The sequence below is a fragment of the Heteronotia binoei genome, chromosome 21, assembly GCF_032191835.1.
Source record: "Heteronotia binoei isolate CCM8104 ecotype False Entrance Well chromosome 21, APGP_CSIRO_Hbin_v1, whole genome shotgun sequence".
Classification (NCBI taxonomy): Eukaryota; Metazoa; Chordata; class Lepidosauria; order Squamata; family Gekkonidae; genus Heteronotia; species Heteronotia binoei.
The window spans coordinates 12,117,294-12,169,580 of NC_083243.1; the positions used below are offsets into that span (position 1 = coordinate 12,117,294).

The 52,287-nt window shown below is 50.1% G+C and overlaps 1 protein-coding gene across 1 annotated transcript; it reads right to left on the reverse strand.

Annotated features, from left to right (window-relative positions):
• Window positions 1–18,439: 18,439 nt before the first annotated feature.
• On the reverse strand, window positions 18,440–50,972 carry OTX2 (orthodenticle homeobox 2). Its single transcript, XM_060261933.1, is given in 5 exon segments — window positions 18,440–20,602; window positions 20,604–20,740; window positions 20,743–20,839; window positions 46,791–46,942; window positions 50,804–50,972. Coding segments are annotated over 5 exon segments (867 nt in total). The 5' UTR covers window positions 50,901–50,972; the 3' UTR covers window positions 18,440–20,218.
• Between the last annotated feature and the right edge of the window lie 1,315 nt (window positions 50,973–52,287).

The window sequence follows — 52,287 nt, forward strand, 5'->3', positions numbered from 1 at the left end:
CTTAGCTGGACTTGCTCTTCTGTCTCTGTTACTCTCTCTCCGTCTCTCTCTTTCTCTGTCTCTTTCTTTCTCCATCTCTCTGTCTGTCTGTCTCTCTCTCTGTCTGTTTGGTGTCGTGGTTAAGTGTGTGGACTCTTATCTGGAAGAACCGGGTTTGATTCCCCACTCCTCCACTTGCAGCTCTGGCAGAGGTTGTCCTTGAAAGGGCAGCTGCTGTGAGAGCCCTCTCAGCCCCACCCACCTCACAGGGTGTCTGTTGTGGGGGGGGGGGAGGTAAAGGAGATTGTGAGCCGCTCTGAGACTCTTCTGAGTGGAGGGCGGGATATAAATCCAATATCTTCATCTACCTCACAGGGTGTCTGTTGTGCGGGAGGAAGGGAAAGGAGATTGTGAGCCGCTCTGAGACTCTTCGGAGTGGAGGGCGGGATATAAATCCAATATCTTCATCTACCTCACAGGGTGTCTGTTGTGGGGGAGGAAGGGAAAGGAGATTGTGAGCCGCTCTGAGACTCTTCGGAGTGGAGGGCGGGATATAAATCCAATATCTTCATCTACCTCACAGGGTGTCTGTTGTGGGAGAGGAAGGGAAAGGAGATTGTGAGCTGCTCTGAGACTCTTCGGAGTGGAGGGCAGGATATAAATCCAATATCTTCATCTACCTCACAGGGTGTCTGTTGTGGGGGAGGAAGGTAAAGGAGATTGTGAGCTGCTCTGAGACTCTTCGGAGTGGAGGGCAGGATATAAATCCAATATCTTCATCTACCTCACAGGGTGTCTGTTGTGGGGGAGGAAGGGAAAGGAGATTGTGAGCCGCTCTGAGACTCTTCGGAGTGGAGGGCGGGATATAAATCCAATATCTTCATCTACCTCACAGGGTGTCTGTTGTGGGGGAGGAAGGGAAAGGAGATTGTGAGCCGCTCTGAGACTCTTCGGAGTGGAGGGCGGGATATAAATCCAATATCTTCATCTACCTCACAGGGTATCTGTTGGGGGCGGGGAAAGGGGAGGAGATTGAGATCCGCTCTGAGACTCTGAGATTCAGAGTGGAGAGCAGGATATAAATCCAATATCATCATCGTCTTCCTCCTCCTCTTCCCCTTCTTCTTCCTCTTCCTCCTCTTCTTCTTCCTCCCCCCCCCCTTCTGTCTATCTCTGTCTATCTCTGTCGCTCTCTCTCTCTCTCATTTCTTTCACCCCTGAGTAAACACGACCCTTACCCTGGTCTAAGCAGTATTCCCCATTACTATGTATGTGCGTGTGAAAGCTGGATAATGAAGAAAGCTGACAGGAAGAAAACAGATTCCTTTGAAATGTGGGATTGGAGGAGATTTTTACAGATGCTGTGGGCTGCCCGAAAGACCAAGTACTTGATCATACCAGCATCCAGGAACTTGTGGCCCTCCATTTGCAAGGCCTGACCAAGGCTGTTGACTAGAGCAGGGGTGGCCAATGGTAGCTCTCCAGATGTTTTTTTTGCCTACAACTCCCATCAGCCCCAGCCAGCATGGCCAACGGCTGAGGCTGATGGGAGTCGTAGGCAAAAAACAGCTGGAGAGCTACCGTTGCCCACCCCTGAAGAGCCCTGTAGAGGATGTTTGGAGGACATTAATTCATTGGGTCGCCATCAGGGCCGGCATGTCCCGGTAAGCCAGGCAGGTGACTACCTAGGGCGCTACCTAGCCTCAGGAGTGGCTGGGGGGCACCCCCTCCCCACACACCCTTCGCTGCCCCCAGTGTCCCTTCCCCTCCACTGCAACGCTTGCCCTTGCCGCTTGCCTCTCCACTGCCCTCCTCCACATCGCCACCTACCGGGGGTGGCAGAGTGGCGAGCGAGCTCGGTGGTGCTGGGAGCCAGGAGCTGAGCGCCTCAGAGTGTACACACCCCTGCTCAGCCTTCTTAGGGCTGTGCTTCCAATGGAAGCTCTGACCCGGGACGGCGAAGCTGGGGTGGCACGACGACGCGCGTGCTCAGAGGAGCTTGCTGTCATGCTGCCTACCACTGTTGCCCTCGCCCTCACCGCCACAGCGGTGGGGGCACAGGCAAGCTGTGGACCTAGGGCGCCAGAAACCCCAGCACCAGCCCAGGTCACCGCAAGTCAGAAGTGACTTGACGGCACTTCACACACAGAGACCGTTTTCGCACACAGCTTACCACGGGGCCACGTTCCCGTTTTCTCCGCAGCGTCCGTCGGATTGCCCGTTATCTGCGCCGAAGTTACAGGAAGTGCCGCGGCTATTGCGTAGCAAACATAAACCGCTAAAACTGAGTTTATGTTTGCTGCGCAAAAGCCGCGGCACTTCCTGTAGCTCCAGCGCAGATAACGGGAAATCCGACAGACGCTGCGGAGAGAACAGGAACGCGACCGCGTGGTAAGCTGTGTGCGAAAACGGTCAGAGACAGAGGTCAGGACTGAAGTATCACACCTCATCGGACTCAAGCTTAGGAGCTCTGGGCTTTGGAGGCCTTCTTAGGTTGCGAATAGATGTATTCCTGAGGGGGTGAAAGAAACCGCAGGCAGAGGGAGAGAAAGACATAAAAATGGCTCTTTTATTCCCCTCCTTCAAAAAGAATTCTCCCAACAAAGGAAGGCAACAAAATGGCAGAAAATGCCCACCATTTCCCATCAAATCGCCCTGACTCAATTCCAGAATTGAAGGCAGGTGATAAAAAGAAAAGCCAGTTTGCTGCGATAAAGGTGGAGGGAATTGCTCTGCGTTGATGTGGGCACAAATATGTGTGGGCTACGATTTGGGACGTTGCTTTATGTATTCCTGCCCGGCCGTATGGAGGAGCTATTTTTAAAAGTCCTCCTCCCCTTCCCGGCGTGGACTGCCCAAAGCAAAACGCTCAGATTAAGAGACATTTTCTCTTCCCATTACCTCCCCCACACACACCATATGATGTTGTTTTGCACATCTGTTCAAAAGAAGGATGGGGGAAGCAGCCTGCTCTCTTGGTCGGCTTCTAGGCTAGGCTGCGTCTTTGGGAAGCTGGCCTGACGAGAAATCTTTGAGGGTCCAAGAGGGCAAACCCAGGGCTTTTTCTGTAGCAGGAACTCCTTTACATATTTGGCCACACACCCCTGATGTAGCCAATCCTCCTGGAGCTTCCAGTAGGCCCTGTACTGAGAGCCCTGTAAGGAATTCTAGCAGGACCTCCTTTGCATATTAGGCCACACACCCCTGATGTAGCCAGTCCTCCTGGAGCTTCCAGTAGGCCCTGTACTGAGACCCCTGTAAGGAATTCTAGCAGGACCTCCTTTGCATATTAGGCCACACACCCCTGATGTAGCCAATGCTCCTGGAGCTTACGGTAGGCCCTGTACGAAGAGCCCTGTAAGGAATTCTAGCAGGACCTCCTTTGCATATTAGGCCACACACCCCTGATGCAGCCAATCTTCCTGGAGCTTCCAGTAGGCCCTGTCCAAAGAGCCCTGTAAGGAATTCTAGCAGGACCTCCTTTGCATATTAGGGCACACACCCCTGATGCAGCCAATCCTCCTGGAGCTTCCAGTAGGCCCTGTATGAAGAGCCCTGTAAGGAATTCTAGCAGGACCTCCTTTGCATATTTGGCCACACACTCCTGATGGAGAGCCAGTTTGGTGTAGTGGTTAAGTGTGCGGACTCTTATCTGGGAGAACCGGGTTTGATTCCCCACTCCTCCACTTGCACCTGCTAGCATGGCCTTGGGTCAGCCATAGCTCTGGCAGAGGTTGTCCTTGAAAGTGCAGCTGCTGTGAGAGCCCTCTCCAGTCCCACCCACCTCACAGGATGTCTGCTGTGGGGGAGGAAGGTAAAGGAGATTGTGAGCCGCTCTGAGACTCTTTGGAGTGGAGGGCGGGATATAAATCCAATATCATGATGTAGCCAATCCTCCTGGAGCTTACAGTAGGACCTGTACTAAGAGCCCTGTAAGCCCTTGGAGGATTGGCTGCATCAGGGAGGTGTGACCTAATATGTAAAGGAGTTCCTGCTACAAAAAAAAAAACCCTGGACAAACCTGTCACCGCCACTGGTGACTCCTGCTCTCTGCTTTGAACCTTCAGCTGATGAAAAGGCTTTTAAAACTGACTCTGAGGAGCTACTAGGTAGGCACCGGAGAGCCATTTGAACTTATCCTGAGGCAACCATAATGCTGTTATTGGTGGTGAAAGGTGATGCCAAGTCACAGCTGACTTATGAGAACATCCAAAGAGCTCTGCTGGAACAGACCAGTAGGCCATCTTGTGCAGCCTCCTGTCACACAGTGGCCAATCAGTTCCTCTGGAGGGCCAACAACAGGGCAGAGAGGCCGAGGCCTTCGTTAGAACATTAGAAGAGCCCTGCTGGATCAGGCCTGTTGTCCATCTAGTCCAGCATCCTGTCTCACACACTCCTCTTCTCCTCCTCCTCCTCCCATCCAAGTGCTAACCAGGTCTGACTCAGCTTAGCTTCTGAGATCTGACCAGACTGGGCTAGCCTGGGCCATCCAACTCGGGGCAGGTGTTAGAAAGTGATGCCAAAGTCACAGCTGTGTTGTGGTCACCCCAAGGCAAGAGGCCTTCAGGGCTAGTTTGCCATTGCCTGCCTCTGCGTAGCCACTCTGGACTTCCTCAGTGGTCCAAGCAGACCTTGTTTAGCTTCCAAGACCTTGCAAGATCGGTCTAGCCAAGTCAGGGCAGGTGGTCAAAAGCTGATTCATGGGGAGCCTCTGGAGTTTTCTTATGTTCTTCTCTTATGTTCTTATTATGGAGCAAAGGTCCATCAGTGGCTATTAGCCACAGTGTGTGTGTGTGTGTATTTTGGCCACTGTGTGACACAGAGTGTTGGACTGGATGGGCTATTGGCCTGATCCAACATGGCTTCTCTTATGTTCTTATGTGTGACACAGAGTGTTGGACTGGATGGGCCATTGGCCTGATCCAACATGGCTTCTCTTATGTTCTTATGTGTGACACAGAGTGTTGGACTGGATGGGCCATTGGCCTGATCCAACATGGCTTCTCTTATGTTCTTATGTGTGACACAGAGTGTTGGACTGGATGGGCCATTGGCCTGATCCAACATGGCTTCTCTTATGTTCTTATGTGTGACACAGAGTGTTGGACTGGATGGGCCACTGGCCTGATCCAACATGGCTTCTCTTATGTTCTTATGTGTGACACAGAGTGTTGGACTGGATGGGCCACTGGCCTGATCCAACATGGCTTCTCTTATGTTCTTATGTGTGACACAGAGTGTTGGACTGGATGGGCCATTGGCCTGATCCAACATGGCTTCTCTTATGTTCTTATGTGACACAGAGTGTTGGACTGGATGGGCCATTGGCCTGATCCAACATGGCTTCTCTTATGTTCTTATGTGTGACACAGAGTGTTGGATGGGATGGGCCATTGGGCTGATCCAACATGGCTTCTCTTATGTGTGATACAGAGTGTTGGACTGGATGGGCCATTGGCCTGATCCAACATGGCTTCTCTTATGTTCTTAAGGCAGGAGACATTTTACAGGTGGCTTGCCATTGTCTGTTTCTGCATAGAAATCCTGGACTTGCTTGGTGGTTTCCCCTCCAGGTGTTAACCAGGGCCAGTTTGGTGTAGTGGTTAAATGTGTGGATTCTTATCTGGGAGAACCAGGTTTGATTCCCCACTCCTCCACTTGCAGCTGCTGGAATGGCCTTGGGTCAGCCATAGCTCTCGCACAGATTGTCCTTGAAAGGGGAGCTGCTATGTGAGCTCTCTCAGCCCCACCCACCTTAAAGGGTGTCTTTTGTGGGGGGAGAAGATATGGGAGATTGTAAGCCGCTCTGAGACTCTGATTCAGATAGAAGGGCGGGGTATAAATCTGCAATTCTTCTTTTTCTGCTTAGCTTTTGAGATCTGATGCGATCCATCCAGGGGCCTTTTTGTAGAAAAATAGGTGACGGTGCTCATTAGCATAACTAATTAGCATATGCCCCCCCTCAGCCAAAAGCAACCAGATGCAAGAAAGGAAGGCCCTGGGCGAGCGAGGCCTGCTTGGGCTTGCTAGAGATCCAGCCAGCCAAGCAGGCCTTGCTTACCTGGGACTCTCCTGGGCTGCCCCCTCCAAAACAGTCAAAAGGCCAGCAAGCCCAAAACCACATGAGAAATCCTCTCTCAGCCCCACCCACCTCACAGGGTGACTGTTGTGGGGGGAGAAGATATAGGAGATTGTAAGCTGCTCTGCATCTCTGATTCAGAGAGAAGGGTAGGGTATAAATCTGCATTATTATTTTTTGTTTCCTCCCCCCCCCCCCCGATATTTTAGGCCCAAGGGGTCCATCGACTCCATCGTCACAACAACCGTGTCGCAAAATGGCCTCTTGTGACAGGAAATTTTAAAAAATAATAAATAAAAAGGATATCATCATTGACACTTGCTTCTCTCCTTCACCCACCCGGACATGCCCACTCTTCCGAATTCCAGAATGGCTGCAACTCGCACCTCTTAGGTTTGCCAGTCCCCAGGTGGGGGCAGGGGATTCCCAGTTTGGAGACCCTACCCCCGCTTCAGGGCCATCAGAAAGGGAGGGGAAGGAAACGTCTGCTGGGCACTCCGTTATTCCCTATGGAAACCGATTCCCATAGGCTATTATGGAGAATTGATCTGTGGGTATCTGGGGCTATGGGGGGGGTTGTTTTTTGAGACAGAGGCACCAAATGTTCAGTTTAGCATCTGATGCCTCTCCCCAAAATACCCTCCAAGTTTCAAAAGGATCGGACCAGGGGGTCCAATTCTATGAGCCCCCAAAGAAGGTGCCTCTAGCCTTCATTATTTCCAGCGGAAGAAAAGCATTTAAAAGGTGTGCGGTCCCTTTCAATGTAATGGCCAGAACGCCCTGTGGAGTTCAATGGTGCTTGTCACAAACCTTCTTCTTGGCTCCATCGCCAATGTCTCCTGGCTCCGCCCCTAAAGCCCCCTGGCCCCACCCCCAAAGTCCTGAGATATTGCTTGCATAGGATCTGGCAACCCTATATCCGATAAATACGGTTTGGCAACCGCAGCCGAGAGTAAATAACAGGGGAGGGCGGGCGGTGGCTTAAAACAAACAAATAGCTGTTTCCCCCGTCTCCTTGGAAACGGACAATACCCCTTTAAGCTCCGGCTGGGGAGAAAGGGGACTGATCTCCCGCCCTCCCATTGTTTCAAAAAACGAAAACAAACGTTATTGAGAAACCTGAAGAAAGGAGAGAGAGAGAAAAAAGGAGAAAATGTGAGTGGGTGGGAACTGCTGGGGGGGGGGAATCCTTCCACCAGCTGTAGCAGAGCTTCAAGAGAGGGGGGGATGTTTCTCCCCCCCCCACCCTTTTCCTCCCCCCTGATTTCTCCCAAAGGGCACAGCCGTTCTTCTGGATCTGAGACCTTTCAGGTCGCCTTGAAATTGACCAGACTTGTGGGTAAATTTCAGGGTCCGGGTTTGAAGCGGATGGAAAGGGGAGGGGGGGGAGCGGTTTCCTGGCCAAGGTAGCTGAGGGTTTGTGTTTGTGTTGGGTTTTTTTTGCCCTTGCCGCAGAGACAAGGGGCCCCGCGGAAAGGGCAGGCACTGCCTTTCTAAAGAAACAGCTCCCCCGGCGATGCATTTCCAGTCCACTTTCAATGCGCTTTCCAACTGGGTTTTGCCAGTTCACACACAGTAAAATCCAGTTGGAAAGTGGATATTGAAAGGGCGTTCTTTAGTGTGTGTGGTCCAGTTTGGTGTAGCGGGGAAGTGTGCAGACTCCTGTCTGGGAGAGCGGGAATGATTCCCCACTCCTCCACTTGCACCTGCTGGAATGGCCTCGGGTCAGCCATAGCTCTGGCAGAGGTTGTCCTTGAAAGGGCAGCTGCTGTGAGAGCCCTCTCAGCCCCACCCACCTCACAGGGTGTCTGTTGTGGAGGAGGAAGGGAAAGGAGATTGTGAGCCGCTGGGAGACTCTGAGTGGAGGGCGGGATATAAATCCAATGTTTTCTTCTTCGGAGGAGCTGCTAGAAGAGAATCTGAAGGGCCAATGTGGTTATGGACACAGGGCCTGGTTAGGAAAATGGGAATAAAACAGCCAGCGTTCCAGCCGTTTCCTGGAATTGTGGCTGATGCTTCATTAGAGCAGCCCCACCCACCTCACATTGTGGAATTGTGGCTGATGCTTCATCCCTCTCAGCCCCACCCGCCTCACAGGGTGTCTGTTGTGGAGGGAGAAGATGTGGGAGATTGCAAGCCCCTCTGATTCAGAGCGAAGGGGGGGGGGGTATAAATCTGCAGTCGTCTTCTGATCACAGCCTAAGTCAAGTTGCCGGTCCCGAGTTCAAAAATCCGATGGGGATTTGAGGCTGGATCTTGGCAGAGAGGGGTTTGTGGAGGGTCACCTCCGTTGGGGAGAATGTCTGCCACTCCCCCTTCCAAAGCAATCATTTGCTCTGGGAGAAGGGGTTGACAGGTTTGAAACAAACACAAGTCAAGAAACGAGCCACCGAGGCCGCCTGGAGTTGTGAGTTGTGAGATCTCCAGCCCCAACCTCCATCTGAGGAGCCTGGAGATTAACAAGTCCGATAAATGAAGGCACTTGAGCCCAATGAGAGCTTTCTCCTCTTTCGATCCCGGTCGTTTGGCCTTCAAGGGAGACCACCGAGTCACGCCCTTTCGAGCCCCCCCCCCCCCGGAGCTTCCAGGGCCCGAGATCGCCCCGTTGCTACGTTGTCCTGAAAACCGAAATATATAATATTGGGGCTGCCGAATCGGTGTCCCTTTGCTTGGAACTGCTTGGAAGGCGGAGGCTGACTCTCCAGGGAGAGGACAGAGAAGAGAGTGGTGGTTTTCCTCTTCCCTCCCCCCCTCCATGTAATGCATCTCTGTGGTTTTCCTCCCTCCCATGTAAAATAATAATAATGATAATAATAATGATGATGATGATGATGATGATGATGATGATGATGATGATGATGATGATGATGATGATGATGATGAAAAAGCTCGGAAGTGACAAGAATATGAAGGTGAAAGAGAAAATGGACTTAATAAGGCCTAGAAGGAGAAGACCAAAGAACGACGGTACTACTTGAAAGCGAGAAGACCTCAATATGGACTGATATAAGAACATTTAAACTAAAAGGACCGAGCAAGAATACCTTGTAAAGGGGGATAGAAATTTAGATGTATACTCTGTATGAGAAAAAGGATAAGCTCAATGTAAATGACTAAAACAATAAATATATTTATATATAAAAAATGATGATGATGATGATGATGATGATGATGATGATGATGATGATGATGATGATGATGATAATAATAATAATAATAATAATAATAATAGTAATAATAATAATAATAATAATAATAATAATAATAATAATAATAATAATAATAATAATAATAATAATAATAATAATAATAATAATAATAATAATAATAGGCCTCGTTTTGGGCAGGAGTTCCCAGGAGTAGAAACCTCTACATTTTATTGTGCTTTCTCTCCCTCTCTCCCCCCCCCAACTCCAAAATTGCTTCTGGCCTCCTTTGTTCAAAACCCAAACCGTGAGAATTCTGCTGAACTCTTAAGATTGGACAAACTTTCTAATATCCCCCCCACCACCACCAAAAATGGGGGAATCACCCAAACCTATCAAGCAGACCGATGGCAATCTTCCTCGTGCCACGGTGCCCTCAGCGGAGAAAGTCCTTTAAAGACTATGAATGGGGAGGAAGGTTTTATGACGGCAATTCTCATTCTAGAAGCATTTTCAGGTAGCTGCTGAGCGGATAGAATTTTGCCCACCTCCCGAGGATGTCGTTGCTGTGGGGCATATGCCAATGAGCGATGCCAGTGGGTTGTGCTATTGAGCTCCGGCACCTCTTTTTTCTACCAAATGACCCCTGATTATTAATTCCGGTCTGTGGAGTCCCCGGGGACCCTGTTGCTTCTAAAATAATTGGAGGGATTTAAAAAAACAAACAAAACAGATATAAATTGATTCATTCATTGACTCGTTCATTCCCCAGAACGTTTGTGATAGTCCGCCTTTTTTGTGGGGCTCAAGGCGGCTTTTTTTTAAAAAAAAGTTGAGGTTTTTTTCCTGCTCAGAGAGACAAAAAACAAAATAAAAATAAAACAGCCGGCCCCAAATCATTCCAGAATCATTTTAGGGCGGATGCTGAGCTGATATAATTTAGTCCACCTTCCGGGGATGTCAGGGGTGTGCAGCCTATGCAAACGAGTTGTGCTAATGAGCTCCGGCACCTCTTTTTCTCCGAAATGACTAACGGCAGCCAACAACAACAACCACTTCGACCACCAGCTGAAAGATCTTTGGCGTCTTCTCTCCCTGCCCCGAAATCAGAAAAAAACAGAATTATCTCCATTTGGGTGGCCTCGAGACTTACCCGAGAGCAGGACTAAAAAAGAGATCCAAGGAGGGGGCAGGGAAGCTGGGGGCTTCGGGAAGAGAAGACACGCCCCCACGAAGGAAAAGATCTATTTGGGGGTGGGGGGTGGGGGAGAGAAAGGCATTAATTGTACAAAAGGAAGACCAAACTCAGGGTCTCCTGTATGCTTTGAGACCCTGGGCCCGCCCAAACGCGGTGGATTGGAAGCACGGGCCCCGTGGGTGACGGCGGCGTTTACTCACGAGTAAGCAGCACGAAGCAGCCGCGGCCTCCTGTGCAGGGCTACGCGGAAGGAAGGCTCGCAGCGCCGGCGGTGGGGAGGGGGGGGGTGTTACTCCCGAAAGAACCTGCCCCGCCCCGCGAGCCTTCCTAAGATAGAACTTCGCTTCGCTCCGGTTTTTTGTTTGTTTGTTTGCAAGGAACCACATTGAACAGTTGGAGCGAGATGGACCGCTGGCAGGATCGGGTTCGGAACCAGCAGACGTGGAAAGAAAGAGCGAATGAGAGATTCCCTGTAAGCTTCAGCTGGGATCGAAGCCACTAGAGAAGTTGTCGACTCCTTTAATCAATATTATTATTATTATTATTATTATTATTATTATTATTATTATTATTATTATTATTATTATTATTATTATTATTATTATTATTATTGTCGTCGTCGTCGTCATCATCATTATTCTTGATTTACACAATCAGCTTTAAACATCAACATGATCCATATTTAATCCATATTATTATTATTATTATTATTACTGCTATTATTATTTTACATAATCAACTTTAATCATTACCATAGACTCCTTTAATCAACATTATTATTATTATTATTATTGACTTACATAATCAGCATTAAACATCATAATCAACTCCTTTAATCCATATTATTGTTATATGATCACCATCTTCAAGTCCTTGAAGGGCTGTCATCTAGAGGATGGTGCGGAATTCTTTTCTGTGGCCCCGGAAGGTCGGACCAGAACCAACGAAATTAAATTAAAAGAGTTTCCGGCTCAACTTTAGGAAGAACTTCCCAACCGTTAGAGCGGTTCCTCAGTGGAACAGGCTTCCTCGGGAGGTGGCGGGCTCTCCTTCCTTGGAGGTTTTGAAACAGAGGTTAGATGGCCATCTGACAGCAATGAAGATCCTGGGAATTTAGGGGGAGGTGTCTGTGAGTTTAGAGCAGTTCCTCAGTGGAACAGGCTTCCTCAGGAGCCAGGAGGTGATGGGCTCTCCTTCCTTGGAGGTTCTTAAACAGAGGCTAGAGGGCCCTCTGACAGCAATGAAGATCCTGAGAATTCAGGGGGAGGTGTCTGTGAGTTTCCTGCATTGTGCAGGGGGTTGGGCTAGATGACCCTAGAGGTCCCTTCCAACTCTATGATTCTTCTTCTTCTTCTTCTTCTTCTTCTTCTTCTTCTTCTTCTTCTTCTTCTTCTTCTTCTTCTTCTTCTTCTTCTTCTTCTTCTTCTTCTTCTTCTTCATTATATTGGTCGTTTTGTAGACAAATAGGTGGTGGAGCTCATCCAGGGATTGTTATGCAGGTGCACCTGCTATTCAATGGACAAGGAGGTGGAACGCTCAGAAAGGTTCAGGAGCTGCCCTCCTGTGAACTCTTGCTGAATCAGAGGCATTATTATTATTATTATTATTATTATTATTATTATTATTATTATTATTATTATTATTATTATTATTATTATTATTATTATTGATTGATTGATTGATTTACATCAGCTTTAAGCATCCTCATCATCCCCACTGTCGTCGTTCTTGTTCTTGTTCTTCTCGACTTCCACCATCCGCTTTCAGCTTCCTCCTCGTCCTTTTGCACCTCGGGGATCCGCTCGAAGCCTTCTCGTCGCTGCGGCTGCTTTTCCTCCCCGAGGTTTCCGGCGCCTTCCCTCGCCTTTCCACCTCCCGCGCCTGCAGCCGCTGCCCCAGCTCCCCATCTCGGCCCACAGGCCTCGGCGGAGAAGGACCGGGGCGTCGAAGAACTTCTCGCGTCCCTCTTGGCGGCAGCCGCGACGAGCCCCCCCCCCCCGCCCCGGTGCCTCGTGGGCCCGGCGAGAATCGCCCCGAGGAGGGGGAAGGAAAGAAAGGAGCCCCCCTCCGCCCCCCTTTCGTGCGATCCGAAGCCCTGCCCGGCGACCAAAAGCGAGAAGCGGCCAAGAAACCCCTCTGCCGCCCCTTGGGTGGGGGACCCAGGCGTCTGGGGGGCTCTCCCGGTCCCGTCAGGCCTACCCACACGAGGACCCCCCGCCCCCCCCTCCAACCACCCCAAGAAAGAGTCTTTGCGATCCCCTACTTGGGGGGGGGGGGCTTCGTTGATTGGACAAAGCAGGAGTCAAGTCGCACCTCGAAGACCAAGCAAGTTGTATTGAGGGCAGAGCTTTCGGGTACTCTTCAGCGCTCTTCGTCAGACGAGGAATCCGGCACAGGGAGCAAAGCCATACAGAGCTGAGCAGAGCCATACAGGGCTACCTCCGAGCCTCCCAGCTCTCTATGGCTCTGCTCAGCTATGTCTGGCTTTGCTCCCTGTGCCGGATTCCTCGTCTGATGAAGAGCGCTGAAGAGCACCCGAAAGCTCCGTCCTCAATAAAATTGGGTTGGTCTTCAAGGTGCCCCTTGACTCCTGCTTCGTTCAGCTGCTTCAGACCAACACGGCTGCCCGCTTGGGTCTGTCTTCGTTGACTGGAGTAAAGCCGCTAAGCCGGTTTGGAAGGCGCAGGATACGCACCCAAGCCCCAACCATCCCCCCCCCCCCCCATTCTCAAGAAGAAGAAGAATTGCAGATTTATATCCAGCCCTCCTCTCTGAATCAGAGACTCAGAGCGGCTGACGATCGCCTCTATCTTATCCCCCCACAACAAACGCCCTGTGAGGGGGGTGGGGCTGAGAGGGCTCTCACAGCAGCTGCCCTTTCAAGGACAGAGTCTCAGAGCGGCCTACAATCTCCTTTCCCTTCCTCCCCCACAACAGACACCCTGTGAGGTGGGTGGGCCTGAGAAGGCTCTCTCAGCAGCTGCCCTTTCAAGGACAGAGTCTCAGAGCGGCCTACAATCTCCTTTCCCTTCCTCCCCCACAACAGACACCCTGTGAGGTGGGTGGGGCTGAGAGGGCTCTCACAGCAGCTGCCCTTCCAAGGACAGAGTCTCAGAGCGGCCTACAATCTCCTTTCCCTTCCTCCCCCACAACAGACACCCTGTGAGGTGGGTGGGGCTGAGAGAGCTCTGACAGAAGCTGCCCTTTCAAGGACAACTCCTGCCAGAGCTACAGCTGACCCCAGGCCATTCCAGCAGCTGCAAGTGGAGGAACGATTTTGAGGCGGGGGGGTGAGGATTGGGGCATAAATTTTACCTGTGCCTTGGCGCGCTCAGCTCCGCCCGTCCTTCCAGCCAGGGGTTTTTTTTTGGGTGGAGGGCAAACCTAAACGACCCCCGTTGGCTAAGGCAATCCGGGGTCGCGCGAAGAATCCATCCGGCTCGAACTCCTCGGTGTAAACGGGTTTGGAAGCGGAGCGGCGCCACGGGCCTTTAAAACGAAAAGGCTTGCGGTACGTTTACTCTCCCGGCATATACTAACATAGACATATACTAACCCATCTTCCACTACATTTGAATGTATTCTTCCCCCCCCCTCTCTAATGACAAACTCGAATGATGTTATAACCTCTTGAGAAACTCTTTAAACCCAGAACTAACAAAGGCAAAATGACACCCAGATTTATTGGCACCTCACATCTACCATCCGTCTGCGCTTTTCTTTTTTTATCACCCTCCACTGCGGTTTCAGCCCAGTTCACAGCACTAACGAATAAAAACCCCACAGACCCCACTTTGTGATTCTTTTCATCTGCTAAAAACATTTCCATGACTCTTACATACCAGCTCGCTGCCCACTTTCTCTATATTTAAGGATGGCTTGCCAGTCCATTTGGGTCTGGTGAAGTCTGCTTACTGCACGCGAAAGGTGACATTCTGAAAAAAACTTGGTTGGTCTTAAAGGTACAACTTGCCTACTGCTTGGTCCCGGCATGTGGACGGCGAGTCTTAAGGGCTCTCTCGGTTTCTCTCTTCGGCAGTGTCAGCTTGCCCTTAAACAGTAGACAATATGTTAAAAATGTTTTAAATGTTTTAATTATTTTAAACTGTTTAATTTTAACTGTTCAAACTGTTTAATTATTTTAACTGTTGAAATGTTTAAACCTTATTTATGTGGGATTCTATGTTGTAAGCCGCCCTGAGCCACTTGGTGGGGAGGGCGGGGTATAAATCATAAAATAAGTAAATAAATAAATAAAAATGTGAATGACCTTTGAGTAGCTTGAAAATGTCATAGAAGTCCCGGTATTATTACTGGAATGCCACGAAAATTCACATTGTATTTAGGCTTGCCAGCTTCCCGGTGGGGCCTGGGGATCTCCCGCTTTTCCAGCTGATCACCAGCCGGCAGAGATCAGCTGGAGAAAATGCGAATCCCTGGAGAAAATGCGAATCTGTTTCTTATTTTGCTCCTATTTATATGCCTTACTGTCAAATGATATATTTTGTAAATTTGTGACGTTTATAAATAAATAAATAAATAAATAAATATTTATAAATAAATAAAGCTTTTGATTTAATTTTTTTTAAATGTGAATCTGTATTTTCATTTAGTGTCTACTGTATACTGCCAGAAATGTGTACAATACTGCCAGAAATGTGTACACTGTGACCAATTTTGAGCTTTAATCCTGGTTTAACTCTGTGCCCAAACTGATTTTCGACACTAAAACCATAGAATCATAGAGTCATAAAGTTGGTTTCTCTGATTCTCTGATTCTAGTGCAGAAAGTCAGTTTGGGACAGAGTTAAACCAGGATTTAAGCTCTAGTGCGGTACTATATATATGTGTGTGTGTGTGTGTGTGTGTGTACACACACACATTTATTTCGCAACGCTTTAATTGTACCTTTTTATTTCACAAAAGCTTTAATTGTACCTTTGTAAGTTCTGGGTTTAAACAGTTTCTCAAGATGTTATAGCATCATTCGAGTTTGCCATTAGAAAAATTGTACCTTTCCCCTTGTACCTTTAATAAGTACCTTTAATGGTACTTATGTGTTTTTATTTTTATTTTTGGGGAAAATCTGATTTATTTCTCACCAAAATGAAACGGTAGCCTTATAGTTGCGGGTGAGCCCCCTCTGTCTCCGGACAGCCAATGTTTTCAGACCCAGCCGGCCGCAGCTTTTCGGATCTGGCTCCTCTTTCGTTCGATGGGTTAGAACCAGCGGCGCCCCCGCCGCAACGAAAACGAAGAAGTGAGATCGATCAACCGCCCTTGTTAATAAAATCTTTTCTGTCGCGCCTTTGCGGTGGCTTCAATGGTTGACGTTTTTATATATTTGTTTTATATTTCTACTCTAGACCAGGGGTGGCCAACGGAGCTCTCCAGATGTTTTTTTGCCTACAACTCCCATCAGCCCCAGCCATTGGGCATGCTGGCTGGGGCTGATGGGAGTTGTAGGCAAAAAAAAACATCTGGAGAGCTACCCCTGGTCTAGACTGTCTGACTGTTATCCGCCCAGAGTCCGCTTGCGGAGTGAGCGGCATATAAATCTAAAGTAAATAAAATAAAATAATAAAATAAAATAAAATAATAACATAAAAGCAGTCTTTGGGTTTGGGTCCCGCACTTAACATGGGTGACACGACACACACACAACACAAACGTATATATATAACACACTGAATAGATCACGCAGCTCCATTGCGGTGCTGTCAGACGAACGGATCTTCGGAATCCAGAGTTACCCAGGCGTGTCCTTACGAATGGCAACGAAATCCTTACGAATCAGGAGTCGATCTCTAGGCCAATCGTAAGAACATAAGAACATAAGAGAAGCCATGTTGGATCAGGCCAACGGCCCATCCAGTCCAACACTCTGTGTCACACAGTGGCAAAAAAATTTATACATACACACATACACTGTGGCTAATAGCCACTGATGGACCTGTGCTCCGTATTTTTATCTAAACCCCTCTTGAAGGTGGCTATGCTTGTGGCCGCCACCACCTCCTGCGGCAGTGAATTCCACATGTTAATCGTCGGTGGCCCTTGGCACAGTGAAGAGAACAGGGCAGGGGGGGGGGGTGAAACTCGGGGTAGACCGAAGTGGTTTTGCGGGGGGGCTTTGCTTGTTTGCATTGGGTAATATTGGGGGGGGGGGGAGAAGAATTAATTTTTCGAATCGAAAAACAACAAGATCCCGTAGAAATCGAGGCGACTGTCCAGGGGTGGCCGAGGGTAGCTCTCCAGATGTTTTTTTTTTGCCTACAACTCCCGTCAGCCCCAACATTGGCCATGCTGGCTTGGGCTGATGGGAGCTGTAGGCAAAAAAACCATCTGGAAAGTGACCGTCGGCCACCCCTGTTAACTAGACGGACGTCGCTCTCTCGGATTCCCCCGCCCCCCGTGCTCCATTCGCCTCTCCCCCCCACGAGGCTGTAAAGGTGCCTTAAACTGGGATTGCTGTTCAATGTTCCTCGAAGCTGCGGCGTCTCGTGAGCAACAAAAAAGAAATCAATCTACTTTGTGAGCTGCCGGCATTAAAGCCGTGAGCGACTGGCATTAAACTGGGAGCTGCTGCGCGACTTGGGGTCTCTCCCGGGGTCGTTTTTCCTGAGCGGAGACAAAGAAGGTGTGATCTGGAGGCTAAAAAAAAAAAACACTTGTGAGCTCGCTCACACTCGCTCCGCTTAGAGGGGACACGGATGCTCTTTGTTAAGCTGGGTCAGAAGAGGGGAGGGGAGGGGAGGGGAAACCCAGGAGGGCTGGCATCGCCCTTTCCAGAGGAAACGACCTCCAATCCCAAAGCGGTTTCGAAGCGGAGGGGGGGGACAACGAAGGAGAGGCCCCGACGGCGCCGCTTTTTGTGCCCAGCCGGAGAGAAACCGTAGCTTTTCAACCCACTTCCCCCTCACCTGCTCCTTTATCCGACCATCACTTCTGCGTGACTGGCTCTCCTGTTCCCAGCACCCCCCCTACCCCTTTGGAGAAAGTTTAAAGGAGTCGCCTGGAACACCCCCTGAGCCCCGGAAGGGTTGCTTCCCTCCCTTTTCAACCCCTACAGCAGGGGTGGCCAACGGTAGCTCTCAGATGTTTTTTTGCCTACAACTCCCATCAGCCGCAGTCATTGGCCATGCTGGCTGGGGCTGATGGGAGTTGTAGGCAAAAACATCTGGAGAGGTAGCTTGGCCACCCCTGTCTTATGGCAGGGGTGGTCGACGGTCACTCTCCAGATCTTTTTGCCTACAATGCCCATCAGCCCCAGCCATTGGCCATGCAAACACATCTGTAGGGCAGGGTGGTCAACGGTAGCTCCCCAGACGTTTTTTGCCTACAACTCCCATCAGCCCCAGCCATTGCCATGCAAAACATCTGTAGGGCAGGGGTGGCCAACGGTAGCTCTCCAGATGTTTTCTGCCTACAACTCCCATCAGCCGCAGTCATTGGCCATGCTGGCTGGGGCTGATGGGAGTTGTAGGCAAAAACATCTGGAGAGGTATCTTGGCCACCCCTGTCCTATGGCAGGGGTGGTCAACGGTCGCTCTCCAGATGTTTTTGTCTACAACTCCCATCAGCCCCAGCCATTGGCCATGCAAAAACATCTGTAGGCAGGGTGGTCAACGGTAGCTCCCCAGACGTTTTTTGCCTACAACTCCCATCAGCCCCAGCCATTGGCCATGCAAAACATCTGTAGGGCAGGGGTGGTCAACGGTCGCTCTCCTTTTTCTTTTTGCCTACAACTCCCATCAGCCCCAGCCATTGGCCATGCAAAACATCTGTAGGGCAGGGGTGGTCAACGGTCACTCTCCAGATGTCTTTTGCCTACAACGCCCATCAGTCCCAGCCATTGGCCATGCAAAAACTTCTGGAGAGCTACGGTTGACCACCCGTGCCCTACATTAATCCACAAGAAGGAAGCCTGGTGTCTTGCACTGGAGTCTAATAAAAGCCACCCCCCCACCCCTTTTCCAGGTCGATTCCCCCCACCCCCCCACCCCTTCTTCGACCAACCAAATGAAGGGAAAAAAATGCAAGCAAGCAAGCAAACATCTGTATTCTGCGTGGGATACAAACCATCAGCTAACTTGGGGAGGGAGGGGGGGTTTATGAACCGCGGGAGTATTTCGATACATAGAAGTCCTTCGAAGGAAACCCCCTTTGCCCAGCGAGGAAATGCGGAAGACCGTCACCCAGCCGTTGTGCTAGAACCATTTTAATATAATTATACATATCTGCCAATCCAGAGAAGAAAAAAAAAAGGTTTATGCATATATATTCTCTCTTCTTCAATTTCACATCTGCGAGCCTTTTTTCAAAGCTACGACGGATTTCTCCTTGAGGAAATTCAAGGTCAGAGCAATTGACCACTGTCTTAAATATTCTCCCCCCACCACCACCTCTTTACTGCTAAATCTCCAAACAGCAAGAGGAGTTTTACAGATGAGTTTTCAAAGTCCTTCTGTAATTTTTTTTTTAATTGACTGGTTTTAATTAATTCTCTTTTTTTTCATCGCGGCAGCTCATTTGTTCATTTGTAGAAAGTTTTTTTTTTTCAGTGCAGTTTACCTCTGGAGGAAGGCAATTGAGAGGGAGGGAGGGAGAGGGGAGGGAGGGAAAGAAATGGTGTGTAACTCAGTGGCTCAAATTTCACTGTTAATTATAACCTATTTAAAATCACAGCGGAACCCCTGCTGGCGTGGGGCTCCTAGTTGCATACAATACAGGAGATCACAGTTTTTAAGTCTAGCACAGATTTAAAAAACACAGATGTACCATTTATATAAGACACACACTGATTGTCTCTTAAAAACTACATATTGACTCCTTATGGACATTATTCGGGGGTTTTCTTTTCTTTTTTTCCTTTCCTCTTAAATAAAGCAGTGCATCTAAGACAATCACTCCCACAACCCACATAGCTCTGAACTGAGTTTTTAAAAATGGTGGTCAACTTTGCCAACCCTGGGCCCCAGTGGGGGGGGGGGAGGGAGAGGGAAGAGAGAGAGAGAGAGAGAGAGAGAGAGAGAGAGAGGTTATCCATTAAAAGAAAATTAACCGAGACTTGGGTGACAATTTGGAAATGGGAAGAGAGAAGAGAAACATTCTTTCCATACAGATACAAAAGAAGAGTAGAGAAAAAGTTAGACATTTCAGTAGAAGAGGAGGAAAAGGAGGAGGAGGAGAAGAAGGAGGAAGAGGAGGAGGAGAAGGAGGATTGGTGGCGAAGAAGGAGGAGGAGAAGAAGGAGGAGGAGGAACAGAAGAAGAAGGAGAAGAAGGAGGAGAAGATAAAGAAGGAGAAGGAGGAGGAAAAGAAGAAGGAGGAAGAGGAGGAGGAGGAGGAGAAGAAGAAGGCGAAGGAGGAGAAGGAGGAGGAGGAACAGAAGGAGAAGAAGAAGAAACCAATCCCACCCCTACCCTTAGATAACTTGGCCCTTGGTTGGAATAAGATTCCAGACAAAGAAAACCAGCGAGTGGCTAAAACTAGAAAAAGCAGAACGGTTCTGCAAGTCAACTCTCTGTCCGCATTCGGTGACCTTCCTTCCGTCTTCCCACCCAGAGCTTCTGAGTGAGACATGAAAATGGGGTGGAGGGGAGGGGGAAAATCATTCTGGCCACTGCCTTTCCTTCTCTTTCAGTTTCTGACGTTCTGTCTGTGTCCCGCTTTAATTTAAACCGAAGACCTGGCTATCCTTGAAATGTTCAACCCTCTGCGGGCTTCGTCTCGTGTCCTTCAAAGTCATCGTCATCCTTCATAACCGTCGCCGCCACAGTTTGTGATTATTACAAAGGGTCCCTGCGCACGTCTTCACAAAACCTGAAACTTCCAGGAGGAGGTCTGGTCTTTATAATCCAAGCAGTCAGCATTGAAGTTCAGTTTCCAAGACGCCGTCTGGTCCTTATAATCCAAACAATCAGTAGCTGAGTTAAAGCCCAGACTGGAAGCTCCGTAGCCCTGGGTGGAGAGGGAAGCTGGAGACTGGTTGAGGTGGCTGGCCACGGCGTTGGTGCCCATGGGACTCAGGGCAGCCCCTGGTCCCGGGAGCTGGTGGTGCATAGGGGTAAGATAAGATCCACAGTCCATCCCTCCAAAGTAGGAGGTGGAACCAGCATACCCTTGGCTGTAGCCTGAAGCCTGAGTGTAGGTCATCGGATAGGACCTCTGCATGCATGAAGACGACGTCGACATGGGGGTCCGAGAGTGGGGAGATGGAGGCAGGGCTCCAGATGGACACCGGAGCGCTGCTGCTGGAAATGGCCGGGACTGAGGTGCTGGAAGGCGGTGTGAACTGCCCACTGGTCCCACTCTCGGAGCTAACTTCTCGAGCCGAGAACTTTTCTTCTTGGCGGGCCTCACCTTGTTCTGCCCACCGTTCTGCTGCTGCTGCTGTTGTTGGCGGCACTTGGCTCGACGGTTTTTGAACCACACCTGCGGGGGGGGGAGGGGAGAAGTAATGGGAAAGAGAGGAGAAAATGTGCAATGTTGATTAGACATGCGAGTCTCAGAAAAACACACAGGGGGGACAACCGTTTCTTTGGTTGTTGCGGAAAGCAAGTGGGTAGTATCTAAAGGGGTTTGGAACTCTCCGGGGAAATTGTTGCAGTCGTATTGATGTGCCTTCTTAAATTGTATATCTATTGGCCAAGGAGAAGCATCTATATATCTGTTGATAGTTTGCTTTTCCTAGCAACTCTAAAAAATGTCAGAAGAACGCTACTGGATGAGACCGGTGGTCCATCTAGTCCAGCACCCTGTCTGGCACAGTGGCCAAGCAGTTCCTCTGCAAAGTTAACAACAAGAGATAGAAGCCAAGGCCTTAATTAGAACGTTAGAAGAACCCTGCTGGACCAAACATGTGGTCCAACTACTCCAGTATCCTGTCTCATACAATGACCAGCCAGCTCCTCTGCATGGTCAACATGGTCAACAAGAAGACATAAAAGCCAAGGCCTTCATTAGAACATTAGAAGAACCCTGCTGGACCAAACAAGTGGTCCATCTACTCCAGCATCCTGTCTCACACAATGACCAGCCAGTTCCTCTGCATGGTCAACATGGTCAACAAGAAGACATAGAAGCCAAGGCCTTCATTAGAACATCAGAAGAACCCTGCTGGACCAAACAAGTGGTCCATCTACTCCAGCATCCTGTCTCACACAATGGCCAGCCAGTTCCTCTGCATGGTCAACAACAAGACATAGAAGCCAAGGCCTTCATTAGAACGTTAGAAGAACCCTGCTGGACCAAACAAGTGGTCCATCTACTGCAGCGTCCTGTCTCACACAATGGCCAGCCAGTTTTTCTGCATGGTCAACAACAAGACATAGAAGCCAAGGCCTTCATTAGAACATTAGAAGAACCCTACTGGAACAAACATGTGGTCCATCTGGACCAGCATCCTGCCTCACAAAATTGCCAACCAGTTACTCTGGAGGGCTGACATAGAGCACAGAGGTTAAGGGCTTCTTAAGAACATCAGAAGAGCCCTTCTGGATCAGACCAGTGGTCCATCTATTCCAGCATCCTGTCTCACACAGTGGCCAACCAGAGGATGACTTCTTCTGAATGTGCCGGTTCACTGTAGTTACCGTGGCTAGTAGCCACTGATGGACTTATTCTTCATGAATATGCCTAACCCTTTTAAAAAGCCACCTAAGCCTGTGGCCAGCGTTACATCCTCGGGCAGCACGTACCACATGTTAATCAATTTTGCCCATTGCATGGAGTGACACTGAGATATCTGGTGAAGCAGAAGAATGAAAAGAGCCTTGTTGCATCAGACCACAGTCCACAGTCCATCCCTCCAAAGTAGGAGGTGGAACCAGCATACCCTTGGCATACCCATCTAGGACAGCTCGCTGTTTTCTCTAGCGGCCAGCCAGATGCATCAAACCAAAAGCTCCCCTTGCTTCTTTCCTTCCAGTGGAACCGGCATCCAAAGACGGACAGTCTCCAAGCTGACCTTGAAACTGTCACTTGAGATGAAATACCGTGGGGATTCTAAGAGCACAGAAGTCAGCCTGGTTTGGTAGCATCATGGAAACATGATAAGAATATAAGAGAAAAATGAGAACATAAGAGAAGCCATGTTGGATCAGGCTAATGGCCCATCCAGTTCAACACTCTGTGTCACACATAAGAACATAAGAGAAGCCATGTTGGATCAGGCTAATGGCCCATCCAGTTCAACACTCTGTGTCACGCATAAGAACATAAGAGAAGCCATGTTGGATCAGGCCAGTGGCCCATCCAGTTCAACACTCTGTGTCACGCATAAGAACATAAGAGAAGCCATGTTGGATCAGGCCAGTGGCTCATCCAGTCCAACACTCTGTGTCACATAAGAACATAAGAGAAGCCATGTTGGATCAGGCCAGTGGCCCATCCAGTCCAACACTCTGTGTCACATAAGAACATAAGAGAAGCCATGTTGGATCAGGCCAATGGCCCATCCAGTCCAACACTCTGTGTCACACATAAGAACATAAGAGAAGCCATGTTGGATCAGGCCAATGGCCCATCCAGTCCAACACTCTGTGTCACGCATAAGAACATAAGAGAAGCCATGTTGGATCAGGCCAGTGGCCCATCCAGTTCAACACTCTGTGTCACGCATAAGAACATAAGAGAAGCCATGTTGGATCAGGCCAGTGGCTCATCCAGTCCAACACTCTGTGTCACATAAGAACATAAGAGAAGCCATGTTGGATCAGGCCAGTGGCCCATCCAGTCCAACACTCTGTGTCACATAAGAACATAAGAGAAGCCATGTTGGATCAGGCCAATGGCCCATCCAGTCCAACACTCTGTGTCACGCATAAGAACATAAGAGAAGCCATGTTGGATCAGGCCAATGGCCCATCCAGTCCAACACTCTGTGTCACACATAAGAACATAAGAGAAGCCATGTTGGATCAGGCCAATGGCCCATCCAGTCCAACACTCTGTGTCACACATAAGAGAAGCCATGTTGGATCAGGTCAATGGCCCATCCAGTCCAGCACTCTGTGTCACACATAAGAACATAAGAGAAGCCATGTTGGATCAGGCCAATGGCCCATCCAGTCCAACACTCTGTGTCACATAAGAACATAAGAGAAGCCATGTTGGATCAGGCCAATGGCCCATCCAGTTCAACACCCTGTGTCACACAGTGGCCAAACACAGACACCACCAAGAGGTCCACCAGCAGGGCCAAAACATCAGAAGCCTTCTCACTGTCCCCCTCCAAGCACCAAGAATACAGAGCATCACTGCCCCAGACAGAGAGTTCCAAGAATAACCTGTGGGTAAAAGCCACTGATGGAACTCTGCTCCATAGGTTTATCCAACCCCCTCTTGAAGCTGCCTGTACTTGTACCTACCACCACCAATTACTCATTAGATACTCTCTTTGAACCAACAGAGTCATGATTTCTCCAAACTGGCTCATCACAGAATATAACAGAGTTTAAAGGATTAGTCTCTGGTACTAAAGAGCAGTTCTTTGGTGGTCAGATAAGGTCATAATCCAGACCTTGCTTTGCCAGGCGTTTGTGACCTCTTTCTCCTCCTCTCCCTGCTTCTTCATATCTAATTCATGCGTGACATAAATGTGATCATCTAGTCTGGGTTTCAATAATGGAGGGGCCTTGTTATGTTCTGATTTTGTAGCAGGCACTCTTTTACATATTGGGTTACACCTCCCTGATGTAGCCAATCCTCCAAGAGCTTACAGTAGGCCCTGTACGAAGAGCCCTGTAAGGAATTCTAGCAGGACCTCCTTTGCATATTAGGCCACACACCCCTGATGTAGCCAATCCTCCTGGAGCTTCCAGTAGGCCCTGTACTGAGAGCCCGGTAAGGAATTCTAGCAGGACCTCCTTTGCATATTAGGCCACACACCCCTGATGTAGCCAATCCTCCTGGAGCTCCCAGTAGGCCCTGTACGAAGAGCCCTGTAAGGAATTCTAGCAGGACCTCCTTTGCATATTAGGCCACACACCCCTGATGTAGCCAATCCTCCTGGAGCTCCCAGTAGGCCCTGTACGAAGAGCCCTGTAAGGAATTCTAGCAGGACCTCCTTTGCATATTAGGCCACACACCCCTGATGTAGCCAATCCTCCTGGAGCTCCCAGTAGGCCCTGTACGAAGAGCCCTGTAAGGAATTCTAGCAGGACCTCCTTTGTATATTAGGCCACACACCCCTGATGTAGCCAATCCTCCAAGAGCTTACAGTAGGCACTGTACAAAGAGCCCTGCAAGCTCTTGGAGGATTGGCTACATCAGGGGTGTGTGGCCTAATATACAAAGGAGCTCCTGCTACAAAAAAAAGTCTTGCCCCTCGCTATGTTTGAGGTGACTGAGGGCTGAGTGGGTCACCAGGGAAGGAGCTGTGGCTCTGAGGAACAATTTCCACTTTGTGTGCAGAAGGTCCCAGGTTCAATCCCCAGCATCTCCAGTTAAAATAACCAGAGAGTAATTGATGGGAAAGAACACACCCCGAGACCCTGGAGAGCTCCTGCCAGTCTGAGCAGGCAGAGAGCCAGTTTGGTGTAGTGGTCAAGTGTGCGGACTCTTATCTGGGAGAACCGGGTTTGATTCCCCACTCCTCCACTTGCACCTGCTGAAATGGCCTTGGGTCAGCCATAGCTCTGGCAGAGGTTGTCCTTGAAAGGGCAGCTGCTGTGAGGGCCCTCTCGGCCCCACCCACCTCACAGGGTGTCTCTTGTGGGGGCGGAAGGGAAAGGAGATTGTGAGCAACTCTGAGACTCTGAGGTTCTGAGTGGAGGGCAGGGTATAAATCCAATCTCTTCTATTTCTTCAAATCCCTACAGGGTTACCAGAAGCCAGCCTTGACTTGACAACAATTTCCACCGCCTTGCTGAGAGTAATTAACGTATCTTGCTCTGACCTGGATACCCCAAGCTAGCACCATCTTGTCAGATCTCAGAAGCTAAACATGGTCAGCGATGGTGAGTGTTTGGGTGACAGATCACCAAGGAAGTCCAGGGTTGTTCTGCAGAGGCAGGCAACAGCAAACCACCTCTGTTGGTCCCTTGTCCTGACCTGGGTGGCCCAGGCTGGCTAGTCAGATCTTGTAAGTTAAGCAGGGTAATAAGAACGTAAGAGAAGCCATGTTGGATCAGGCCAGTGGCCCATCCAGTCCAACACTCTGTGTCACATAAGAACATAAGAGAAGCCATGTTGGATCAGGCCAGTGGCCCATCCAGTCCAACACTCTGTGTCACATAAGAACATAAGAGAAGCCATGTTGGGTCAGGCCAGTGGCCCATCCAGTCCAACACTCTGTGTCACATAAGAACATAAGAGAAGCCATGTTGGATCAGGCCAGTGGCCCATCCAGTCCAACACTCTGTGTCACATAAGAACATAAGAGAAGCCATGTTGGATCAGGCCAGTGGCCCATCCAGTCCAACACTCTGTGTCACATAAGAACATAAGAGAAGCCATGTTGGATCAGGCCAGTGGCCCATCCAGTCCAACACTCTGTGTCACATAAGAACATAAGAGAAGCCATGCTGGATCAGGCCAAGGGCCCATCCAGTCCAACACTGTGTCACATAAGAGAAGCCATGTTGGATCAGGCCAACAGCCCATCCAGTCCAACACTCTGTGTCACGTAAGAACATAAGAGAAGCCATGTTGGATCAGGCCAGTGGCCCATCCAGTCCAACACTCTGTGTCACAGAAGAACATAAGAAAAGCCATGTTGGATCAGGCCAATGGCCCATCCAGTCCAACACTCTGTGTCACATAAGAACATAAGAGAAGCCATGTTGGATCAGGCCAGTGGCCCATCCAGTCCAACACTCTGTGTCACATAAGAACATAAGAGAAGCCATGCTGGATCAGGCCAAGGGCCCATTCAGTCCAACACTGTGTCACATAAGAGAAGCCATGTTGGATCAGGCCAACAGCCCATCCAGTCCAACACTCTGTGTCACGTAAGAACATAAGAGAAGCCATGTTGGATCAGGCCAAGGGCCCATCCAGTCCAACACTCTGTGTCACAGAAGAACATAAGAGAAGCCATGTTGGATCAGCCAGTGGCCCATCCAGTCCAACACTCTGTGTCACACAGGGGCCCAAAAAACCCAGGTGCCATCAGGAGGTCCATCAGTGGGGCCAGGACATAAGAACGTAAGAGAAGCCAAGTTGGATCAGACCAATGGTCCATCTAGTCCAACACTCTGTGTCACAGAAGAACATAAGAGAAGCCATGTTGGATCAGGCCAGTGGCCCATCCAGTCCAACACTCTGTGTCACACAGGGGCCCAAAATACCCAGGTGCCATCAGGAGGTCCATCAGTGGGGCCAGGAGACTAGAAACCCTTCCACTGTTGCCCCCCAAGTACCAAGAATACAGAGCATCACTGCCCCAGACATAAGAACATAAGAGAATCCATGTTGCATCGGGCCAATTGCCCATCCAGACCAACACTCTGTGTCACATAGTGGCCAAAAAACCCCAGGTGCCATCTGGAGGTCCATCAATGGGGCCAGGACACTAGAAGCCCTCTCACTGTTGCTCCCCAAGCACCAAGCGTCACTGCCCCAGACATAAGAACATAAGAGAAGCCATGCTGGATCAGGCCAATGGCCTATCCAGTCCATCATTCTGTGTCACACAGTGACAAAAAAAGAACCAGTTGCAACCAGGAAGACCACTAATGGGGCCAGGACACCAGAAACCCTCCCACTGTTGCCCCCTCCAAGCACCCAGAATACAGAGCATCACTGCCCCAGACAGAGAGTTCCATCGATACGCTGTGGCTAATAGCCAGTGATGGACCTCTGCTCCATATGTTTCTCCAATTCCCTCTTGAAGAGTCCACCCTGGTTGGCACATGGATGCAAGGCCATCAACGAAGTCCAGGGTCACAACGCAGAGACAGGCAACAGCAAGCCACCTCTGCTCATCTCTCACCTTGAAACCCTACGGGGTCTCCATAAAATGATAGCAAATATGCAGATCTGCATGGTGTTGAGGGAGGGGAAGGCAGGGAAAGGGGTAGGTGGGTAAACCAATTCCTTGACTGCAGCCAGGGGTGGAATTCTAGCTGGAGCTCCTTTGCATATTAGGCCACACGTCCCTGATGTAGCCAATCCTCCAAGAGCTTACGAGGCTCTTTTTTGTAAGCTCGTGGAGGATTGGCTACATCGGGGGGTGTGGCCTAATATGCAAAGGAGCTAGAATTCCACTCCTGGCTGCACCCATTCCACCTCCAGCATCATAACCCAACAGCTTCATAAACTGAGTGGTATATAAACTCAGTTGTTTAGCAAGGCTGCTTCAGAAAAGGGGGGAGAAGAGGAGTTACTTCCAGGTCAGGGGGCTTGCCAGCTCTGGGTTCTCTAAAGACCCCCACTCCTCACTTAAGTCCTTCTGAAGCCAAGCCCTTAATTAAAAAGAACAGAGTATTATAAAGGGGGGGGGTTGATTGATAGAGAACCTAAGAACGGGTGGGAGGAAGAAGAAGAAGAAGATATTGGATTTATATCCCGCCCTCCACTCCGAAGAGTCTCAGAGTGGCTCACAATCTCCTTCACCTTCCTCCCCCACAACAGACACCCTGTGAGGTGGGTGGGGCTGAGAGGGCTCTCACAGCAGCTGCCCTTTCAAGGACAACCTCTGCCAGAGCTATGGCTGACCCAAGGCCATTCCAGCAGGTGCAGATGGAGGAGTGGGGAATCCAACCCGGTTCTCCCAGATAAGAGTCTGCGCACGTCATCATTACATCAAACTGGCTCTCAGTTAGCTGTGCCGGAGACAAGTCAGCTGGGCTGGAGAACCTCACACCCTGATATTTCCTTCACCTCGGCTACTCCAGATTTGCAGTGTCCCAATTGGGCGTGTAAGAAAACAAGTCCTCCTCCCCACTCAATGAATGGGATTTTCTTTCAGGCAATGCGTTTTCAGCTTAGAGGGCCAATCCCAGCTATGCCTCATTGCTTTAACTTCCCCCATCCCAAGCAGCCTTTCAGCTCTCCATGGGGGTGCCCTTTGTCTGCCTGCTCTTACCCCATCCAGGGGTGGTCTTTTTGTTTTAACCACCTGGAGTGAAAAGCCTAGAGCTGGGTCAACACATGCCGCAGGAAAAGGGTGACAATGCAGAGGGGGGGGGGCGTTTCTCAATTTCCCCTCGCATTAAAGCAAGATAAGAACATAAGAGAAGCCCTGTTGGATCAGGCCAGTGGCCCATCCAGTTTAACACTCTGTATCACTCAGAGGCCAAAACCCAGGGGCCATCAGGAGGTCCATCAGTGGGGCCAGGACACTGGAAGCCCTCCCACTGCTGCTGCCCCCCCAAGCACAAAGAACATCACTGCTCCAGACATAAGAACATAAGAGAAGCCATGTTGGACCAAACCAGCCCATCCAGTCCAACACTCTGTGTCACACAGTGGCTAAAAAACCAGGGGCCATCAGGAGGTCCACCAGCAGGGAGAGAACTTCAGAAGCCCTCCAGACACAAGAACATAAGAAAACCCATGTTGGAACAAACCAGTCCATCCAGTCCAACACTCTGTGTCACACAGTGGCAAAAAAACCAGGGACCATCAGAAGGTCCACCAGCAGGGATAGAACTCCAGAAGCCCTCCACACACAAGAACATAAGAGAAGCCATGTTGGACTAAACCAGTCCAACACTAGTTTGGTCCAACAGCTACAGACACAAGAACATAAGAGAAGCCATGTTGGACCAAGCCAGCACATCCAGTTCAACACTCTGCGTCACACAGTGGCCAAAAAACCAGGGACCATCAGGAGGTCCACCAGTAGGGATAGAACTCCAGAAGCCCTCCCACTGTTGCCCCCCAGGTACCAAGAAGGTAGAGCATCACTGCTTCAGACATAAGAACAAAAGAGAAGCCATATTGGACCAAACCAGTGACCCATCCAGTACAACACTCTGTGTCACACAGTGGCCAAAACCCAGGGGGCATCAGGACGTCCATTAGCAGGGCCAGAACTCCAGAAGCCCTCCCACAGTTGCCCCCAAAACACCAAGAATGCAGAGCATCACTGTTCCAGACACAAGAACATAAGACAAGCCATGTTGAACCAAGCCAGCACATCCAGTTCAACACTCTGTGTCACACAGTGGCCAAAAAACCAGGGACCATCAGGAGGTCCACCAGTAGGGATAGAACTCCAGAAGCCCTCCCACTGTTGCCCCCCAGGTACCAAGAAGGTAGAGCATCACTGCTTCAGACATAAGAACAAAAGAGAAGCTATATTGGACCAAACCAGTGACCCATCCAGTCCAACACTCTGTGTCACACAGTGGCCAAAAAATCAGGGGCCATCAGGAGATCCACCAGTGGGCCCAGAACTCCAGAAGCCCTCTCACTGTTGCCCCTCCCAAGCACCAAGAATACAGAGCATCACTGCCCCAGACATAAGAACATAAGAAAAACCATGCTGGATCAAGCCAGTGGCCCATCCAGTCCAACACTCTGGGTCACACAGTGGCCCAAACCCAGGGGCCATCAGGACGTCCACCAGCTGGGTCAGAACTCCAGAAGCCTTCCCACTGTCACCCCTCTCCCCAAGCTCCAAGAATACAGAGCATCACTGCCCCAGACAGAGTGTGCCATCTATATACATTGTGGCTAATAGCTGCTGATGGTTCTCAGCTCCATATGTTTATCCAGTCCCCTCTTGGACCTGTCTGTGTCTGTAGCCGCCACCACTTTCTATGGCAGGAAATCCCACGTACTAAGATCTTATTCCTTGCAAGAGTAAGCTAGCACATGAAGGAGAAATTGCGCACCTCAGCCAACCCTAACCCTAACTCCCTGAAGGACTTATTTTCTGCATTATTTTCTTGTTATCTGGGAGAACCAGGTTGGATTCCCCACTCCTCCACTTGCAGCTGCTGGAATGGCCTTGGGTCAGCTATAGCTCTCATAGGAGTTGTCCTTGAAAGGGCAGCTGCTGTGAGAGCCCTCTGAGCCCCACCCACCACACAAGGTGTCTGTTGTGGGGGAGGAGAAGATAAAGGAGATTGTAATCACTTTGAGATGCAGAGTATAGGGCGGAATATAAATCCAATATCTTCTTCTTTTTATCGTAGGGGAGCGTTGAACAGCGTGATGTTTCATCTGCACCAGATATGACCCCAAATTTATTAAACTATTTCCCAGACCTGCAGTCTAAAGTGATGCTATCCTTTCTACCACCTTTTTCTGGAAAGTATAGCGCAGGTTTATATTTCTGCACAGAAGCCAGTGATTCTCTCCTTCCCCTCCCCTGGCTGACTTCCTCCTTTGCTCACCTTCTTCCTGCTATACCCTGTCCACTTCCTCTTTTGGCAAGGAAGCACTTCCCAGTGAGTGCCAGGCATACAAGCTGGGCTTCTATCTAGGTACCAACACAGAGTAACTATTGTGGGAAATGTAAATCATAAACAGGCATGCTATGAACACATATTAAGCTGAGAGGAAGAAGAAGAAGAAGACTGCAGATTTATACTCTGTCCTTCTCTCTGAATTAGAGACTCAGAGCGGCTCACAATCTCCTGTATATTCTCCCCTCACAACAGACACTCTGTGAGGTGGGTGGGGCTGAGAGGGCTCTCACAGCAGCTGCCCTTCCAAGGACAGAGTCTCAGAGCGGCTCACAATCTCCTTTCCCTTCCTCCCCCACAACAGACACTCTGTGAGGTGGGTGGGGCTGAGACAGATCTCCCAGAAGCTGCCCTTTCAAGAACAGAGGCTCAGAGCGGCCTGCAATCTCCTTTCCCTTCCTCCCCCACAACAGACACCCTGTGAGGTGGGTGGGGCTGAGAGGGCTCTCCCAGCAGCTGCCCTTCCAAGGACAGAGTCTCAGAGCAGCCTGCAATCTCCTATATATCCTTCCCCCACAACAGACACCCTGTGAGGTGGGTGGGGCTGAGAGAGCTGTAGAAGAAGAAGAAGAAATTGGATTTATATCCTGCCCTATACTCTGAATCTCAGAGCGGTCACAATCTCCATTACCTTCCCCTCCCCCACCAACAGACACCCTGTGAGGTAGGTGAGGCTGAGAGAGCTCTTACACCAGCTGCCCTTTCAAAGACAACTCCCACGAGAGCCATGGCTGACCCAAGGCCATTCCAGCAGGTGCAAGTGGAGGAGCGGGGAATCAACCCCGGTTCTCCCAGATAAGAGTCCGCACACTTAACCAGGACACCAAACTGGCAGCGTCACCTCCGAGTTGGAAATGACTGGTGCTTGCACAGGGGACTACCTTTACCTTTATGAGTGCCGGTCTCAGATTGTTTACCAACAACCCTTGATTTGATTTGGGGAGCACTTCCCCGGGGGCATTGCTGGGACCTCATTTACACTGCCCTTTTCCCAGCAAACAGGGAAGCAGTCCCAAACCTCAGCATGCAGACTGGCAGGCAAGTTCTAGTGAAACCGATGGATTTTACCTGGGTTACAGGTAAGGAAGGGTTACAGACTTGCCCAATCCCTTTGAACCTTGGAAGCTAAGCAGGATTGCCCCAGGCTAGTATTTGGATGTGGGGCGGGGGGAGTCACCAAGGAATACCAGGGTTGCGACACGGAACATATGGAATTCCCTGTCACAAATGATCCCTCTAAGCTGTGGAGTCTTGTGAGCAAAAATTCTATTTTGTGAGCTGCTGGCATTAAAGTTGTGAGTGACGGCATAAATTAGTTTGTGTCATGAGCCCTGATGAGGGGAAGCTGGAAGGGTTAACACACCAGGAAGAGTTGCCAGCCAGTTCCTCAGCTGAACAAACAGCAGCTGGCCCATCAATCACTCTCCAGGCACCAGTGTCAGCTGTTGACTATCAGTCTCCTCCAAGCAATCCTCCTCCCATCTCAAGAGTTCGAAGCGGGCTCCGGAAAGAACTTTCAGAGCGAAGACATGAGGCACGCCGAGGCTTCAGATCTCTCAGCCCTGAGTTCTAGCAGAGTCACTGCCACCCAGGAAGCAGGCTGATTGAGACTCCCATATAGCTCCTACCTAGGACCTGGTAACCTTGTGGAAGCATCAAGTCTATTCTCTGGCTTGCATCCACGCTCCTTCCTGATCCCGACCTGCTTGGTTTCCTTGGCACCCTGACCTTTTGGCTTTTGGACGTTGACTTCTGATTCCGGTTTGTGATTCTGCATTGGTGACTTGACTCCTGCTTGACTTCCTGGACTTTGACCTTGGACTGGCTTTGGACTCCTGCTTGCCTCCAATCTGAGAACGTGACAGTTTGCTCTGGGGCCATTTCTCCTGAGCTAAGGCAAAAGCTGGAGACTAAAAACCCCCTGTGAGCTAGCTCACACTAACTCAGCTTAGAGGGAACCCTGGCCACAAGAAGTGGCAGCGGCTACAAGCATAGACAGCCTGACAATGGAAACTCTGGCGTTCCCCTCCAAGCCGATAGCAAAAATTGTTTCATAAAAGTGGGGCCATACCTGGTGCAGTTAAATATCAAGATGTGTGTATAGCAGATCTTTTGCCTCAACTTTGATAGCCCAGACTACCCTACCTTGTCAGATCTCAGCCCCGGTTAGTATTTGGTGGATAACTACCAAATAAGACTCGGGTTGTTACTCAGAGATAGTCAATGGAAAACCACCTTTGTTTGTCTCTTGACTGGAAGACCTCATGAGGGGTTGGCATCAGTGAATGGATCAAAGGAAGTCCTTCTTCACCCAAAGAGGGATTAACACGTGGAATTCAGTGCCACAGGAGGTGGTGGCAGATACATGCATAGCCAGCTTCAAGAGGGGATCGGATTGACATATGGAGCAGAGGTCCATCAGTGGCTATTTGCCACAGTGTATGGATAGAACTATCTGTCTGGGGCAAGTGATGCTCTGTATTCTTGGTGCTTGGTGGGGCAACAGTGAGAGGGCTTCTGGTGTCCTAGCCCCCCTGGTAGACCTCCTGATGGCACCTGGGTTGGGTGGTTTTTTTTGCCACCGTGGGACACAGAGTGTTGGACTGGATGGGCCATTGGCCTGATCCAACGTAGCTTCTCTTATGTTCTTATGTGACACAGAGTGTTGGACTGGATGGGCCATTGGCCTGATCCAACATGGCTTCTCTTATGTTCTTATGTGACACAGAGTGTTGGACTGGATGGGCCATTGGCCTGATCCAACATGGCTTCTCTTATGCTCTTATGTGACACAGAGTGTTGGACTGGATGGGCCATTGGCCTGATCCTACATAGCTTCTCTTATGTTCTTATGTGACACAGAGTGTTGGACTGGATGGGCCATTGGCCTGATCCAACATGGCATCTCCTACATTGACATATGTCATCTGTGACTTGACATCACTTTCCACCCCCATGGGTTGTCTCCCCTGACCTGAATGTTCCAACCTAGTCCAACCTTGGCAGATCTCTAAAGCTAGAAGGGTTGGTCTTGGTTAGTACTTGAATGGGAGACCACAGAGGAAGCCCTGCTTTGAGGCTGGATGGCCATCTGACAGCAATGAAGATCCTGTGAATTTAGGGGGAGGTATCTGTGAGTTTCCTGCATTGTGCAGGGGGTTGGACTAGATGACCCTAGAGGTCCCTTCCAACTCTATGATTCTATGAAAGCCCCATGAAGTTGCCATAAGGAGGCTGAAACTTGACTAGGGTTACCAAGTCGAATTCCAGAAATATCTGGGGACTTTGGGGGTGGTGCCAGGAGCAAGGTTGTGACAAGCACAACTGAACTCCAAAGGGAGTTCTGGCCATCACATTTAAAGGGACGGCACACCTTTTAAATGCCTTCCCTCCATTGGAAATAATGAAGGATAGGGCACCTTCTTTGGGGGCTCATAGAATTGGACCTCCTGGTCCAATCCTTTTGAAACTTGGAGGGTAGCTTGGGGAGAGGCACTGGATGCTATGTTGTAAATTTGGTGCCTTTACCTCAAAATACAGCTTCCAGAGAGCCCCAGTTACCTGCAGATCAATTCTCCATTATACCCTATGGGAATTGGTCTCCATAGGGAATAACGGAGTGCCCAGCAGACATTTCCCACCCTCCTCCCCTGCTTTCTAATGACCCTGAAGTGGGGGGAGGGCCTCTCAACTGGGGGATCACATGCCCCCAGCTGGGGATTGACAACCCTAAACTTGACAGCACACAAACACACACAAAAAGATTTTTTTTGGGGGGGGGATGTGATGGAGGTCAGGCTGGAATCTACTGGGATTGCAACATGGAACAGAACGTTTGGGGAGATGGGGAAGAATCGGGCCTGTAGCCACAGGGAAGAAGAAGATATTGGATTTATATCCCGCCCTCCATTCCCAAGAGTCTCAGAGCGGCTCACAATCTCCTTTCCCTTCCCCCCCCCACAACAGACACCCTGTGAGGTAGATGAAGATATTGAATTTATAGCCCACCCTCCACTCCGAGGAATCTCAGAGCGGCTCACAATCTCCTTTCCCTTCCTCCCCCACAAAAGACACCCTGTGAGGTGGGTGGGGCTGAAAGGGCTCTCCCAGCAGCTGCCCTTTCAAGGACAGAGTCTCAGAGTGGCCTACAATCTCCTTTCCCTTCCTCCCCCACAACAGACACCCTGTGAGGAGGGTGGGGCTGAGAGGGCTCTCACAACAGCTGCCCTTTCAAGGACAGAGTCTCAGAGCGGCCTACAATCTCCTTTCCCTTCCTCCCCCACAACAGACACCCTGTGAGGAGGGTGGGGCTGAGAGGGCTCTCACAACAGCTGCCCTTTCAAGGACAGAGTCTCAGAGCGGCCTACAATCTCCTTTCCCTTCCTCCCCCACAACAGACACCCTGTGAGGAGGGTGGGGCTGAGAGGGCTCTCACAACAGCTGCCCTTTCAAGGACAGAGTCTCAGAGCGGCCTACAATCTCCTTTCCCTTCCTCCCCCACAACAGACACCATGTGAGGTGGGTGGGGCTGGAGAGGGCTCTCCCAGCAGCTGCCCTTTCAAGGACAACCTCTGCCAGAGCTATGGCTGACCCAAGGCCATTCCAGCAGGTGCAAGTGGAGGAGTGGGGAATCAAACCCGGTTCTCCTAGATAAGAGTCCGCACACTTAACCACTACACTAAACTGGCTCAGGGGGGCCTGTGGGGTTACTACCTCCCGACTTCCAGGGCTCCTGGCATGCAGTCTTCTTTTTTCATTTTCTTTTTGCCATGGCTGAGCCAGCGATGTGTCGTTAGTGGCAGCCAGAGCTGAAGAAGAAGACGACGACGACTGCAGATTTATACCCCGCCCTTCTCTCTGAATTCAGAGACTCAGAGCGGCTCACAATCTCCTATATACCTTCCTCCCTCACAACAGACACCCTGTGAGGTGGGTGGGGCTGGAGAGGGCTCTCCCAGCAGCTGCCCTTCCAAGAACAGAGTCTCAGAGCAGCCTACAATCTCCTTTCTTTCCTCCCCCACAACAGACACCCTGTGAGGTGGGTGGGGCTGAGAGAGCTCTGACCGAGGCTGCCCTTTCAAGGACAACCTCTGCCAGAGCTATGGCTGAGCCAAGGCCATTCCAGCAGGTGCAAGTGGAGGAGTGGGGGAATCAAACCCTGTTCTCCCAGACAAGAGTCCACACACTTAACCACTACACCAAACTGGCTCTCAGGCTCCTCTCAGGCTCAGGTGGGCAGAATGCCGCGGCCCGGCTGTTATTGGGTCTCCCAAAGTGGGAACACATTCAGCCGGGTCTTCGGACCCTGCACTGGCTTCCAGTAATATACCGAGTCCGGTACAAGGTGCTGGTTATCACCTTTAAAGCCCTATATGGCTTGGGACCTGTCTACCTGAAGGACCGTCTTTCCCCGCACGTTCCCCAGAGAGTACTGAGGTCGGGAACACAAAATCTCCTTACTATCCCTGGGCCGAAGGAAGCCCGTTTGAAATCCACCAGAGAAAGGGCTTTCTCTGTTATGGCCCCTACATGGTGGAATCAGCTGCCGGAAGAGGTGAGGGCCCTGCGGGACCTTGTACAGTTCCGCAGGGCCTGTAAGACGACCCTCTTCCGGCTAGCCTATACCTAGCTTGAGAATTTTAATGTAACTTGCCGGATTTCTTTCTTTCTTTTATATACAGTTGAAATATTTATTAATATTTATTAATATTTATTGATAACCATGGTTTTATCTGTTTTTATCTGTTTTAAATGCTGATCCCTTTATATGTTTAAATACTGTAATTTTGTTGGATCTATTACTGGAAGCCGCCCTGAGCCACTTGTGGGAAGGGCGGGATATAAATCCCAAATAAATAAATAAATAAATAAATAAAAAATAAAATTCTGTTTGTGCTAGTCGTGGTGTACATCTTGCAGAAGGTGCATACGACTGTTGAGGAAGGTAGACTTTATAATAGTAGTAGCGTACATTACTCTTTACGCTGGTAACCTTTACATTCCATAATGGATTGACTATGGCATCTTGCATAACTTCATATTAATCGGCTTCCTATGTTTCCCATCATTTATTTTCTTCTTTATACATAATGCTGCTGTTCTGCTCTTGTCCGATATGCTTTACAGCTTGTTCATACGTACTTCTTACTTAGCTAGAGTCGATATTATTTACTGCGCTGCAATGTTATGTTTGCATCCTTGTTCCGTTGCGATCTTGTTTGTTTTGTATTGGGAAAACGCCAATAAAATGTTAATGACCAAAACTGTGAGCTAGCTCACACTAACTCAGCTTAGAGGGAACAGGGCTCACAGCCGTCTTCCTCCCCCAGGGAGCCCTCCTCTATGCCCAAAGGAAGGTAGAAAACCTCTAGGATCTCTCAAGCTCGCCTGGAGAAGAATTGCTGCAAAGTGGCAAACGGTATTTCCCTGGGCGTGGGAGAAAGGGCCGTGGGAGCAAAGCGCTGATGCAACCCACCCTGCACTCCTTCGCATGGTCTGCCTCGTTCACAGAATCAGCATTGCTGTCAGAGGGCCAGCTAGCCTCTGTTTGAAAACCTCCAAAGAAGAAGACGACGACTGCAGATTTATACCCCGCCCTTCTCTCTGAATCAGAGACTCAGAGCGGCTTACAATCTCCTATACCTTCTCCCCCGACAACAGACACCCGGTGAGGTGGGTGGGGCTGAGAGAGGTCTGACGGAAGCTGCCCTTTCGAGGACAGCTCTGCGAGAGCTATGGCTGACCCAAGGCCATTCCAGCAGCTGCAAGTGGAGGAGTGGGGAATCAAACCCGGTTCTCCCAGAGAAGAGTCTGCATACTTCACCACTACACCAAACTGGTTCTCTACCCCCCCCCCCCAAAGGTAGCCCCTTCCATTGAGGAGCTGCTCTCTGTCAGGAAGTTCTTCCTCATGTTGAGCCGGAAATTCTTTTGATTTAATGTCAGCCTGTCAGTTCTGGTCTGACCTTCTGGGGCCACAGCCTTGTGCAAAAGTGCAAAACTCCCTTCCATGCAGGCTGAGACAGCCAAACGGGGACACACACACAGGCTCTCTTCAGGGTTGGCAACATCTCCCTATAATGAGATCAGGGCCCAGGGCTGGTCCTGCCGCTAGGCAAACTAGGCGATTGGGAAGAAAGAGAAGGAGGAGGAGGAGAAGGAGAAGAAGAAGATGATGAGGATGATGATGATGATATTGGATTTATATCCCGCCCTCCACTCCAAAGAGTCCCAGAGCGGCTCACAATCTCCTTTACCTTCCTCCCCCACAACAGACACCCTGTGAGGTAGATGAAGATACTGGATTTATATCCCGCTCTCCACTCCGAAGAGTCTCAGAGCGGCTCACAATCTCTTTTCCCTTCCTCCCCCACAACAGCCACCCTGTGAGGTAGATGAAGATATTGGATTGATATGCCGCCCTCCACTCCGAAGAGTCCCAGAGCAGCTCACAATCTCCTATCCCTTCCTCCCCCATAACAGACGCCCTGTGAGGTAGATGAAAGATACTGGATTTATATCCCGCCCTCCACTCCGAAGAGTCTCAGAGCGGCCTACAGTCTCCTTTCCCTTCCTCCCCCGCAACAGACACCCTGTGAGGTGGGGAGAAGAGAAGGAGAAGAAGAAGGAGGAGGAGGAGGAGGAGAAGGAGGAGGAGGAGAAGAAGAAGGAGGAGGAGGAGAAGGAGGAGGAGGAGCAGAAGAGAACCGTAGGTTTATACCCCACCCTTCTCTCTGAATCAGAGTCTCAAAGTGGCTTACAGTCTCCTTTATCTTCTTCCCCCACAACAGACACCCTGTAAGGTAGGTGGGGCTGAGAGAGCTCTCCCAGAAGCTGCCCTTTCAAGGACAATTCCCGTGAGAGCTATATCCTTCACAGACCATTTCATGCAGGGCCGTCCCTCCTACCAGGCAAACTAAGTGATTGCCTAGGGTGCCAGTCTTTTGGGGGTAAATTGGGTGCCCCCGTGTGACTTGGTGATGTTATTAGCGTGGGGGGGGGGCACCAGAAGTTAACCTTGCCTAGGGTGCTGGACAATCTAGGGCCGTCCCTGCTTTCACAAACCCCTGGATTTTGGACCAAATGCGCTAACTATTATTTGGATGTCGATAAAGGTGGGTAGCCATGTTAGCCAGTAAAAAAGGGTAAGAGTCTGACTGATTTCACACTCACCCTATGCTGCTCTGAGGTGCCTCTTTTCGGCACGGCGTCCTTCCGATTTCCCACTATCTGCTCCGGGGCTTCAGCTTGCATTGCTGTTTTTGCGAGGCAAAGAGAAACCGCTAAAAACCAGCTTCTCTTGGCCGCAGAAAAACGGCGATGCAAACTGAAGCCCCAGAGAGTGGGAAATTGGAAGGATGCCACGCTGAAAAGAGGAACCTCAGAGCATCGGAGGGCGAGTGCAAAATTCATCCCAGTTTGGTGTAGTGGTTAAGTGCGCGGACTCTTATCTGGGAGAACTGGGTTTGATTCCCCGCTCCTCCACTTGCAGCTGCTGCTGGAATGGCCTTGGGTCAGCCATAGCTCTGGCAGAAGTTGTCCTTGAAAGGGCAGGTTCTGGGAGAGCTCTCTCAGCCCCACCCACCTCACAGGGTGCCTGTTGTGGGGGAGGAAGGGAAAGGAGATTGTAGGCCGCTCTGAGACTCTGTCCTTGGAAGGGCAGCTGCTGTGAGAGCCCCACCCACCTCACAGGGTGTCTGTTGTGGGGGAGGGAGATAAAGGAGATTGTGAGCCGTTCTGAGACTCTGAGATTTGGAGTGGAGGGCGGGATATAAATCCAATATCATTCTCCTTCTCCTCCTCTTCTTCTTCCACCTTAAAGACTACAAAATATGTGGCAAGGAAGGAACTTTCGTGTGTCACGGCTCACTTCTTCAGATATTATTTGCATGTGTGAGTGATTTAAAAAAAAAAAAGAATTATTTTGTTCTCCTCCTTGGTGGGCTGATAAATAGTTCAAGTAACTAAGTAGACAGTTAAATAGGATTGCTACGTTTGGGGTATGGTCTCGAAAACCACAAGTCTCTTTTCTTGAGACCTGAGATGGTTTAACGGGTGTTGACAGCGCTAGACAGGAGGTGTCAAAACAGTTCCCCAGGAAGAATGTTTTAGTCTCCGCGACAGATCTTGTTTGCAATCTTATCTTGATGTAAACAAAGACAGGCCTTCAAATCTTACGGTGGGAGAATCTCCGAGATTCTTTAAATCTTAGTGTGCGAGAATCTCTGAGAGGATGCAGGCGCAAAGAGCAAAATCTGCGATGGCGTCCCTAGCAGGGTTGGAATTCTAGCAGGAGCTCCTTTGCATGTTAGGCCACACACCCCTGATGCAGCCAATCCTCCAAGAGCTTACAAAAAAAGAGCTCTGTAAGCTCTTGGAGGACTGGCTACAGCGGGGGGGGGGGGGTGGCCTAACAGGCAAAGGAGCTCCTGCTAGAATTCCACCCCTGGTCCCTAGCAATCAGCTATCGTTTCAGCCACTGAAAACTGGATGCGTTCCCCTACATGGAAATGTCACTGGTCGGTTTCACAAGGTGGGTTTTTAGAAGCGGTGGGGGGACAATAAAAGCTCGCAGAGAGCGACCCTTACACCAACCAGGGTTTTCATTTATTTATTTACTTTAGATTTATATGCCGCCCGTTCCGCGAGCAGACTCTGGGTGGCAAACAGTCATGATAAAAAGAAGAAGAAGACTGCAGATTTATACCCCGCCCTTCTCTCTGAATCAGAGACTCAGAGCTGCTTACAATCTCCTATATCAGGGGTGGCCAACGGTAGCTCTCCAGATGTTTTTTGCCTACAACTCCCATCAGCCCCAGCCAGCAATGTTGCTTACAATCTCCTATATCGGCTTACAATCTCCTATGTCGGGGTGGCCAACGGTAGCTCTCCAGATGTTTTTGCCTACAACTCCCATCAGCCCCAGCCAGCATGGCCAATGGCTGGGGCTGATGGGAGTTGTAGGCAAAAAACATCTGGAGAGCTACCGTTGGCCACCCCTGTCCTATATCTTCTCGCCCCACAACGGACACCCTGTGAGATGGGTGGGGCTGAGAGGGCTCTCACTGCAGCTGCCCTTTCAAGGACAACTTCTAGGAGAGCTATGGCTGACCCAAGGCCATTCCAGCAGGTGCAAGTGGGGGGGGGGAGTGGGGAATCAAACCCGGTTCTCTCAGATAAGAGTCCGCACATTTCACCACAACACCGAAAAGAGAATAGCAGGCAAGTTCCTACTAAGCCTTGACCTGGAGGGCCCAGACTAGCCCAGTCTCGTCAGGTCTCAGAAGCTGAGCAGGGTCAACCCTGGTTAGTTGGATAGGAGACCACCAAGGAAGTCGAGGGTTGCTACACAAAGGCAGGCAATGGCCCACCACCTCTGAACATCTCTTGCCTTGACCCGGATGGCCCAAGCTAGCTCCATCTCATCACATCTCAGAAGCTAAGCAGGGTTGGGCCTGGTGGGTACTTGGATGGGAGACCACCAAGGAAGCCCAGGGTTGCTACGCAGAGGCAGGCAATGGCAAAACCACCTCTGAATGTCTCTTGCCTTGGTCCGGATGGCCCAAGATAGCTCCATCTCATCACATCTTAGAAGCTAAGCAGGGTTGGGCCTGGTTGGTACTTGGATGGGAGACCACCAAGGAAGTCAAGGGTTCCTATGCAGAGGCAGGCAATGGAAAACCACCTCTGAACATCTCTTGCCTTGACCAGGATAGCCCAAGCTAGCTCCATCTCATCACATCTCAGAACCTAAGCAGGGTCAGCCCTGGTGGGTACTTGGATGGGAGACCACCAAGGAAGCCCAGGGTTTCTATGCAGTGGAAAGGCCACAGCAAACCACCTCTGAACGTCTCTTGCCTTGACCTGGATGACCCAAGCTAGCTCGATCTCATCACATCTTAGAAGCCAAGCAGGTTTGTCCCTGGTTGGGACTTGGGTGGGAGACCTCCCAGGAAGTCCAAGGTTGCTATGCAGAGGCAGGCAATGGCAAAACCACCTCTGTCGAACTCTTGCCTTGAAAGCCCTAACAGGGTCACCATTAGTCAGCTGTGACTTGCTGGCACTTTCCACCACCACCACTGTCCTTGCGATGAAGTAGAAGAAGATGATTGGATTTATACCCCACCCTTCACCCTGAAAGCAGCCCCGTGGCGCAGAGTGCTAAAGCAGCAGTACTGCAGTACTGTGATCTGAACTCTCTGCTCACGACCTGAGTTCTATCCCAGCAAAAGCTGGATTCAGGTAGCCGGCCCAAGGTTGACTCAGCCTTCCATCCTTCCGAGGTCGGTCAAAGGAGTCCCCAGCTTGTCGGGGGTGGGGGAAAGTGTAGAGGACTGGGGAAGGCAATGGCAAACCACCCCGTAAAAAGTCTGCTGTGAAAACGTTGTGAAAGCAACATCACCCCAGAGTCGGAAACGACTGGTGCTTGCACAGGGGACCTTTCCTTCACCCTGAATTTCAGAGTCACAGAGTGGCGTATAATCTCCTTTATCTTCTTCCCCCACAACAGACACCCTTTGCGGCAGGTGGGGCTGAGAGAGCTCTGACAGAAACTGCCCTTTCAAGGAAAGCTCTGCGAGATTTATGGCTAACCCAAGAGACCCTAGGGAAGGTGGGGTTTGGGAAGGAAGGAGAAGGAGAATAAGAAGACCACAGATTTATATCCCACCCTTCTCTCTGAGTCAGAGTCCCAGAGCAGCTTACAATCTCCTTTATCTTCTTCCCCCACAATAGACACCCTGTGAGGCGGTTGGGGCTGAGAGAGCTCTGACAGAAACTGCTCTTTCAAGGACAACTCTGCCAGGGCTATGGTTGACCCGAGGCCCCTCCAGCAGCTTCAAATGGAGGAGTGGGGAATCAAACCCAGAACTCCCACATAAGAGTCTGTGCATTTAACCGCTACATCAAACTAATAGAAATAAAATGCACATCCCAAAACCATTGCTGCCCCCACCGGTCCGTGGAAAAAATTGTCTTCCACAAAACTGGTCCCTGGTGCCAAAAAGGTTGGGGACCGCTGCCTTAGAGGGAGCATTGACCTCCACCCCCAACTTTTGGATCCCCTTAGAACTGGCCAGGTGTAGGAATGAGAAGAAGAAGATATTGGATTTATATCCTGCCCTCCACTCCGAAGAGTCTCAGGGCGGCTCACAATCTCCTTTATCTCCCTCTCCCACAACAGACACCCTGTGAGGTGGGTGGGACTGAGAGGGCTCCCTCAGCAGCTGCCCTTTCAAGGACAGAGTCTCAGAGTGGCCTACAATCTCCTTTCCCATCCTCCCCCACAACAGGCAACCTGTGAGGCGGGTGGGGCTGGAGAGGGCTCTCCCAGAAGCTGCCCTTTGAAGGACAGACTCTCAGAGCAGCCTACAATCTCCTTTCCCTTCCTCCCCAACAACAGACACCCTGTGAGGTGAGTGGGGCTGGAGAGGGCTCTCACAGCAGCTGCCCTTCCAAGGACAGAGTCTCAGAGCGGCCTGCAATCTCCTTTCCCTTCCTCCCTCACAACAGACACCCTCTGAGGTGGGTGGGGCTGGAGAGGGCTCTCACAGCAGCTGCCCTTTCAAGGACAACCTCTGCCAGAGCTATGGCTGACCCAAGGCCATCCCAGCAGTTGCAAATGGAGGAGTGGGGAATCAAACCCGGTTCTCCCAGATAAGAGTCCGCGCACTTAACCATTACACCAAACTGGCTCTCCAAACTGCGGGGTTTTCCGTGGCTAATCTGGAAGGAGAGCCCAGGCCATTCCCAACGTCGTCAGAGCTCAGAAGCTAAGCTGGTTCTGCCTTGGTTCCTGTCTGGATGGGGGAACACCAAGAAAGTCTGGATTTGCTAAGCGGAGGTAGGCAACAGCCAACCACCTCTGAGCATCTCTCGCCTTAAAAAACCTACAGGGTCCTTAGCAGTGTTCCCTCTAAAGCAGGGGTGGCCAACGGTAGCTCTCCAGATGTTTTTTGCCTACAACTCCCATCAGCCCCAGCCATTGGCCATGCTGGCTGGGGCTGATGGGAGTTGTAGGCAAAAAAACATCTGGAGAGCTACCGTTGGCCACCCCTGCTCTAAAGCTATTGGGTTTTTAAAAATCTCATTACATATGCTAAACTCACTTTTACCAAGTATGGCTAAATATACACACAGTATTGCAATGTATTTCTCTTTTAGAATAAAAAGGTAAAGGTAGTCCCCTGTGCAAGCACCAGTCGTTTCCGACTCTGGGGTGAAATCGCCTTATGATGTTTTCACGGCAGACTTTGTTACGGGGTGGTTTGCCGTTGCCTTCCTCGGTCATCTACACTTTTCCCCCAGCAAGCTGGGGACTCCTTTGACCGACCGCGGAAGGATGGAAGGCTGAGTCAACCTTGAGCCGGCTACCTGAACCCAGCTTCCGCCGGGATCGAACTCAGGTCATGAGCAGAGACCTCCGACTGCGGTACTGCAGCTTTACCAGTCTGCGCCACGGGACTACACTTTTAGAATAGTCTATCAGAATAACATTTTTTTGCGTTGACATACTCTGACAAGGGATGTTGGCTGTTTAGAAGACTGCGAAAGAAGACTGCAGATTTAGAAGACTGCAGAAGATGAGCTTTGATCTGGGTTGCATTAAAGTGGGAAACCAATAAAACAGTAACATGTCAGAGAATGTGAGAATGTCTGTTAATGATTCTATTGCTCAAAAGCCTGGGTCAAAATGAAGGCGTTTCTTTCCCAGAAGTTTTTCCGGTCCAACTAATTTACCTTTTAACAGGTAACATAAACATATACATTGTTCTAGTTTGCCCCGTGGCGCAGAGTGGTAAAGGTGCAGTCCTGCAGTCGGAGCCCTCTGCTCACGACCTGAGTTCGATCCCGGTGGAAGCTGGTTCAGGTAGCCGGCTCCAGGTTGACTCAGCCTTCCATCCTTCCGAGGTCGGTCAAAGGAGTCCCCAGCTTACTGGGGAGGAAGTGTAGATGACGGGGGAAGGCAACGGCAAACCACCCCGTAACAAAGTCTGCCGTGAAAACGTCATACAGCGATGTCACCCCAGAGTCGGAAACGACTGGGGCTTGCACAGGGGACTACCTTTATCTTTACCGTTAGAAAAAAATACATTAAAATATAGTGGAAGATGGGTTTAGTATATGTTCACACTTGTCTGAAGAAGTGTGCATGCATATAAAAGCTTACATTCTGAATAAAAAGTTTGTTGGTCTTAGCTCCTGCTTCATTCTTAGAAGTAGTCAAGCGGCTGTAAGGTGGTGTTAAGCAACGTAGAATGCATTGTTTTCTTCCTTCTATCCCAAGTACCTTTCCCTGACGTTTTATACTGGTAAGCTTTATTTATTTTGATAAGCATAAATCTCGTCTCCATTTATGCAACCTCCTCACCACTGAATTTAAAACAAATTAATTCAACACTTAGCTCAGGAAAAAAGGCCGTGCCAACTCACCGACGCAAGAGCTCACAACTTTAATGCCAAGAGCTCACGAAGTAGAGTTTTTGCGCACAGCTTAGAGCAGGGGTGTCAAACTCATTAGTTATGAAGAAGACGACATTGGATTTATATTCCACCCTCCACTCGAGAGTCTCAGAGAGGCTCGCGATCTCCTTTATCTTCTGCCCCCACAACAAACATCCTATGAGGTGGGTGGGGCTGAGAGAGCTCTCACAGCAGCTGCCCTTTTAAGGACAGAGTCTCAGAGTGGCCTGCAATCTCCTTTCCCTTCCTCCCCCACAACAGACACCCTGTGAGTTGGGTAGGGCTGAGAGGGGTCTCACAGCAGCTGCCCTTTCAAGGACAGAGTCTCAGAGCGGCCTACAATCTCCTTTCCCTTCCTCCCCCACAACAGGCACCCTGTGAGGTGGATGGGGCTGGAGAGGGCTCTCACAGCAGCTGCTCTTCCAAGGACAGAGTCTCAGAGCGGCCTACAATCTCCTTTCCCTTCCTCCCTCACAACAGACACCCTGTGAGGCGGGTGGGGTTTGGGCTTCTGTGTTCCTGAGTTTGGGCTTCTGTGGAAAGAAAGTCTTAGAGCACAGCTCTAGAACAGGAGTTGGACTTTGAACCATTTTTTATTGAAGTTAAGAAGAAGAAGATGATATTGGATTTATATCCCACCCTCCACTCTGAAGAGTCTCAGAGTGGTTCACAATCTCCTTTCCCTTCCTCCCCCGCAACAGACACTCTGTGAGGTGGGTGGGGCTGAGAGAGCCCTCCCAAAAGCTGCCCTTCCAAGGACCAACTCTGTGATAACTATGGCTGACCCAAGGCCATTCCAGCAGGTGCAAGTGGAGGAGTGGGGCCAGATCTGACATAGATGAGACCTTGTTGGGCCAAGCTTTGTCAGGCCAGGCCATGTGTGTATGTATTTGAGATTAGGTAGCAGAGATATAAATTATATAAAGAACACAGACAAAAACATATATATACATACATACATACATACATACATATATACATACATACATACATACATATATACATACATATATACATGTATGTAAAAACATGCTTAAAACGGTAGCACTCATTGGTCTTAAAGCTGTTTTCTTTGTATCTCTCCCAGGAGATCTAGGGAACTGGGCAAAGGAAGCTCTAGCTCTTTCCTCCTTTCCCAGGGGATGGGGGGGAGGAGCCTCAGCCAATAGAAGGAAGAGAGCCTTGGCTCAGTAGCTCTGCTGTGCAATTGAGAGAGCCCGGCAAAGCAAGCTATCCCCCCCCCTTTCCTCCCCAAGGGAGGAGTCTCAACCAAAGGAGAAAATAGAGGTTTTGCTTTGTAGCTCTGCTGTGCGATCGAGCAAGCCTTGCAAAGCAAGCTGTGATGCAGAAGGAAGCAAGAGGGAGGGAGAAGGAAGCAGATGACAGCCAGTTGCTCGGGGGCCTGATAGGAGCCCTCCGGGGGCCTGATTTGGCCCCCGAATTGCATGTTTAACACCCCTGGCTGTATTGGTCCCTAGGCTACAACTTGACATTGCTTTTTATCAATTTGGAAAAGAAGGGAATCCAGGCAAGAAACTCTCCAGCCCTCCTCCTCTGCCTACCTGGACTCTGGACTCCGGGAGGTTGATTTTGAGCGCCACCTCTTCCCGCATGAAGATGTCCGGGTAGCGAGTCTTGGCGAAGAGGGCCTCCAAGACGTCCAGCTGAGCCCGGGTGAAGGTGGTGCGTTCCCTCCGCTGCTTGCGAGGGGTGGCTGGAGGAGAAAGCCATGCAAGTCTTAGGGCAAAGCCAGAGACGGAGCATTTCTACCCGGTTCCTCCCACCCCCTAACCCAGGGGTGGCAAAACTTGCTTCAAGTAAGAGCCACACAGAATAAACAGATGTTGGAGAGCTGGGAGGGAGAGAAGGCGGGCAGGTAAATAGGCGGGAGGCAGAGGAAGGGGAGAAGAGGTGGAAAGAAAGCAACTTTAAATCCATTCTCCAAGCCGCTGGCTGGCTTGGTGAAATGATTTGAAGAATAATAGAGTTGGAAGGGGCCATACAGGCCCTCTAGTCCAACCCTCTGCTTATCGCATGCCTTCTCCAAGCTGGCTGACAGAGAGCCACACTATGAATGTGATCACACACACTAAATAATGCACTTTCAACAGGGCTGGATCGGGGGGGGGGGCAGAGGGGGGTGCTTGCCCTGGGCGCCGAAGGAGGGGGAGGTGCCAAATTGGGTATGGAGTCCATTATATTCTATGGGACCGTAAGATAGAATGGCCCATAAGGGGGTGCCATTTTTTAATTTTGCCCCCCCCTCAAAAAACATGTAGATCCAGTCCTGACTTTCAATCCACTTCCAATGCACTTTCCAACTGGATGCTGCCAGTTCACACAGTATAATCCAGTTTGAAAATGCGTTGGAAGTGCATTATTTAGTGTGTGTGATGCAGTCATAGTGTGGCTCTCTGTCAGCCAGCTTGGAGAAGGCATTTAATCACTAAATAATGCACTTTCAATCCACTTCCAATGCACTTTCCAACTGGATGTTGCCAGTTCACACAGTAAAATCCAATTTGAAAATGCGTTGAAAGTGCATTATTTAGTGTGTGTGATTGCAGTCATAGTGTGGCCCTCTGTCAGCCGGCTTGGAGAAGGCATTTAATCACACACTCTAAATAATGCACTTTCAATGCACTTTCCAACTGGATGTTGCCAGTTCACACAGTAAAATCCAATTTGAAAATGCATTGAAAGTGCATTATTTAGTGTGTGTGATTGCAGTCATAGTGTGGCCCTCTGTCAGCCGGCTTGGAGAAGGCATTTATTTATTTATTTATTTATTTATTTATTTATTTATTTATTTAAGATTTATACCCCGCCCTTCCCACAAGTGGCTCAGGGCGGCTTCCAATAGTAGATCCATCAAAATTACACATATAAAGGGATCCATATTTAAAACAGATAAAACAGATAAAACAGATAAAACCCTAGTTATTAATACACATAAATATTTCAGCTATATATAAAAGGAATCCAGCAAGTTACAGTAAAATTCTCAAGCTAAGTATAGGCTAGCCGGAAGAGGGTCGTCTTACAGGCCCTGCGGAACTGAACAAGGTCCCGCAGGGCCCTCACCTCTTCCGGCAGCTGATTCCACCATGTAGGGGCCATAACAGAGAAAGCCCTTTCTCTGGTGGACTTCAACCGCGCTTCCTTCGGCCCAGGGATAGTAAGGAGATTTTGTGTTCCCGACCTCAGTACTCTCTGGGGAACGTGCGGGGAAAGACGGTCCTTCAGGTAGACAGGTCCCAAGCCATATAGGGCTTTAAAGGTGATAACCAGCACCTTGTACCGGACTCGGTATATTATTTAATCACACGCTCTAAATAATGCACTTTCAATCCACTTCCAATGCACTTTCCAACTGGATGTTGACAGTTCACATAGTAAAATCCAATTTGAAAATGCGTAGGAAGTGCATTATTTAGTGTGTGTGATTGCAGTCATAGTATGGCTCTCTGTCAGCCGGCTTGGAGAAGGCATTTAATCACACACTCTAAATAATGCACTTTCGATCCACTTGCAATGCACTTTCCAACTGGATGTTGCCAGTTCACACAGTAAAATCCAATTTGAAAATGCGTTGGAAGTGCATTATTTAGCGTGTGTGATTGCAGTCATAGTGTGGCTCTCTGTCAGCCGGCTTGGAGAAGGCATTTGATCACACTCACTAAATAATGCACTTTAAACCCACTTGCAATGCACTTTCCAACGGGATTTTGCCAGTCCACACAGTAACATCCAGTTGGAAAGTGCATTGAGACTGGGTTTAAAGTGCATTATTTATTGCTTGTGATCGCAGCTAATAGGTGTGAAAGAGCCGCGCATGGGTCCTGAGCCACGGTTTGGCCACCCCTGCCCTAACCCATCTGTGCTTTCTCAGGGTTGACCCACCAGACCCAGTTCAACCAGGAATGGAAGCTGGAGGTACCAGATTTCGGGGGAGGTCTTTGTGAGTTTCCTGCATTGTGCAGGGGGTTGGACTAGATGACCCTGGAGGTACCTTCCAACTCTATGATTCTATGTCTTTGGCCTTGGAGGAAAGCTCCGGAATCCAGTGGGGTTTCCTCCCGAGTAAACACCACTTCCAAAGCTGCCTCTCCCATAACTCAGCCACAAGTTGGGTTTCAGAGGGTAGTAGCAGCCATGTTGGCCTGCAATAGAAGAGCGGGGTTCGAGTCCTGCGGCGCCTTGAAGTCCTCGGAAAGAAGTCACAAGGGCAGCTCTGACTTCCGAGTCAGCCTGCTGAAACTTCAGCATGTCTGGGAAGGGATCTCCTTGTCAAAGCTGCCGTTTTGGTAGGAAGTCAAGGTTCCCTCCGCAAGCCAGAAAGGCTGGCCTGGAGAGAAAACAATCTGGCCCCCCAGTTTTAAAGCCCTTCCTATCAGGTCTCTGGGCAGAGTAAGGGCTGCAATCCGGAAGGATCCGCGCTTGCTCAGGAGTAGGCCCCTGGAACAGGGCGCTTGGGTTGAACTGTTTTAAGACCGAGCTTCAAAAAAGCTATTCCCATGCTCCCTTCAAAGAGGTGTGTGTGTATGTGTGTGTGTGTGTGTGTGTAATTCACTCATGGGCAGTATTCCCTCTAAGCCAGGGGTGGCCAAACTGAGATTCGGGAGCCACATGTGCTCTTTCACACATAGTGTGTGGCTCTTGAAGCCCCCGCCACCCCATCAACCAGCTTGTAGAAGGCATTTGTCTCCTTAAATCACTCAAATCAGCTGGTGGCTTGGGGGAGGGATGGTGGCTCAGTGGTAGAGCATCTGCTTGGTAAGCAGAAGTTCCCCGGTTCAATCCCTGGCAGCTCCAACCAAAAAGGGTCCAGGAGCAAATAGATGTGAAAAACCTCAGCTGGATACCCTAGAGAGCCGCTGCCAGTCTAGTAGACAAGACTGACTTTGATGGACCGAGGGTCTGATTGCAAAATCCACCCCCCCCCAACCATGAAGGGGGGGGAAGAGAATCAAGACATCCCCATTGCACTGAGACTTAACCCCCCTCGAAGAAGAAGAAGAAGAAGAAGAAGAAGAAGAAGAAGAAGAAGAAGAAGAAACTGGAATTGTACCCCACCCCATACTCTGAATCTCAGGCGACGATCACACACACTAAATAAATGCACTTTCAATCCACTTTCAATGCAGTTTGCAACTGGATTTTACTGTGTGAACCGGCAACATCCAGTTGGAAAGTGCATTGGAAGTGGATTGAAAGTGCATCATTTAGCCTCAGAGGCTCAGAGCGGTCACAAGCTTCTGTACCTCCCTCCCCCCTCCAACAGACACCCTGTGAGGTAGGTGGGGCTGAGAGAGCTCTCCCAGCAGCTGCGCTTTCAAGGACAACTCTGCCAGAGCTCTGGCTGACCCAAGGCCATTCCAGCAGCTGCGAGTGGAGGAGCGGGGAATCAAACCCGATTCTCCCAGAGAAGAGTCTGCGCACTTTAACCACTGCACCAAACTGGCTGTCTTAGGGGAGAATAAACCCCGGACAGCCCCTTTCCTCTCCACTCCCCCTCCTCCAAACCTTCCAAAGCAGCCCCCCCCCCGCCTTGGATCCCCCCCACCTTGCTTACCCGGGTAGCCGACCGAGGGGTGGAGGAGATCCATGCCGGAGGTGGTGAGACTGAGGCCGTTGACGGCGTACGGAGGTTGCTTGAGATAAGACATCATGCTAAAGTTGGGACGGGGCGGAGGGAAAATGGCAAAAATCCCCCCGGGGGGGAGAGAACGCAAGAGGGGAAGAGGCGAGTCCCGGAGCTCCCCCCCTTGTCTTGACTTCTCTCTCCCCCCTCCTCTCTTTCTCTTGTCTCTCTTTCTCTCTGCTTCTTCTTCTTCTTCTTCTCTTTCTTCTTCAAGAGCTTTGGACGTCGGAGCCTCGACTGGGGGGAGCTGACATCTGGCGTCTAGAAAACAACAACGCAGAAAGAAGCCTTTCTTAGGGGCGAGGGGGCTGGGGGAGGGGAGAGAGAGGGGGGGACCACCCCCAACCCCGCTCCTAGGCCAGCCCCAGCCCCGTTAAGCCGTCGTCTTGGGAAGAGAAAGGGGCTTTTGGAGACATTGACCGGCAAGTCTGGCAAAATCGCCCTATCCAGGGGAGGTTGGGGGGTGGGGTGGGGGTCGCTGAAGGTCGACATGCGTTCTCCCCCCGCCCTCACCCTTTGCAAAAGCGACAGGGGATGTTTTCCTGCATCCTGTGGTTTTGGCTTGTTGTTTTTGATTGTTTTCGCTTTTGTTGTAATCCGCCCTGAGCCCGTTCGCGGGAAAGGGCGGAATACAAATTAACAAAAATAAATAAATAAATAGATAAATACATACATACATACATACACTGACCCCCCCCCCCCATGCCTCCAATACCTCTCTCCCCCTTTACCCCAAAGGGCGATAGCGGGGAGATTCGTCTTGGCTTAACAAATAGCGAATTGTCTCCCACCAAAGTTGGTGGAGCCAGTTTTTAAAGACACAAAAGACCCCTCGGCTTAAAACAAACAAAAAAACTTGCTAACAAAGATTCCCCCCCCCCGCCGCCCCCGTTTTCGGGACAAAGCAGTATCTCTATGCTCCCCAGCTTTTTAATTTATTTTAATTTGCAATTGCAAAATCCACCCACCCCCCAACCAACCAACCAAATAACCTGCCTCCCAAAACTTCAGAATCAAAATGCCCAAAGAAGGGGAGTGCGTGTACCCCCCCGCCCCCCCCCCCGCACACCTCGACCGCCCCTCTATCATTCCACGCCTGAAGTGATTTTATTCATCTATCCCCCCCCCCCACAACAATTAGCACTTGGGCTAATTAGATTTAGAAGAAGAAGAAGAAAACACACCACCCTGTAGATTTCGGAGACTTTTAGAAATACTTGGAGAGAGGAGGGATTGTTGTAAGCTAAACAAACTAGTAATTAACTTTGGCATGAAGTGGAGAATCTTTTTCCGCCAAAGTCTCTCACTCCAATGGATCTTTGAGAAGAAAAAAAAAGCTTAATTGAGTAGATTTCGGTGAAAACCTCGATCTGAGCTCAGAGCGAGAGAGAGAGAGAGACAGAGAGGGAGGGAGG